The following is a 72089-nucleotide window of genomic DNA, read 5'->3' as shown; positions in this document are numbered from 1 at the left end:
TTTCATTAAAATCGTATACAGTGAAATTTGCTATCCTGTTATTGCTCAGGTCCAGATGTTTTAGATTTGGCATGTTTACAAAAAACAGTGGGTCTATTATTTCTATCCCATTACCACTTAAATTTAAAGTGGTCAGACTATGCAGGTTCATTTTTGAGAAAGCATTTGATTCCAGATTCTTGATATTATTGCCAGTAATAACAAGTTTCTCAACATATGAAGGTATGTTTGCTGGAATATATGTTAAGTTATTGTTGTTCAAACATTTAACAGTTCTGGCAGGCAGGGAACACTCACAAAATGTAGGGCAAATGTCGCCTGTAGATAAAAAGGTCAGAACCTGTAAAAGTAGCAACTTAATATTCAAAAAAGAAACCTTATTAATCCCAGAATAAAGCAAGATATTCCACATCGTATTGACCAACATTGTTGATACGGAACTCAGAGGGTGCAACTGGAAAACTGCTGAACAGAATAATGAATTGTAAATGATTCTTTCTTCTTATAAATTGCTCTGATATGCTTGGCACAGGTATTGATCTCAAATGTTCTCTAGATATATTGCAAACTGATCTGCAAATGTAGAAAAGTGAAATCATCAGGAAACTGAAGAGTGAATAACCTTAGTATATGCATGTCACTCTTATAAACCAAGGCAGAACGCACTATAAATGCATTTTCTTAACTGCATCAAAGACCACCAAAGATAGCATTATTTATGAAGGGCTTCAGTCTTGCTTTCTTGCTTTAGTAATTAAAATTCTCAAGTTAAAATTAAGTGAATAATATAGAAATAATTAATTGTTAATATTTGTAATAGTACACCCTGCTTGTAAACAGAGAACATCCCAGGAAGTATGTTAGAAGACTCAAGGGACACTGAAAATGACCAGGGCACACTGTTTTTAAAATTTAGTGTAAAAAGTAGACTTTGCTGAAGCTGCCACATCTCAATGATTAAAACCCAACGGTTAAAATTAAATAAGTGCAATTTTTAAAACTGTCTCTTAAAAAGTGATTTTAGTAAAAAGACTAATTTCCAGTTCAAAACTAACCACAACTGTTTTGCTATCTAAATTATTTTATACCTTATGTGTCTTCTGTGTTATGGAAAGGCAATCCAATGCAGCAAAAGCAAACAGTATGCTCAGTCTCTTAGCTTTGTGTCTTCAGTACTGCCAGTTGTTTAACACTTTCCTTTATATAGTGATGTCACAAATTAAATGTATTAGAACAAACCAAACAAGTTTAGGGAGATCTGAAAATATAGTACATTTATGAGTAAAGATATAAACATGAAAGAAGAGGTGATCCTCAAGATCTCGTCTATTTAAATTTTTAAAATTATAAGGATGGGAATCAGTTTATTGAATGTGTTTTTTTTCAGTAGGACTTTGATTTGAAATCCTACTCACCTCCAGCATATAGTTCCTTCTCATAGATTGTGGTACCTTGGCAACTAACACAGATTAAGTTTTGATGTCATAATGCTGGAATTAATGTAGGATTGTGATATCAGTAGTCTTATATCCATGGTAACTAGTTCTCTTTACCTTTTAAGGACATAAGGGGTTGATTTAGGTTTGAAGAAAATAATATTCGTAACTTGTAATTCTACTAACTTCTTCTGTAAAGATCCTTTGGGTTAAGTAGAGATATCATAACTTATCGGTTCATTATGTTGCTCACATTTTAGTTGGATGCTGTTAATTAATTTATATAGTTCACAAATAGGTGAATTGGACTATATGCAGTGCTGGCAATAGGTGAAATGACAACCTGCCCCAGTACTTCACTGCCCCCATTACACAAAGCACTTTTTCCTTGTTCTGCATTTGTCTTTTTTTCAAACACCTTTATTAAATAATCAGTTAAGACATACTCACATATACGTTAACATAAAAGAAGGCAAATTATTTTGACATAGGTTCATAGGTTCATAGGTAGGTACTAGGCTATCGGCCCAAGGGCCTACGTAAGCCTAGCCAGCAAGGCACCATAGCTTACGCCACCCAAGAAAGTTATTTTCCTGTGCCACTGTCCAGCAGAGACACAGAAGTGATCCCCGGGGTATATTTCCTATTTCCCATCCACTCATCAAGATTTTTCTTAAAGAGTGCTAATGAAGAACTTTGCTTGACATAGATGGGTAGCTTGTTCCAGAGTATAGGAAGTCTCTGGGACAGGAATCTATCCCTCCAGCGTGTCCTGTTTATTGTGGTGACAAGGTTTAGGTCCCTAGAGCGTGTAGCTTGGAGGGATTGGGATTTCTTTAGGTGTAGCATGTCCAACAGCTCTGAGTTTGACATAGCTTTATATGTTAGGCAGAGATCACCTCAGAGTAGGCGATATGTTACAGAGTAAAGCTGGAGTTTTTTGACGCGGTCAGTGTAGGGCATTTGTTTGAGGCCAGTAATCCTCTTTTTGAGGTACTTCTGTGGCCTTTCCAGCTGCTGCAGATGTCTTGTGAGGTACATTCCAAAAGGGGCATTGTACTCTATAATGGGTCTAATGATTGACGAGTAGAGGGGAACAATGACCTCTTTTTTCCTAGATGAAAACCCTTTTATGATGAGGTGTGCCACGTAGAAGGACTTCCTAACTACATTGGAGATGTGACTATCAAAGGCGAGACTACTGTTCACCTGGGTCCCAATGTCTCTTATCATTCGGTGTTATGTAGATTGCTGCCAATGTGGTAGATCATGGGTACAGAGTTTTTACCAAAGGGGATGACACTGCACTTTTTGGCATTGAGCTTGAGGCCATGGCTCTAACACCAGGCATCTGTCTCAGTGAGACCCTTCTGTAGGATATCCACATCATTTGGGGACTTGACTATGGCACCTAGTTTGCAGTCATCTGCGAACTTCGTCAGCCAGAGGCCTTCTGTGTTAGCCTGTACTGCAGAGAAGTAGATACCAAACAGGAGAGGTCCCAGGACAGAACCCTGTGGCACTCCACTTGTCACTGCCTTGAGGTCAGATTTGGAGTCTGCAACTTTTACAGTGTGGGTTCTGTCATTGAGCCAGTTGGCAACCCATCTTGTGACATAGGGATTTATACCTAGTTTAGTGAGTTTAGCTATAATTCCAGAATGGGGGATGATGTCAAAAGCCTTGGTGAGGTCAAGATAGGCTGTGTGAACCACCTTACCCTCATCCAAGGCTTTGGTCACTTCCTCAAAGAAGTCGATCAGGTTCAGGAGGCATGATCTGCCTTTCACAAATCCGAACTGGGTGGGATCCAGAGTTTGGAGGTTACCAATGTCTTTGTTTATGAGTTCCATGATGATACGTTCCATGGCCTTGCAGACCAGGCTCGTCAGGCTAATAGGTCGATAGTTCCCGGGATCAGTGGTGGCTCCCCCTTTGTGGAGTGGGATAACTGTTGCTGTGCGCCATTCATATATGTTCTTTTTTATAACAATCATCAGGCCAACATTACATAAATTGCTCATTTCCTGATGTCCCTTACACCTCCCTTCTCTACCAAAGCATTATTCTGCATGTGTTTTTCCCTCAGTTTCCATTAATCCTATTCATTTGTTCCTTCCCTTTATAAAGATCACTCTTACATTTCTTTTATCTCTTTCACAATATGCAATACTTCAATACAGTTGGTTTAGATTTTTTTATTTACATTTTCTAGTAATTGCTTTTTATTTTTTTGACAGCCAACAGAATTAAGCCTAAAGTCTTATTATGTTTAGGTAATTCAGATCTTGTGTACCAGCTCAAAAGAATAATTTCCTTAGTTTCAATCACTTGGTACCCAAGTGCACAAGCATAGAGACTACTGGACTTTATCAGTACAAATGCCCTGAAACAATTAGTCAGAGCACCCACTAGGGGAACAGCATCTTGCTTATATGGGGGCATCTTGCACCATCCCCTGTGTATCTATATTACTTGTTAGATCTGACCATAAAGCCATCTTCAAAATAAAATTAAAACCAGAGATCCCTTGAACCTTTAGAAATTTCCCTAAGACAAACTACCTACTCCTAAGTGATACATTGACAAGCTTCAAATCCCCACCAAACCCAGTTAACTTGACAGAATTCACAGAAACATACACCATCACACTATACCAGCATATAAACTGTACCCCGTTAGAATAAGTGCTCGACAAACCCCAGAAACAAACCCACATAGTGCAAGTATAATGTCAACAAGCTTTACAATAAAAGGAAGAGGATTTTGACCAAATGTAAGAAGAGTAAGAATGACAGATGCCCTAAAGACTGAAAGAAACAAATAATTCAACGGCTTAATAAAATCTACCAAAGCCAGGTTTGAAGCTGAAATAGTCACCCAAGCCAAAAACAATCACAGGGCCTTTTTAGTTATGTTTGTAATCTTAGAAGCACAATGCAGCAATGCACTGAGCTGACCATGAACAAAGTTGCCTTCACTAGGCTAAAGATATAGCAAACCTACTAGCCGATAAATTCAGCTCAAACTCTACTCCTCTCTCCCCTCCATCTATCCCCATGACAGCCATCTCACCTCCAGCTATCACACAAGACTGAGTCCTAATAGTGTTATGAAAAGTAAAAAGTTCTGCATCAGTGAGTCTTGACAATATCCTTGGATGCATCTTAGATAGTATGAAGCATGACTTAGTCATCACCCTAACAACACTGTTCAGCCTCAGCCTCCAGACAGGCTTTGTACAAAGTGAATGGAGTCAATGTAACAGTCATTCCCCTGCATAAGGAAGGACCTTCCACAGACCCAGGCAATTACAGACCCATAAGTCTGACCAGCCTCATATGCAAAGCCATTGAAAGAATTATCATGGAACTAATCAACAAAGACATAGGGAAGTTAGGGAACCTCCAACCACCCTCTCAGTTTGTATTTATCAAGGGCGGGTCATGCCTTCTGAACCCAGTGGGCTTTTTTGAAAAGGCCATCAAAACAATGAATGAAGGTAAATTGGTACACACTGCATTCTTCAATATTGCTAAAGCTTTTGACATAATTCCCCACTCAGGCATAATAGAAAAGCTAAATAAACTAGGAATAAACTCTCTACATCACCTACAGGACTGCCAACTGGCTGTTCAAATAGAATTAACAGACACCAGCATCCAGTGGATAGCCAATTGGCTCACAGACAGGACCCAGGAATTTAGAATTAGGGAGTCCACCTCTACAAAAAGGCCAGTCACAAGTGGAGTCCCTTAGGGATCAGTCCTTGGACCACTCCATTTTGGCATTTACTTCTCAGAAGTAAAGGCCAATGTTGGTGGTCTCTAGCTGACTAAATTTACAGATGATTGCAAATTAGGAGCTGTCATTGAATCCCACACTGACACAAATGTTCTTCAGGAGGGGCTGACACAGACAGATAACTGGTGTCAGAGCCATGGACTAAAACTAAATGCTATGTAACTATCATAGTGACAACACACCCCTTAGAGCTGACCCAGTAGTCGGGGGCTTAGGGTAATCTAGGCTTTGACCATTTTGTGTCTACAGTAGTGAGGAAATCATTCTATGTTGCGCAACTTATAAACAAAGGTATGGCATCTAAGTCCAAGAAAGTCATTGTTCCACTGTAGTCAGCATTCATCAAACCTATCATTGAGTACAAGTCCCCCTTTGATATGTACCTAACCAGGCATATTGGAATGTCCACAGATGTTCCTCACTAAAAGAAAACAGGGCACAAGTAAAATGGCCTAACAGATCACCTCAAGGCTCTATCCCTGTATTCTGTCTCCTACAGGCTTTCTAGGGGAGATCTACATCTGGCATACACGGCATTGTCAAACCCACTCTGACAGACCTCCTGCATATCCACAAAACAAAGAGCACCAGAACTGCCTGTTCTAAAGACTTAAACCCTGCCTGTGATATAAATAGGACCTTCTGGAGAGACAGGTATGTATCACAGAGATTACCCCATCTATAAAACAGGCTCCCCATCCATGTGAAGCAGAGTTCTTACCTAACTCAATTCAAGTGCAGCTTGGACAAATGGATAAGGAGCAGGAAATGTATCCCTGATTTGGCTCCTATGCCTCTAATGGACACAGACAACCTGTAAATGGTTCATCTCCCAGGCCCCTGCTTGTAAATCTTTCATCTCCCAAACCCCTGCTTACAGTTATCAAGGGTATTAGAACTTGTCAAAGATTTGGGATGCATGGCTAGGCTTAAAAAGGCCTTTGTGGTTGTTAGCCTAGTAAACACCTATGAACCTATGAACAACAATACAAGTCATAAAAGCACAAACACTGCATAAATCCACAACCAAGAAACACGGCAGGTGAAAGAAAACAGTCCACAGGTGGTTTATTGAAACAAATAAACATGAAGCGCTTTTCGTCTAGTTCGATGACTTGGACTTCTTCAGATAAAAAACTTCAGTAGAAAAAAGTTTAAAAACCCTAATTAACTTGTCATGTTTTCAAATTAGCATAAATTATTTGTTACAAAAGAAACCTTAACCCTTCACTAGCTAACCCTATGTAACCAAGCATAAGTCAAGTTATTAAATGTTCAAAGAACACATGTTCATTTCCTCATCATCTGTACACATTTAGAAATTAAGAGTATAAATATAAATATACACCAATATATATGTATACTTATGGAAATAAAATAATAAAAATTTCTCCGTAATAACATCTATTTTAACCTTTTAAAACTGTGTTCGTGTCTTATCTATTTAAACTTTTTAGCTTCAAATGACACAGAATTGAGCAAGCTTCCTTTAAACCTGGATTGCGACAAACATCAACATGAAGTTGTCATAATAATTCAGGTTCTTCTAACAGAATAGAACTTGGGTCCCCTCTAGTATCCGAAGTTAACTGATCGATCGCTCTAAAATTGAACTGATGGGTTGGAAAGTTTACTATGTGTCTAGCTAAGGCATTTTCTAATTTACCTCTGCTAATACAATATAAATGTTCGTAAACATGCTCTCTAAGCTTCCTATCGGTTTTACCGATATAGAGAGCAGGGCACGATAACCACTGAGCTAAGTAATCTACCATTCTTGTGTTACAATTGAATTTTTTCCAAGTTAATTATGGAATGTTCCTAATGTAAAACTTTTGATCTGGTTCCATGTACCTTTAATGGTTGCACATTTCACACTTATACATTCCAGAGGTCCTTGTTGTACATAATATAGGTCTTTCTAACAAGCTTTTCAAGTTGTGACCTCTCCTAAAAATATTGTTGGGGAATCACCTATTTTTTTAGCCAATTCCCTTTTTCTTTCTTTCTTTTGTAATGAATTATTTATGCTAATTTGAACACATGACATGTTAATTAGGGTTTTTAAACTGTTTTCTACTGAAGTTTTTTTTATCTGAAGAGCTCTAAGTCATCGAACTAGACGAAAATCACTTCATGTTTATTTGTTTCAATAAACCACCTGTGGACTGTTCTCATGAACCTATGAACAACCACAACTGACTAATACATTTGATTGGTGATATGAGTCCCAAAGCCAAAACATTTCATTGAGTCATACAACCGGTGCAGCATACCCATCTTTATGAACAGTTTAGGTAGAGAAGTAAGTACTGTAAATTTATTCTGTACTCTGAGACTCTATACTCTAAGACAGGAGTATTGTAAAATTATATAATACTATACTATACTACACTACACTATACTCTAAGATGTGAGTACTGTAAAATTTTGCTGTACTCTGGAATGTAAATATTGTAAAGCTGTAGTATTCTCTGAGATGTGAGCATTGTAAAATGATGCTGTACTCTGAGACATGAGTATTGTAAAATTATACTATATTCTGAGATGTGAGTGTTGTAAAACGATGCTAAACTCTGGAATTGAAGTATTGTAAAATTATATTATACTATACTCTTAAACATGAGTATTGTAAAATTATACTATACTCTGAGATGTAAATATTGGAGAATTATGCCATACTCTGAGATGTAAGTATTGTAATTTTATGCCACACTCTGAAGCACAATATTGTAAATTTATGCTAAATTCCAAGTATGCAAAAAAAAAAATAGTCTTTACTGCCATTAACTGATCAAAGTGGAATTTAAATAAAGCACTGTGAAACAGCATTAAGAAAACAATCGTGTTAAACACAACTGTAATAATATTCCTAGTTGCAAAATGCATTGCCAAATGACAGTATGCAGCTTGATTCATAAAATATATATCCTATGTTATAGATGATTATTCAAACCTGAAGAAATAGGGTTCCTGTATAAAAATCTACACATGGGTAGCTATTCTGAATTATGAACCTCTATTTGTAAAGTGTATTTTTTTGTATGTAAAGTGTATTTTTTGTATGTAAAGTGTATTTGTCTTGCAATGCATCTCACTTAAGTGTTCCACATTACAGAACTGTGAAAGATTTTCTACAGTTGCAAAACGATACACATCACCCATTCACTGAAAAAGGTAACTGCTGAATTTGACAGTGCAGTGGTGCAGTGGTAGCATTGCCACCTCACAGCAAGAGGTTCACTGGTTTGATTCCCAGCTGGAGTGCCTTCTGTGTAGAGTCTGCATGTTTTCCCTGTGTTGTGTGTGGGCTTCCTCCAGGTGCTTCAGTTTCCTCCTACATTACAAACACATGCGTCTGGAGCTTTTCTCCCCAGGCCTCTGCTGAATATTGGCCTTGTTCCAAGTCGGACTTTCCCAGTAAACAAATGTTAAAATAAATAAAAATGCTATCATTCACAGATGAGAATTCTTTAAGCCTGTAAATATATTGAAATGTTTGCAGACATTGTTAAGCCTAATTTAATAATTTCATCAAATATTTAAGGTCTCAACCAGAAGTTGTATCATTTTATTGTTTGACAGAAATAATGTTATTGTTTGATAAAAACTAAATAAATAAATACATCTAGCATGGACCTTTTTGAGCCATGACCTATGGAGGTAGGTGCGCACCATGTGGACTGCCCAACAGACAGTGACATCACCAGATTCTAAATAATTATCAATATCCCAATGGTTACTGGTAATGGAACTCATATGTACGACCAGCTTAGTCTGTGGAATTAATCACTTCACTCCCTAAGGCCTGCTAGTATGGAAGCAAGCTACCTATCAAGGAAACCTGTGGCTCAGTTTGGGAAGTGAGCACCCATCATTAGACCATCAGCCCAGCAAGGGAAAAGTTGAATGGCAAGTTGATGTTGAGCCTTTCCTTGCAGAGAAGGTGATGAGTGGGAGGGTACTTGATTACCATGGAAGAGACCAGTGAGACTTACATGAATCTAGTTATTATAGGTCAGGATACAAGATATCCTACAATCACGTATAGAAAAATAAATGTGAAGTACAGCCTCCTCTGTTCATTCATATTCCTGGTGACAATGGTATGGGGGTGGGTAGGAACTGATAGACAAAATTAAAAAAATTATCACTATGTGAACCGTACTATTTTTGTCATTCAGAAGTACTACTTGTTATAGCATGAAAAACTCCTTTAAACTGCTTGATCTAGACTGATAAAGTTAAGGGAGGTTGTCTCTTACCCAACATGATTCTAGTGGAAATACTCTAGGTGGGCCCATTTCAGAGCAAAGGAGAAACAATAACCCTGATAGTACTGCCAAACAGTCCCCATAATACAAGCAATGTGTCCTAACCAGAGTATTCTTTGCAGCACTGAATAGTCAGATTATACAGTTAGTGCTATTTATTTTTTGTACCTTTTCCCTCTGCACCTGACCATGAGTATGCACCCGGCCTTCACTATGCACCTGGCCATGCCAGTACATCTTACCATGAATGCACTGTGCCTCTGGTCATGACTGTGTACCTTATCATAACACTCAACCTTAGTGTGTACCTGATCCAGACACTGCAGCTTACAATATTAATGCACCTGAACATATGATTCAATCTGACCGAATCTGCAGTTGATCTTGACAGTACAGATTACCAAGCAGGGAGAAATGTACCATAACAGTATAGCTGACTGTGACTGTGCATATGACCATGAGAGTGCACCTGCCTCTAATTGTTCACTTGACTGTGGCTGTGCACCAGACCATGACAGTGCAACTGCCTGTAATTGTACACCTGAGTGTGGCTATACACCTGACCTTCACAATGCACCTTCCTCTAATTGTACATCTGACTGTGTCTGTGCACCTAACCATTACAGTCCACCTGCCTCAGAACAGTAAACCTGACAGTGGCTGTGCACCTTACTGTGACTCTTCCTCTAATCCTGATGGTGCAAGTTACAGTGACTGTCAAATGACAGTGGCAGCACACTTGACCATAACAGTACACCTTACTGTACCTGTGCACTTGACCATAACAGTCTGCCTGTCTGTGACTATACACCTGACCATGAAACTACACTATACCATAACAGTGAACCTGACTGTGACAATATACCTAACTGTAACAGTGTATCTGTCTGTGACTGTGCACCTGACCATGACAGGACATTGCATCATAACACTAAGCCTGACAATGGAATTACAGCTGACCATAACAATGGATGTAATTGTCACAGTTCAGCTGCCTTAGCAGTGCACCTAACCATGACTAGTCTCCTGACCATGATAATGTACCGGTCTCAGTGTATATAGCTGGCTACTTGGTTAGGTTTCCCCTTCACAATTCTAGGATCTAGGGTTTTGTAATAATTTTGTGATTGCTATCTGGGGTCTACACATTTATCATGTGTCTCTGTTGGCTGCTTTCTCTGTGTTCTGGTTTTTTCCTTCCATCCAAAGAAATGCTACTTAAATGGGCTATTCTAAACTCTTCATACATGTATTTATTTACTCTTGTCTTTGTGGCCAGGGTTATGCATGAGAAGGGATTGTGACTGATGAATTTACATACCCATTTAACAATAAATCTTGATACAGAGTCCAGGGCATCATAAAAGGGCAAAGGAGTACAGTACAGCTTAATGACTGGGGAATCATGTGCATGAGTACAATCAGTATGACAGATCTCAGCGTAAACGATAAGGCTTGGCGAATCATATGAGTGAGTATCATCAGTAGGACAGATCTCAGTGTAAACGATAAGGCTTGGCGAATCATATGAGTGAGTATCATCAGTAGGACAGATCTCAGTGTAAAAGATAAGGCTTGGTGAATCATATGAGTGAATATCATCAGCAGGACAGATCTCAGTGTAAGCGATAAGGCTTGGCGAATCGTATGAGTGAATATCATCAGCAGTACAGATCTCAGTGTAAGCGATAAGGCTTGGCGAATCATATGAGAGAATATCATCAGCAGGACAGATCTCAGTGTAAGGAATAAGGCTTGGCAAATCATATGAGTGAATATCATCAGCAGAACAGATCTCAGTTTAAGCGATAAGGCTTGGTGAATCATATGAGTGAGTATCATCAGTAGGACAGATCTCGGTGTAAGTGAAAACATGATACGTAGTAGCTGTTCCACTGTATGACTGCAGGAGGCTTGTACCACGCACAGGTTTGATTTGCTTGTTCACTTGTACATCCTATGTCACAGCGTTCTTTGATTTCCAGTGTTCAGAAAATCATAGTTCTTGCTTTGTAACCATTTTGCTTCTTTGTTTAAGAGTTTTTTCAGATTGATCCCACTGTAATCATAATTTTTTTTTCTGTTGTTTTTGCAAAGTATTACGTTTTCCTGACAGGTTTAACATATTACGCCTAGCACATTTATCTGCTGATCCATATGCATTGACGGGCTTTTTACCTATGGTCAGTGACATAGCTAATAAGTAAGCACTCATGTGATGAGTAGTAGGTTCCATCCAGCTGTGGAGTATGTTTGGATCCTACGATCTGCTCACTCCAACAAAATCAATACCACAGCCAGGGAGAAGAGCCAATAGTTAATGTGTCCCTTTATCTCCAGAAAGGGAGTAGAGCCAGTCTGCAAAACCATTACCTCATTAGGAAATAGTACCACTGAACAAAACCATTACCTCATTAGAAAATAGTACCACTAAACAAAACCATTACATTAGGAAATAGTACCACTGAACAAAATCATTACATCATTAGGAAATAGTACCACTGAACAAAACCATTACCTCATTAGGAAATAGTAACGCTGAACAAAACCATTACATCATTAGGAAATAGTACCACTGAACCAAACCATTACCTCATTAGGAAATAGTACAGCTGAACAATACCATTACCTCATTAAGAAATAGTATCACTGAACAAAACCATTACCTCATTAGGAAATAGTACCACTGAACCAAACCATTACCTCATTAGGAAATAGTACCGCTGAACAAAACCATTACCTCATTAGGAAATAGTACCGCTGAACAAAACCATTACCTCATTAGGAAATAGTACCACTGAACAAAACCATTACCTCATTAGGAAATAGTACCACTGAACAAAACCATTACCTCATTAGGAAATAGTACCACTGAACAAAACCATTACCTCATTAGGAAATAGTACCGCTGAACAAAACCATTACCTCATTAGGAAATAGTACCACTGAACAAAATCATTACATCATTAGGAAATAGCACTGAACAAAACCATTACCTCATTAGGAAATAGTACCACTGAACCAAACCATTACCTCATTAGGAAATAGTACAGCTGAACAATACCATTACCTCATTAAGAAATAGTATCACTGAACAAAACCATTACCTCATTAGGAAATAGTACCGCTGAACAAAACCATTACCTCATTAGGAAATAGTACCACTGAACAAAACCATTACCTCATTAGGAAATAGTACCACTGAACAAAACCATTACCTCATTAGGAAATAGTACCACTGAACAAAACCATTACCTCATTAGGAAATAGTACCACTGAACAAAACCATTACCTCATTAGGAAATAGTATCACTGAACAAAACCATTACCTCATTAGGAAATAGTACCACTGAACAAAACCATTACCTCATTAGGAAATAGTACCGCTGAACAAAACCATTACCTCATTAGGAAATAGTACCGCTGAACAAAACCATTACCTCATTAAGAAATAGTACCACTGAACCAAACCATTACCTCATTAGGAAATAGTACCACTGAACAAAACCATTACCTCATTAGGAAATAGCACTGAACAAAACCATTACCTCATTAGGAAATAGTACCGCTGAACAAAACCATTACCTCATTAGGAAATAGTACCGCTGAACAAAACCATTACCTCATTAGGAAATAGCACTGAACAAAACCATTACCTCATTAGGAAATAGTACCGCTGAACAAAACCATTACCTCATTAGGAAATAGTACCACTGAACAAAACCATTACCTCATTAGAAAATAGTACCACTAAACAAAACCATTACCTCATTAGGAAATAGTACAGCTGAACAATACCATTACCTCATTAGGAAATAGTACCGCTGAACAAAACCATTACCTCATTAGGAAATAGTACCACTGAACAAAACCATTACCTCATTAGGAAATAGTACCACTGAACAAAACCATTACCTCATTAGGAAATAGTACCACTGAACAAAACCATTACCTCATTAGGAAATAGTACCACTGAACAAAACCATTACCTCATTAGGAAATAGTATCACTGAACAAAACCATTACCTCATTAGGAAATAGTACCACTGAACAAAACCATTACCTCATTAGGAAATAGTACCGCTGAACAAAACCATTACCTCATTAGGAAATAGTACCGCTGAACAAAACCATTACCTCATTAAGAAATAGTACCACTGAACCAAACCATTACCTCATTAGGAAATAGTACCACTGAACAAAACCATTACCTCATTAAGAAATAGCACTGAACAAAACCATTACCTCTTTAGGAAATAGTACAGCTGAACAAAACCATTACCTCATTAGGAAATAGTACCGCTGAACAAAACCATTACCTCATTAGGAAATAGCACTGAACAAAACCATTACCTCATTAGGAAATAGTACCGCTGAACAAAACCATTACCTCATTAGGAAATAGTACCACTGAACAAAACCATTACCTCATTAGAAAATAGTACCACTAAACAAAACCATTACCTCATTAGGAAATAGTACAGCTGAACAATACCATTACCTCATTAGGAAATAGTATCACTGAACAAAACCATTACCTCATTAGGAAATAGTACCACTGAACAAAACCATTACCTCATTAGGAAATAGTACCGCTGAACAAAACCATTACCTCATTAGGAAATAGTACCGCTGAACAAAACCATTACCTCATTAGGAAATAGCACTGAACAAAACCATTACCTCATTAGGAAATAGTACAGCTGAACAAAACCATTACCTCATTAGGAAATAGTACCACTGAACAAAACCATTACCTCATTAGGAAATAGTACCACTAAACAAAACCATTACCTCATTAGGAAATAGTACAGCTGAACAATACCATTACCTCATTAGGAAATAGTATCACTGAACAAAACCATTACCTCATTAGGAAATAGTACCACTGAACAAAACCATTACCTCATTAGGAAATAGTACCGCTGAACAAAACCATTACCTCATTAGGAAATAGTACCGCTGAACAAAACCATTACCTCATTAAGAAATAGTACCACTGAACCAAACCATTACCTCATTAGGAAATAGTACCACTGAACCAAACCTTTACCTCATTAGGAAATAGTACCGCTGAACAAAACCATTACCTCATTAGGAAATAGCACTGAACAAAACCATTACCTCATTAGGAAATAGTACCGCTGAACAAAACCATTACCTCATTAAGAAATAGTACCACTGAACCAAACCATTACCTCATTAGGAAATAGTACCACTGAACAAAACCATTACCTCATTAAGAAATAGTATCACTGAACAAAACCATTACCTCATTAGGAAATAGTACCACTGAACCAAACCATTACCTCATTAGGAAATAGTACCGCTGAACAAAACCATTACCTCATTAGGAAATAGTACCACTGAACAAAATCATTACATCATTAGGAAATAGCACTGAACAAAACCATTACCTCATTAGGAAATAGTACCGCTGAACAAAACCATTACATCATTAGGAAATAGTACCACTGAACCAAACCATTACCTCATTAGGAAATAGTACAGCTGAACAATACCATTACCTCATTAAGAAATAGTATCACTGAACAAAACCATTACCTCATTAGGAAATAGTACCGCTGAACAAAACCATTACCTCATTAGGAAATAGTACCGCTGAACAAAACCATTACCTCATTAGGAAATAGTACCACTGAACAAAACCATTACCTCATTAGGAAATAGTACCACTGAACAAAACCATTACCTCATTAGGAAATAGTACCACTGAACAAAACCATTACCTCATTAGGAAATAGTATCACTGAACAAAACCATTACCTCATTAGGAAATAGTACCACTGAACAAAACCATTACCTCATTAGGAAATAGTACCGCTGAACAAAACCATTACCTCTTTAGGAAATAGTACCGCTGAACAAAACCATTACCTCATTAAGAAATAGTACCACTGAACCAAACCATTACCTCATTAGGAAATAGTACCACTGAACAAAACCATTACCTCATTAGGAAATAGCACTGAACAAAACCATTAACTCATTAGGAAATAGTACCGCTGAACAAAACCATTACCTCATTAGGAAATAGTACCGCTGAACAAAACCATTACCTCATTAGGAAATAGCACTGAACAAAACCATTACCTCATTAGGAAATAGTACGCTGAACAAAACCATTACCTCATTAGGAAATAGTACCACTGAACAAAACCATTACCTCATTAGGAAATAGTACCACTAAACAAAACCATTACCTCATTAGGAAATAGTACAGCTGAACAATACCATTACCTCATTAGGAAATAGTATCACTGAACAAAACCATTACCTCATTAGGAAATAGTACCACTGAACAAAACCATTACCTCATTAGGAAATAGTACCGCTGAACAAAACCATTACCTCATTAGGAAATAGTACCGCTGAACAAAACCATTACCTCATTAAGAAATAGTACCACTGAACCAAACCATTACCTCATTAGGAAATAGTACCACTGAACAAAACCATTACCTCATTAGGAAATAGCACTGAACAAAACCATTACCTCATTAGGAAATAGTACCGCTGAACAAAACCATTACCTCATTAAGAAATAGTACCACTGAACCAAACCATTACCTCATTAGGAAATAGTAACACTGAACAAAACCATTACCTCATTAGGAAATAGTACCGCTGAACAAAACCATTACCTCATTAGGAAATAGTACCGCTGAACAAAACCATTACCTCATTAAGAAATAGTACCACTGAACCAAACCATTACCTCATTAGGAAATAGTACCACTGAACAAAACCATTACCTCATTAGGAAATAGCACTGAACAAAACCATTACCTCATTAGGAAATAGTACCGCTGAACAAAACCATTACCTCATTAGGAAATAGTACCGCTGAACAAAACCATTACCTCATTAGGAAATAGCACTGAACAAAACCATTACCTCATTAGGAAATAGTACCGCTGAACAAAACCATTACCTCATTAGGAAATAGTACCACTGAACAAAACCATTACCTCATTAGGAAATAGTACCACTAAACAAAACCATTACCTCATTAGGAAATAGTACAGCTGAACAATACCATTACCTCATTAGGAAATAGTATCACTGAACAAAACCATTACCTCATTAGGAAATAGTACCACTGAACAAAACCATTACCTCATTAGGAAATAGTACCGCTGAACAAATCCATTACCTCATTAGGAAATAGTACCACTGAACAAAACCATTACCTCATTAGGAAATAGTACCGCTGAACAAAACCATTACCTCATTAGGAAATAGCACTGAACAAAACCATTACCTCATTAGGAAATAGTACCGCTGAACAAAACCATTACCTCATTAGGAAATAGCACTGAACAAAACCATTACCTCATTAGGAAATAGTACCGCTGAACAAAACCATTACCTCATTAGGAAATAGTACCACTGAACAAAACCATTACCTCATTAGGAAATAGTACCACTAAACAAAACCATTACCTCATAAGGAAATAGTACAGCTGAACAATACCATTACCTCATTAGGAAATAGTATCACTGAAAATAACCATTACCTCATTAGGAAATAGTACCACTGAACAAAACCATTACCTCATTAGGAAATAGTACCGCTGAACAAAACCATTACCTCATTTGGAAATAGTACCACTGAACAAAACCATTACCTCATTAGGAAATAGTACCACTGAACAAAACCATTACCTCATTAGGAAATAGTACCACTGAACAAAACCATTACCTCATTAGGAAATAGCACTGAACCAAACCATTACCTCATTAGGAAATAGCACTGAACCAAACCATTACCTCATTAGGAAATAGCACTGAACAAAACCATTACCTCATTAGGAAATAGTACTGCTGAACAAAACCATTACCTCATTAGGAAATAGTACCGCTGAACAAAACCATTACCTCATTAGGAAATAGCACTGAACAAAACCATTACCTCATTAGGAAATAGTACCGCTGAACAAAACCATTACCTCATTAGGAAATAGCACTGAACAAAACCATTACCTCATTAGGAAATAGTACCACTGAACAAAACCATTACCTCATTAGGAAATAGTACCGCTGAACAAAACCATTACCTCATTAGGAAATAGTACCACTGAACAAAACCATTACCTCATTAGGAAATAGCACTGAACCAAACCATTACCTCATTAGGAAATAGCACTGAACCAAACCATTACCTCATTAGGAAATAGCACTGAACAAAACCATTACCTCATTAGGAAATAGTACCACTGAACAAAACCATTACCTCATTAGGAAATAGTACCGCTGAACAAAACCATTACCTCATTAGGAAATAGCACTGAACAAAACCATTACCTCATTAGGAAATAGTACCGCTGAACAAAACCATTACCTCATTAGGAAATAGCACTGAACAAAACCATTACCTCATTAGGAAATAGCACTGAACCAAACCATTACCTCATTATGATTGTTAAAATTACCATGGCCTAAACCAAAGCTGAACATACTCAAGAGGATTTAATCTTCACACTATTTGAAACATTTAACTACAAAGAAGGATCTGATGAAGCTCATCTAGCATATGAGTGAAAGCACTTCAAATTTTAGGAGTAATTACTTCTGCTTTGCTAAGAAAGGTCTGACACAGGTTAAAAGTTGTTTTTAAATCCCCATAAAAGTAAGGTCTACTATTATCACAGTACTAAGCAGGCAATGTTTTTGTGTTTTTTTTTTTATTTTATTTTTTTGTGTTTTTAATTACAGGAAGCCCCCTAAAAGGAGGCTCTGTTCATCTTTTGATGGAAGTTTAGAATATAGTTGGTAGTTCTATTACACTGCAAGGGTGTGCTGTAAAGAAACAACAAGAGACTTAAATGAAAACACAGTGGCACTCAAAGGATCTAAGTCTACCCACTCAACCCTTAACCTATAAAATAATTTTTTAAAGAAACAATTATATATGTGCGACAGTTTCTATGAGAGCAATCTCGAACATACAAAAATTCTAAAAAGGTAAGTCTATTTAGCACTGGAATGGTACACCTAATAAAGCTGTTATTGCTAGTGGATTAAGATAGAAAAACAGGGTTATTATTTTTTGTATTCACTTAAAAACTAAATATAATGTTAGATACATACCAATGTAAAGCAAAGGAGATGGGGAGATAGTTGTGCTGAAGAAAGACTAACTTAATTGGAAGGATTCTGAAAACCTTATGCAAACTAGTTGTAAGGAAGCACAAGCAATTTGGGAGCTTCAACTACAGTCAGTTTAAAGGCTAATTCTGAAAGCCATATACAAATTAGTAGCAAGGAAGTACAGCCAATTAGGAAGCTTTAATTACAGCCAATCAAAAGGGTAATATGAAAACCAGTCATACACCCCTTTGCTGAAATTAGGATAAAAGATCAACATATAGGTTCAACCTAACTCCTTGGGAACCTTCTGAAACCCCTACTACTCTAATTCCTGCACAATCACAAGAGACAATGTGCTTTAAAGATTAACAAATTTATATACATATATATCTATATGGGTCCAGATCTGATGCTGTGGTCAGGACTGATGAAGGCTTAATGGTTGGGCATATTTATACTTTTTACTTTTAAAAGCACTTTTTGCCTGCAGCATATGTATGCCAGAGGGAGTCAGAAGGAATGATCTGTGTGGGGATTGAGATCATAGTGTGTGTTTTCCTTTGTTTTTTTTCCCCACTGTGGCGCTTCAGAGTGAGAGAATACAAGTAAAGGGTGGGGGTCACTTTTGTTTTTTGTTTTTTTTCCTTTTTGACGACTTTAACAATGCTTTTTTTTCAAAAAAAGCTTTTCGTTAAAGTGCGTTCGGTGATTTTGATTTTGTTCAACAGTCCTAGATCCATATATATATATATATATATATATATATATATATATATATATATATATGGGTCCTTATCAAATGATAGAAAGCTCATTTGATAGAAACTCATTTCACTGACACCATAAGATAGAAAGCTCAAAACACTGAAAACTCATTTGACTGAAACTCAAAACACTGAAAATACTATACAACCTTTTCCCCGTGGTAGTGTGATCCTGGAGTTATGTGGGGTGGGGTATGTTACTTTGGGCATTACTGTCTGCCTCTGTCTATGAGAGACATGGGTGCCAAATCCAGGGTGAACTTCTGATTTCTCATCCATTGATCAAGTTTACGCTTAAACTGAGTTAGGGACAGACTCTGTTTCACATGGATGTGGAGCCTGCTCCAGGGCTTGGGGATTCCCTGAGATACATGTATGTCTCACCAACATGTCTTATTTATGTCACAAGCAAACTTTAAATCCTTGAATCTAGTGGTTCTGATGCTGTTCATTTTGTGGATGCGCAAAAGATCTAGCAGAACTTGATCTAAGGATGTCTTGTATGGAAGGCATAGATCAGCTCTCAGTACCCTGTAGGAGACAGAGTATAGAAATAAGGTTTGATATGTTTGTATGCTGGATTCTCTTGGTAAGGATCCTTTGTGGGTTTCTACCTGTTGCATATGTCTTGTCAAGTACATGCCAAAGGGGACATTATACTCAATGATGGGTCTGATAACGGCCAAATAAAATGGCACTATGACTTCTTTGGACCTGTATGCCAAGCCCTTACTTATAAGTCTGGTGACACAGAATGATTTTCTTACTACTTTGGCAACATGCTGGTCAAAGGCCAAATTACTGTGCGTCAACTCTTAGGGGTGTCGTATTAATGGAGTAATTACCCTGGATGGCAGTTTCCCAAAAGGTATTATAATACATTTCTTGATATTGAGTTTTATTCCGTGACTTTTGTACCAGTCATTTGTCTGTGTTAGACCCTCTTGTAAGATGCTTGTCTCATGGGGGATTCTAAGATGCCTCCCAATTTGCAGTCATCAATGAGCTTGGTCAGCCAAAGGCCCTTGTTGGTCAGCCCAAGGCTTTACAGAAAATTGTATTCATATGTGCTGTACATTGAATGGGTTAGGGAGTACCTTCCTTCAAAATGGAGACAAATACCTTACTTAATAAGTTATATGCATCTTCTTACAGTGTTGTCTTCTTATCCAAGTCTGATGGTAGCTGTTGGGCCATTGTTCTCAGTTTTACTTTTTCTTCCTCTAGTCCTGCTTGTTTCCTTCCCTCCCTTTGCCATCCTGTGCATTCACTGTTCTCATATTATGTTGTTTCCTTAGCCTTGCTATTCTCCTTCTTTGCTGTTCCCATATTCGGTATCGCCCCCCCCCCCTTCCTAACCTCTGCCTTTACTACTCCCACATTATGTCTATTTCCTTCTCTTTTTTTAGCCTGCTTTGTCTAGTTTAATTAGCCTCAACCATCAGACTTCTGTTCTATGACAAACCTTATCTTAGTACTTCAACTTACAAACTGTACTACCCAGTTTTGTAAAACTGAATTTACTATTATGTAGCATAATAGGAATGACTTTATTTTCCATGTTATATCTGTTCCTTATTGATGACGTCACTAACTTTATATGTCCTTAACCTGTTTCATCAGTGGTACAAGCTCATGTTTCTGAGTTTGAATGCATGATTATTAAGTAATACATTTGTATTGTCTTACCTTCTCTGTGTCATAACTTAGACTTATTGTTAACTATCTTGTTAGCTTCTTTGTTTTTGCTGCAGTTGGTTGTGGCCCGTTTGTGTATCATGGCAGTTCTCAACAATGACAATGGCTTAGTCAAAGTATTACTTACCATACCTTGGCAGACCAGCAGATAATTGAGCACTTCCATGCAGATCTTGTCATAATAAGGACTGTGAAGACATATTTGCCAGCATGTTGAATCTACAGAAATGTGTGGTATTTTTGTCCCTGTGGAGGTTATGCCATCTGTAGCATTTAATATCTTAGCTGCTGGGATTTTCCAGAAAACAGATGATGTTGTCATCTTGCAGGCATCTGCCTGATGAACACTTAATACGTTTCTTGATGTTATGCTTCTGCATTTGGAAAAGTATATGAATCCCTAGGAGAGCTGGATGGATAGTCACCACTAAGTGCCTTGTATAACATTGCACACTTTTCTGAGGTACAGGAGGCTCTGGATTCTACACTTACCCGATCCCCATTTCTTGAAATGCCAAGTAGTCTGCAGTGGTCAGTGGATTATCTCCAGGAGATCACTTCTCACAGGGCCATTTAGCCGATAAGTGCAAAAACTATGCATGACTCACCCCCCCCCCCCCCAAAAAAAAAAATTTAAAATGTTTGCTGTTGTCTGCTGCTGGTGATGTTGGATTATTCCAGGAACTTTGATTCATAACTCTTGTCTATAGCCTAGAAACTATGGTTGAAATGCAGAACAAACCCATCCATGCTGAGACCTAGAATTTCATCAAATACACCTTTGGTGTGCTTATAGCAGTCTTTGACAGCCACACCTTGCTACATTTGCCACACCTGGTGTGACACTGCAGAATCAAGCTACTGAGCTCCATGACAGCTTTGCATTAGTATGTGTCCCAAGCACCATTGCAGCAGTAGCAGAAGAAAAAGAGGATGATATGGTGGAACAAGATAACACATATACAGAAAAAATTCCCCTGATATAGCAGCAGGTGAAGTACATAGTAGAGCTTGCAAATCTGCGACATATGGTTGGCAACTGTGGGATGTGACAATCTGGAAGTGACCATGGCACATACGCATTAATGATGCATGCAAGTCTATCATTTGTCTATGCTGGCCAGTGCATGGTTTACTCACTCTTAGCTTCACACATCATCTTTGTACTACATAGGATAGAGAGTTAATTTGTTTCCAGGATGAGGAAAGATTTGATAACAGATGTTGGCTTATGAGGGAACACATGGGAACATTGAAAAAGTATGAAAAGAGTGAAGAAGGTGAGATTGTGTGTGTGTGTGTGTGTGTGTGTGTGTGTGTGTGTGTGTGTGTGTGTGTGTGTGTGTGTGTGTATCTCGTCTCCTCATAACCTTTTCCCTCAGAATATGAATGAAAAGTGATAACAGTACTTTGCAATTATTTTTCAGTATGGAATTGTAGGATGTCTAGTGTTTCCCAATGCACCACAGATGGCTGCATGTGACTCATTGGACTCCTGCATGGTAATCAATCACCATCCCACACATACCACATTTTCTGGAAGGAAAGGCTATCCATAAAATAGATATTCAGCTTTGCCCTTGTTAGGTGACCCCTGATAACAGATTCTCAACTTCTAAACCTCGGCTACAGGATGCCTCAGTGTGCACCTTGTTTCCATGAAAACAGGCCATCTGGAATGCAGTGGTTAATTCCATACACTGAACTGGTGGTACGTATAGGTTTCATTGCCAGTAACTACAGGGATGGTAATAATTATTCAGAATCTGGTGTTGACATTGTTATTTGCACACCACACAGAATGCAAACCTACATGCTAAATGTCTCTTTTCAGCTGCTGCTCTTGACTTAACTTAGACACTAAAGTGATTATTAAGAATATATGTAATTTATGTATATGACGTCTTTTGACAAGCCCCTTGCCCTCCTTACTAATTTATGCAAATCCTAACTGTTCCCCTGCTCTTAACCCTAATCTTACACCTTACCTTAGAAAAACTCTTTTTTTATCTACTGCTGTTCAGACAAATTAGGTCTGAATATGTAGTGGATTTTGGTTAAAGTGATTTGCTTAGAAATAATTTCATACCTTTGCACTACATCAGGTAGTGCAGGAAGTGCTGAATGATATTTTTGCAACATTGGCGAATGCATTTGGAAGCTTTTTTCACTGGTGGAAAAACTTTTTATATTAGTACTTTTCCTATGATCATGCCACTGAAATTAAAAGTAAAGTTTAACCTCAGTGACATCAAGGTGGTGAAAGTGTGAAGTCCATCCATAGACTTTAAATGAGCGTGCTGTTGCTCATGTGGAGTGGTGCACCCGTTAAAGTCTACAGACAGAGTGCTCTCTCAGCCTCTAATGATGTCAGGAAGGAATACATTAAACTTGTTTGGAGTGTGGTTTACTAAAAAGTTTACAAAGTTTTTTATTAAAAAAAACAAATATTAAATTAGAAGAGCGCAAATGTATCATGGCACTTAACTCACTAGATACCACATAACACCCACGGTTCCACTTTATAATCTTGAAAGACTGAAATCTTGACTTTCAGTATCCTGAGACCATAAAGTCGAACGTTCCAAATCCCAAAACCCAAAACAGTGAAACACAAAATTATGAACATAAACACACCATACACCACACAACGCATACATCATCCAACCCACACTACAACAACAAACCAACAAACAAAGCACACACAAACACAAAAACAAAAAACAACCAACCTACACTACATATAAGCAGTGGGGCAAGCCCCCCACACCCCCTACTTATATATACTAACTTTGAGATCGCACCAAACAGAAAAAGACAGCAAACTCACCACTCCACACTATACAGTACCTTCGCACGCACACATCACAAACATATGAACACCACGACTTTCAACACTTAAACACTCATACTTTTACTTGCCTACCCTAACCTACACATAAAACTTCCAAACACATTCACATACACTCAAACACATACCTAAAACCCAACAAAATACCCACTTACCTTACTTATCATCTAAATCCACATACTACATGATACATCCTGCACACACTACATCCAGCGTCAAATACCGGAACACCATAACTGCAAATTCGACATTTCCAGATTCGCGCTTATGGAGTTTCGGGATTTTGAGAATTCCACTTTATGGTCTCGAAATGCTGAAATTCAAGATTATAAAATGGAACCAACACCCACAATCATGACCAAATCACTTTAACAGATCTCAAAAGGAAATTGTTTCTTACAGTTTGAAATCTTTTATTTTTCTCTTTTCTGGATTTTTCGTGATGTTGACTTTCAAAATGTCAGCATTAATTACCTGTGTTTTGATATCTCTGCATTTTGAAAACTCAGTATATACTCAGTACAACATATGGGAGTTAGCTATTGTCAAACAGAAAAACCTCCCAAGACTTGTGTATCAATAGTGACTGGGACACACACAAAGTCCTTGGAATAAACTAGGGCCCCAGTCCCCACATAGTGCTGAACTCATCAAATCTCACTGTTTTGCACTTAAATTACTACACTTGATCACCTACAAATGTCCTGCCAAGGAATTAACCCTTACTCATGTTCACATCATCTCAGATAACATGCAACCTTTGTCAGTTACACCCATAAACTTAACCCCCTATAACAAGGCATTCATGTATTTAGTTAACAACTCACAAGTTCAGCATTTCCAAAATACAAAGTAAAAGTAATGCCACTCTTCAATTATTTTCCTCTGTTGTGGATTTGTGGGTCTGTCAGATGTTATGCTTCCTTTAATGATTCCTTGTTCTACAGGTTGCTTTAGTGCAATGAGCAAAGTAAAGTCTGTGGCTGTTTGTGTCGCAGAATTTAAAGGTTCTTAGCACAGTCATCATGTTAAGCCAGAAAACTGCCTTTCTTTTGACAGCTTAATACAACATTACTTCCCCAGTAGAATTTTACACCCTAGGGAAAAAATCACTAACCAATATACCAAATCATCTAATACTACAGGTGATTCTCTGTATTGAAATAATGTAGCTAAACTATAGAACTAAATCCCACTACCACTAAAATCCATTCAGAATGCAAACTCATTTAAAGCAGAATTAAAACTTCACTGATCAAATCAATGAATCTGCTCCTGTACATCTCCAGGATAACTGCTGCTGTTATCTCCAGCTGATCATATCGTCAAACCATTTCTCTCCTTTCAGAATCCTATTCCCCACAACCAGTCTTCACAAATACATGAATAGTTTTGCTGGCATCTCACAGACATATACATAGTTTTGTGACATTGCTCACCCCCCACCTCTATACTTTCAATATTAACCTTATGATAACCATATACATGATAAACTTTGAACATAATTTATACCCCACCTCTTAACTACAATATTAACATTTTCTACCCTACCTAGATCATTCCCTCACCTCAATTTCTCTGAATTTCTAAGCACTAATCCATGATCTATTATCTATCTGACAAATCCATTTATATACCTCTTCAAATTCTTAATGTATGTGTAATTGTTAATGTGCATTATTTAATGTCTGTTCATGTATATTATTGAATGTATATTTAAAAATGTTTGCAACATGTTGGAGCTTTTCTCTGCAGGCCTCTGCTGAAAAGGGTTTTTTGACTAAACCAAGTCAGACAAACCTGGTAAAGTAAAGTAAAATAAATAAATAATGAGCCCCTTTACATCAAATGTTCCTCATTCATGCCTGCCACCTCTGCCACACTACAAGGCTTGGTCAGCATCGTGCACTCACATAAGTACCTGTAAACTGCAGTGCGCACATGTAGACAAGTCACCTCTGCCACACTACAAGGCTTGGTCAACATCGTGCACTCACATAAGTACCTGTAAACTGCAGTGCGCACATGTAGACAAGTCACCTCTGCCACACTACAAGGCTTGGTCAACATCGTGCACTCACATAAGTACCTGTAAACTGCAGTGTGCACATGTAGACAAGTCACCTCTGCCACACTACAAGGCTTGGTCAGCATCGTGCACTCACATAAGTACCTGTAAACTGCAGTGCGCACATGTAGACAAGTCACCTCTGCCACACTACAAGGCTTGGTCAACATCGTGCACTCACATAAGTACCTGTAAACTGCAGTGTGCACATGTAGACAAGTCACCTCTGCCACACTACAAGGCTTGGTCAACATCGTGCACTCACATAAGTACCTGTAAACTGCAGTGTGCACATGTAGACAAGTCACCTCTGCCACACTACAAGGCTTGGTCAACATTGTGCACTCACATAAGTACCTGTAAACTGCAGTGCGCACATGTAGACAAGTCACCTCTGCTACACTACAAGGCTTGGTCAACATCGTGCACTCATATAAGTACCTGTAAACTGCAGTGCGCACATGTAGACAAGTCACCTCTGCCACACTACAAGGCTTGGTCAACATCATGCACTCATATAAGTACCTGTAAACTGCAGTGCGCACATGTAGACAAGTCACCTCTGCCACACTACAAGGCTTGGTCAGCATCGTGCACTCATATAAGTACCTGTAAACTGCAGTGCGCACATGTAGACAAGTCACCTCTGCCACACTACAAGTCTTGGTCAACATCGTGCACTCATATAAGTACCTGTAAACTGCAGTGTGCACATGTGGGTGAGATAATGACATTGTTGGGGACATGAATACGAGTACTGTAATATTATGACCTGTAGAGATGCTAAAGTACAGAAACAGAACGAATGTTGATGCAGTGATACTATCCTGCCACACTAAGTACATTCACACTAAGCCATGGTAGGACAGCGACTGCTCAGACTAATGAAGTGCCCAAAGATGCAGGGCACATATCAGCAGTAACAACATGTGTGAATGCTAGAGGGCTAGCACTTTTCTCTGCATTGGCTGACCTGTTAGATGGCTATGCCTTCTGAAGGTACTAAGTATGGCAAGAGTCCCAGGTGACATTCAAGAAAGAATTAAATATTTTCTACTTTATGTACAGAGACACTGGCAATGCCTACTGGGTGACCTTTATAAGGGTCCTCTGTATAAAGTGGATGCCTGAAAAAGCACTCCCAGGGTAGTGGCTGCTGGCACTCATATTAGTCACGCTGGTCAGATGTGCAGCCTTGGCTGCAGTGACCTGAGAAGATTCCATTCTGCCCTTCTACACCAATGGAAAGAAGAGATCAGAGAGGATACACCTAAGATGAACAGTAAGTATGCTGGGCAGGTCACTACTTGTTATTTCTGATATGGTTAAATAGCCCTTTGCAGGACCTATACTTGTATTTGCTGTTCTTTTTCAGCTCAGGAGGTAAATAGCAGAGAAAAAGATACAGTACAGTAGGAGAACAAAGGGTCTCTCCAGATAGATTGGTGGGTGTGATATCTGTCATCTTATACTTAGTATTTGTAAGTCATAACACCAATGTATTGGTCACTGTTAGATCATGAAAATCTACCTGTTGCAGCCACATCTACCAGTACTAACTACTGTCTGAAACAACCTTTGTATGTTTGCTCTCTTACTAACACAAATCCACGCTAACATCCATCCACATACATTATACATGTTCAGCGGTCCTCACATTCCAAAGTTGCATTACATCTTTGCCACAAGATGCCTGACATTCACGGCTGTTGGCATAGTAACATGCAGTGGACATCGCAACAGAGCAGGGGAGTATAGAGCAAGAAAGATATTGATCTCATTGTACTGACAAGTGTATCATCCTACCATATGCCTGTGCGGGTGGTATAGCCATCACATTTCTGTTCTCTGGTGAGCAGCAACCAGTATTACAATGATTTCTGAACATGTGATCATAGCTGCCATTGTTGCAAGCAGTTGCTTGTCTGCCCACGGTAAACATCATTATTACTATATGCATGTGAAGCTGCACACATACCAGCAATGTCCATCTCAACATGTCATTTCTTTGTCCTTATCCCACAGAACATACTGACATGGGCATACCTGCATACACCCTCCATGACCTTTTTTAAGCATCTTTATTAAACAACATTTGTTTATAAGTGACACGAGTACACACACAGTAATATAAAAGAAAACAAACCATAACAATATTTCCTTTTCTTCACATTCACAAACATTATACATCACAAATATTGTTATATATTATATAATCAAATCAACATTACATATATTGTTCCATTCCTGCCTTCTCTTAAACCTTGTTCCTTCTCCAAAACACAATTCTGCATATATTGTTGCCACAATTTCCATTTTTTTCTATGTAATGTACTCCTACCATTTTCTAAGGATCCCACTTCCTGTTCTTTTATCTCTGTTACAATATTCACTACTTCAAGAATAGTTGGTTTAGATTTTTGATTTCCATTTCCTAGTAATTGCTTTTCTGGTAATGACCAGAATTTAACTTAATAAGGCCTTACTATGTTTAGGCAATTTAGATCCTGTATCCCAGATAAAACAAAATAATTTCCTTAGTTATTCTAATTTTCTCCCCAGTATTCCTGACAGAGTACTCTGTAGGGAATTTTTCAAGTCTGCCAACTCATTACACTCTGAGAACATATGATCCCATGTACCTCTTTCTTTACCATTACACCTCCAACATTTGCCATCTACCTGAGGAAAAATTCTTTGGAGTCTGTTTGGGGTATAAAAGTATCAACGCAAACACTTCCAGGTAAAAATCCTAACAACTTCTAAATTTTGTTGCATATTTGGGAGCCATACATACATCCTCTCCTTGTTTCTTTGCAAATTGCTTATCTAATCTCCCTCCCCAATCTTTTCTGACCTATTCTGATTGATTCTTATAGTTATCGTGCAACATTTTATATGCCCTACTAATTATAGTTATCCTGCAACGTGTTATATGCTCTACTAATTGTCCCTTTTTTAACATCAGTGTCTGTTCTAGAATCAGTTAAAAATTGAAGCAGTGCAAGTCTTTCATTCATGATTCTCTTATCTATTTCTCTTTTTCTGTACTCTGATATCAATCCCTAATAGGGAAAGTGATCACTAGCCTGCAATCCAAATGTCTTCTTGGCCTCTTCCCATTCTATTACCTTTCCCTCTCTAATAATTTGTTCCCAGTGCCTTGGTTCCTTTGCCAGCTTCTTTCAGTAAATTCCATCTCCCTCTTGTCTGTTCTCTTTACCCCTAATTACAATCATCTCTATTGGCAGAATCTCCTTTCTCCATTCTCATGTTGGCTTAGATCTTTAGTATACTTTCTGCTATTTTATGAATTTAATATTTTATGTTTTTAATTTCTCCAAATGTTTGAGGTTTCTAATACCATGACAGGAATGGACTCCATTCCTAAGTCAAAGTATGATTAAAGTTCACAAAATTAGGTTTATTACAATCTTTGATGTCAGCCAGAAGTGCTCTTCACAGCACCCACAATGGGCCCAGGAATGACTCCTTCTGCAATTCGTATAGAGTTACATGTACTGGTAACATATCTAAATACGATTGTAGATTCATTTCTATAAGACCCATTGGGATTGTCTGGGTATCTTCTAAAGTATTCCTTAACTAAGTTTTATTCACATTTGTTCATGTTTTATTGTTGATCCTTCATTAATTCCCAAATATTTATACACTCCCTCTTGCTCAAGTTTTTTTATATCACATTCTTACCCCAGACTGATGTTTTCCTGCTTTAAAGATTGCTTTTGCAGATTTATCAAGACCAAATGACATTCTTATATCATCTAAATAAGTTTTGACAACATGCATTGTGCTTTCAGTTCCTCATCTGATGAGCTATATAGCTTTAAATCATCAACAAAGAGAAGATGAGAAGTCTTTACACTTTGTTTTCTAGGAGCCAAATTATAGCCATGGGCTAAGCTGTTAAGTAAACAGTTTAATGGGTTAATGGCAAGGCAGAACAGCAGTGGTGACAGAGAGTATGAACATTCTGTATGAATGTTGTTATTCTCCTTAAGGATCTGCATCCAAAATCTCATTTGTTCCTTATTTACTAAATTGCCCCTCCTTCATCATCATTCCTTTTCACTTTGAATTGTAGCCTTTGGCTTGTGTTATGTATAAGAGCCTTAAATTTGCAACTGCAAAATATCCCTTCAAATCAGGCAATCATAAACCTCCTTGTTGTATTGGGGATCAAGCATCTTCACCTCTCAAGCAAAATCCTTCAACTCTTTAATAATTACTATCCACAACTTTTGCTCTGCTTGATACTAAGTCTAAAATGACTGAAAATATTTTACTGCTTGTGTCTTGCTATCCATACCCATAGCAACAGCTTCCAGTTTCTTAGTTTTACATTACCTTTTGCTTAGTCTCTTCTCACATATCCTTAGCTGTCATAACAGAATCCTTTTTAATACATACTCCTAAATACCTCATTTTATCATGTCTCCTTAAATATGGGTATTGCTGAATCAGTTCATGTGTGAGCACATATAAGTATAACCTTTGTTTTATCTTCATGAATTTTATATCCTGAAAAAAACTTGAAACTGTATCAGAATGTTTCACAACACAGAGATGCCATTTTCAGGTTCTATTACGTACAAAATAAATTAATCTGCATATAAAGGCAACTTTTTTTGAACACCTTACCAATTCTATACTTAAATTTATGGTCCCTAATTTTCTTTGTCAGTGTTTCTAAATATAAAGCAAATAACAAAGAGGAAAATTAATAACCCTGCCTGGTTTCTCTCTTCAGACACAACTTATCAGAGAGAAGCCCTCCCACTTTGATTTTTGCCTCCGATCCCTTATATATCCTTCTATTTAACCTTATTATTGTATCAGGAAAGCAAATGCTTCCATTGCCCTACTCATAAAATCCCAGCTTACTCTGTTGAATGCTATCTCTGCATCACAACCCAGCAATGAGTGGTATTTTCTTACATTCTGCTTCCCTCTGGATCATCATTGTTCTAGTAAAGTTGTCAAATATTTGCCTCCCCTCCACAAAACCACATTGGTCCATATATATCAATTTGGCATCATCTTTGCCATTCTTTTGGTCATTATAGACTTAAACAATTGATAATCATGGATTAAAATAGGCATATATGAAACTGGATCAGATGGGTCTTAGCCATTTTTAGGTATTACAGCCAACACAGTTTTTTTCCAGGATGTCAATGCCTCCCCTCCTTGTAAAATACTGTTACAGAAAACCATCCAGATCTTTAGCACTTTCTTCCCTCTAGCTTCCAAACTTCCACTGGAATACCTTCTATTCCTGGTGACTTTCCTGTAGAATGGTCATACAGCACCATTTGTATTTCATCTCCTCCTATCTTAACTGTTAGTTATTGAGCTTCATCTACCTCTAACCTTGGTATATTTAATATTTCCATGTGTGCTTTTTCTTGATTTCCCCACTTCTCTGTTTATATAAATTTTCATAAAATTTCTGAAATATCTCTAATACCTCTACAGGATCTCTGTTTTTACTGAATATGTCTATATTTTTTACACTAGAAACATCTTTATTAAATTATCATGTATGACACAGACAATATTACATTTATATAAATAAAAATAAACCATGCTGACACAATCTCAGTTGCAAACATTATACATTACAAACCATGCTGACACAAATGTAGCTGCAAACATTATACATCACTTATAACATATCCAGTCATTGTCAGTCATTATATAGTTCATTCATATCCTGCCTTCTTTTAAACTTCATTCCTCCAATGCATTTATTGATCCCATGCTTCCCATTTTTCCTATGTAATTTGCTACTACCCTTTTCTAAAGATCCCAATTCCAGTTGTTTTATCTGAATTATTATCTTTGCTACTCCTAGTAAAGTGCATTTAGACTTTGATTTCTATTTTCTAGTAATTGCTTTTTTGGTAGCCATCATGATTTGACTCAGCAAGGCCTCACTATGTCTAAGCAATTCCGATTCTGTATCACAGCTCAAAAAAAATAATTTCCTTAGTTACACCAATTTGCTTATGCAGCATCTCTGACAGAGTAGTCTGCAGGGAATCTTTAACATATGCCAACTCATTACACTCCCAGAAAATATGCTCCCAGTTATCCCTTTCTTCCCCATCATACCTCCATTTGCTGTCCACCTGAGGAAAAATTCTTTGGAGTCTACTTGAGGTATAAAAATACCTATTTAAACAATTCCAAGCAAAGATCCTAAATCTTCTAGACATTGTTGTTTATTTGGGAGACATACATATATTCCCCATTGTTTCTTTGAGAATTTCCTATCCAGTCTCTCTTCCCAATCCTTTCTAACCTTCTCTGATTCTTATAGTTATCTTGAAATATTTTATGTGTTCTACTAAATATTCCTTTCTTAATGGCAACTTCTGTTCTAGATTCTACTAAAAATGCTACCAGTGCAGGTTTTTTATTTAGGACCGCCTCTCTTTGCTTGTACTCTAATATCAATCCTTGATAGGGAAGGCAATCCCTAACCTGCAGTCCAAATAAATTCTTGGCATCTTCCCATTCTATTACCTTTCCCTCTCTAGTCATTTGCTCCAAATACCTTGGTTTCCTTTACCAGTTTTCTCCAATAAATTCCAGCACCCTCTTGCCTATTGTCTGTATCCCTAATTGCAGTCATGCCTATCAGCAGAATCTACTTCCCCCATTCCTGTGTTAGCTTAGTTCTTAGAATATTTTCTACTACTTCATAATATAATATTCTGTATGATTATTGTTATTTTACTTAAAGGTCTGCATGCAAAATCCCAGTCTCTCCTTGTTTCTTGAGCTCCCCCCCCCCCTTTCATCATCATCCCTTTCCACTTTGAATTATAGTTTTTTGCTTATGCTATGTATAGCAGCCTCAACTGTGTTGCTCTGAAATACCCCTTCAAATCAAGTAATCCCAATCTGCCCTGTTCTATTGGAAGAATAAGCTTAGCCACTTGACTCTTGCTGTCTTCCCTTCCAGATAAAATCATTCAGCTCTTTATTAAGTGCTATCCACAGCTTCTTCTCTGGTTGATAAAATATGCCTGATCTGAGTATAAGACTAAAGGGACTAAAAACATTTTAACTGCTCGTATCTTACTATTGATATCCCACTTGACTCTTCCCATCTTCCCCTCCCAGATAAAATCTGACAGCTCTTTATTAATTGCTATCCACAACTCCTCTGGTTGATAAAATTATTCCTGATATGTGTGTAAGACTAAAAGGACTGCAAACATTTTAACTGCTTGCATCTTATTATCCATATCCATATAACAGAGCTTCCATTTTCTCAGTTTTTGTATTATGTTTTATTTAGTCTCTTCCCACATATCCTTAGCTGCCACATCAGTATCATTTTTAATCCATACTCCTAAATACTTCATTTTATCATGTCTCCATAAGTATGGATATTGCTCAACTAATTCGTATGTGGGTACATAATTTACCACTATTGTCTTTGTTTTCGCTTCATTAATTTTGTATTCTGAAAAAAATTAGAAACTGTGTCTATATGTTCCACAGCAATGTAATGTCTCTGTCTGGTTTTGTCAGGTATGAAATAATATCATCTGCAAATAGAGCTAGCTTTTCTTGACTTCCATACCAATTATATCCTTGAATTTCTGAGTCCTTTATTTTCTTTTCCAGTGGTTCTAAATATAATACAAATAACAAAAAGGAGAGAGAACACCCCTACCTGGCTCCTCTGCTCAAGCAAAGATTATCAAAGAGGACACCACCTACTTTAAATTTGCCTCTGATCCCTCATAGATCCTCCTAATCAACCTTATAATTTTATCAGGGAATGCAAATGCTTCCATCACTCTGCTCATAAACTCACAGCTTACTCTATCAAATGCTTTGTCTGCATCAAGACCCACCATTCTGATTCCCTCCAGATCATCAGTGTTCTCTTAATGTTGTCAAATGTTTGCCACCCCTCCACAAAACCACATTAATCCATATCTATCAATTTTGGCTTCACATTTGACTTATTTTAGCAATTATAGACATAAACATTTTATAATCATGGTTTAGTATTGAAATGGGCCTGTATGAAGCTGGGTCTAATGGAGCTTTATCCTGTTTAGGCATTACAGCTACCACAGCTTTCATCCAGGATGTTGGTACTCCTTCTCCTCTTAAAATTCTATTAAACAAAATCTTCCAGATCTTTATCAGTTCCTTCCCTCCTAGCTTCCAAACTTCCACAGGAATACCATCTATTCCTGGTGACTTTCCTGTAGATTGGTTATACATCGCCATTTTTATCTCATCCCTTCCAATAAAACTGTTAGCAACTGAGCCTCTACTACCTCTAATCTTGGCATATTTAATTCTTCCATAGACATTTCCATTTGTACCTTTCCTGGATTTCCATATTTTTCTGCTTTATACAGACATTCATAGAATTCCTGAAATATTTATAATACTTTTACAGGATCATTGTTATCTTCCTTGTTATAAGCTCCCTAAGCTTGGTGACAGCCCTTTTTGCTTTCTGTTGCCTGAGTCGTTCTGCTAAAAGCTTTTGTGCTGTAAAGTTATTAACAACAATCTTTCTAGGTAATCCCTTATTTTCAGTTTAGCTTTCTGCAGTTGCTCCTCTTCTTGTTCTGTGAGATTCCTCCTATTTTACAATACTTTAACATTTGTCAGTCCTGCTAAATAATTTTTGTTACTTCTTTACCATATATCCCTTTCTTTTATTACCATTCTATTTTAAACTCCACTTTAATTTTATCCCGCTGCCTAGCTGTATTTTCAGAAGAAATTTCTATGTTCTCTAATAGCTCCTGAATAATTTCCACTACCCATTCCTTAAATTCCTCTCTTTTCAACACATAGGTGAGAAAGTGCCAGTTAGGGTTACCACCTGTCCCACTTTGCGAGGGACAGTCCCTCTTTGGGCAGTTGTGTCCTGCAAAAAAATTGAAAAAATGGCAAATGTCCTCAGATTTTAGGACAAAAATATTTCCTTTATTTTCTATAATAGTTGCATAAAACAGTTATTTTGTATCTGAAATATCTAAACATTATAAGAAACAGAATACGCAACTCAAATCCTACAAGAATAATCTTTTATTCTGGCAAAAAAAGTGAATTCCTGTCCTTTTACTAGCCGTGGGTATGTTTTGCCCTGCAAAATTTGACATTTCTAGAAGAAATGTCCCACTTTGGGCATTTGAAAACATGGCAACCCTAGTGCCAGTGTCTTATTTTTATTCCATTACCCTGTGTTTTTATTTTAGTTATTATTGGCTCATGATCTGAAATAGTTATTGAGTGCGTATCAAGACCTTCAAATGAATGCACATGTTCCTGTGAAATGTAAATTCTGTCTAGCCTAGCCCAGTTTTTTTATCTTGGGGAATAATATGTAAATTCACTCCAAACTCCTAGTACTGAATTTACATCTTCCATGCCAAATATTTTCATAAATTTCTTTAAATATCTACCCCCTTTATTATATTTTCCATCCTGGGCCCTCCAGACACATCTTCACTATTGCAAATCAAATTCCAATCCTACCTTTAAGTAATATTCCTTGCTGAAAGCTGATTATTTCTCCTAGACTTTTTTAAGCTCCATTGTAGCAGTTTTAGGTGGAATATAAATACATGCCATAATCCTCCTCCTTTGCCAATAGCCCCTTAGTACTAAAAAACTACCATTCTTGTCTTTTTATCCTCTTCTAGTACTATTGGCATTCCTCTTGTAATTAATGTAAGTACTCCTCTCTTCCTTTGTCCCAGGTCTTCTGCTTTAATAATTAAATTAATAATAACACACAAAACTATGTTCTTCTTCAAATATTGAAGTTTTACTCTCCTAATAGGAGCAAATGTTCCAAACTGACAGCCATGCAAACAGACTCAAGCTAACCTAAAAGAAAGGTTATCCATGCTAAGATGCATGGTATAGCCTGTGGTTCTGTTAAGTGCTGTCTGGTTTTGTCTCATATTTATAGCTCTCTGAGGTAGGAAAACACTTGAATGCTTTCAGAGAACATTTTCTATAAGCCATTTCTCTTTATCAGATTGTCTGCTGGAGCCATGAAAATCATTTGGCTCCACTGTATGGAAGCTACAGTTCCAGAATATCCTCAATTTGGGACTAACGGCGCAGAGCGGGGCTTGTTCTTCGTGTTTTCCAAAGAAACTGTTGCACAAAGCTTCCATACAGTGGAGCCAAATTGGTAGAAATCCTCCAGAAAGAGGGCAACAGATTCAGAAACCTGAGTGAGATGACTTCCTGTACTTGAGCAAATGGTGGTCCAGTGGTCCTTCTTGGTGTATCCTTAATCCTCAAACTGCTACAAAATGCATGATTTGCCTTGCATTCTCACCATTTCTGAAGGCTGTGAAAGTTCTGCCATTCATCATATCAGCAAACTGATCTCTTTACAGCTTTTTTATCCTTGTGATTTATCAGTGTTGGTTTGTGGATTTGCGGAATAAACAATCATCTGGGACTGGCTATCTGGCTTGTACCTTTTTTTGGTTTATCATTTGACACAATCCCCCACTCAGGTATTATAGAGAAACTCTCCGCTTTGGGAATTTACCCCTACATTACTAGATGGCTAGCCAACTGGCTCACCAACATGATGCATACTGTCAAAGTAGGTGACTTCACCTCTAGCAAAAGACAAGTCACCAGTGATGTACCACAGGGTTCTGTGCTTGGCTCCTTACTGTTCAGAATTTATTTATCAGAAGTTCAGGCAAACTTAAATGGCCTGTGGCTGATCAAGTCCACTGGTGATTGCAAATTGGGAGTAATCATTTAGTCCTCCAACAATGTTATTATACTGCAGGCAGGGTTAACACAGACAAAGGATTGGTGTCAATGCCGAGAATTAAAGCTAAATGCAAAAAAATGCAATATTATTCCATTTAGGAAAGCTGACATCCCTGCTAATTACATTAGAGACTGCAGTCCCCTAAGTGTACACTGACTGGTACATGATCTGGGTACTCAGGTTAATATCAATCTGAACTTTGACCATCCCGTATCCATATTAGTAAGGAAATCCTTCTATGTGGCATGTGTTATAAGTAAAGGTATCAAATCTAGATATAAGGCTGTTATCATTCCATTATACTTGGCCCTCATCAGACCAATAATTGAGTACAATGCCCCTTTTTGCATGTACCTCACCAGACACCTGTAATAATTGGAGAGACCACAGATGTTTCAAACCAAGAAATTACAGAGTACACAAAACAAGTCTTACACAGAAAGATTGAAAGCCCTGTCACTCTATTATGTCTCCTACAGGTTGCTTAGGGGTGGCCTGTATACCTCTCAACTGTACAGAGTTTCGCAGAATGTCCAGATTTGTGCCTCATATTTTTGAACCATTTTTCAAAATATTCTGGTTTTCTTTCAAATCATTAGCACATTATTGAACATTGAGGTCAGAAAATAATGACAGACATTTGAGTTTCAAATGTCATACCTTTCATAAAATTCAAATTAATGTGAAACCTGTTAATCTATCAACTTTCTAAGTTTGTTAGAGCAATATTTAAAAATTGTCCCTATTTTTAGGCCTTTGTCCTCCCATTATTTATGGCTTTGTCCAGATTTCTTGCTCTAAGATGTTGAGAGGTATGGTGGCCTGTGCCTGGCTTAAAGGTCAGTCTCTGACTTGGCCCTGATGGAAATGCTACACATTTGTAAATCAAATTGCACGAGGGTCACTCACTCCAGGGATCTTAACTTATCATCTGACATGAGCAGGTCATGCTGGAAAGATCAATAAATCTTCCAGAGATTGACACTTCTCTGGAACTATCTTCCAATTTATGTGAAAAAGAGCCCCTCCCTAACCCTCTTCAAACACAACCTTGATCAATGGATGGGTAACCACAAATTCACTACTTGGGTGGCGCCCATATCCATCCTGAACAGAGGGAGTCAGTATTAACTACCATAGACCCTTATCTCAATGAACTTCAATTACCTAACCACCAACAACTGGGGAAACCTGGGATAAATATGGCTAGGCTTGAAAGGGCTCTAGGGCAGTTAACCTTGTAACCTTCTATGTACCACCAGAAATTAAAACAATAAACAAAAAACTGAATAAATTAAAAAATGTTGTTAGGGAGCTTAGGTGGCAAATCCGTTTACAAGCTGACAGCTGGCCAGGGATTAATGAGCGTAGTTCCATTATACCAGTTTTAAAACTAAAAGCACTGAAAAGAAAAAAGCTCCAGTGCACTACATTAACTACATTTAACACATAAGACATTAGTAAGACAATAAAGATTACTTAGAGTTTAAAGTATTTTTTTTTGTATTGGGAAAAGCATATAGTTTCCCTCTTCCCTAATTTCCTGGATTTCCCTTTTTATATCTCATCCATGAAGACAATCAGGAAACAAACTTCTGGTCTCTTCTTTTTCTAATTTGGTCTTCTTTTCCTAACTCCTCTATCACTATCCTCACATCCCTTATTGTTGGCTGTTTCCTTCTGTTCAACATTTTAGTTATTGTTTTTCAGCTATTAAGACAATTATCCATGGCAGTTCATGTACTACCTGACTGATATCACCCTCTATGCCTTCTCCTAGAAAATGTTGCTCTTCTATTGCATTTCTTTTTTTTTTTCTGTTTTACTTATCAAATCTTCCAAGTTGCGTCTTCAGTTTTCTAATCTATCACAGGTCCAAAAAACAACTTTCCAGTCCCTCCTCCCTCTAGTAGTAAAAGTATCAAACTAAACCAAACTACCGGCAACCATGAGTAAACAGTCCAACAAATATTTATTAAACACTTTTTGTTTGGTCAGATAACCTGAACTTCTTCAGATAAAAAAGGAAAAAAGGCAACACATTTAAAAATCTTTCCTCACCTATCATGTGTTCTGGTCCAGACCAATGAAATAATAGGCATTCTTACTCCTCCCCTCCACTCTCTTAATACATACTGAATACTTATATTTATACATAAATAAATAAACTTACTATGAATAATACATACAAATATAGAAAAAAATTATAAATTATTAAAAATATATAAGAATATAAATAATACTTAACATATTATTATCTAACAAGGCTTTTACGTTTTAGTAAACATAATATAGGACATGCATCATTTATGCCTGGGTAACAATATGCATTCAGCCGTATTTGCCAGAACAATTCCAGTTCTTCTAATCTTAAAGAATAAGGGCCCCCTCTACTATCAAGGACAATTTGGTCAATAACTCAGAATTTAAAGGAATGTTCTTTTTCTACTGAGACATGTTTTCCAAGGGCATTCTCCATCTTGCCCTTATTAATGGAGCAAATATGTTCATACACTTGTTCTTTAAATTTCCTCTCTGTCTTACCCATATAGTAGACAGGGCAGCATTGGCACTTGGCTAAATAAACTACCATTTTCGAATTACAATTATATCTCTTGTTTGTTTTAAATTTAACATCCTTAACACTAAATGCACATCCTAAATCCATGAATTTGTAATATAAACACATCTCGCATTTAAACATTCCAGGATGTCTAGCAAGGCAGAAAGTTCTATTTTCCAACAAATCTTTCATATTAGAGCCCCTTTAAAAAATCATTTTAGGACATTCACCCACCTTTGTTACCATAGGGGTGTCATTCATTAATAGACTCCAATTCTTGTAAATAATATTACTGAGGATAGGAGCATCCAAGCTAAAAGGTGTGATAAAACTTGCCATAAAGTTAATATCACTAGACGGATTTCGTATAATGCGTGTGCTAATCTGAGTAGGTCCCTCATCGGGGGTCTGTGTTTCCCCTTTACTAAGGATAGGTTTATAAACCCCAAGGCATCTCTTGTTTTGAACCTCTTCAACCAAGTTCGATGTTAATGTATCAGGGTATCCTCATCTGAGGAACATCCCCCTCAAATTGTCACACTCAACGATAAAATCAGCATCATCAGTTACCATTCTTGCTGCCCTTACTAGTTGTCCTTTGACAACTGAGCATTTCTGATGAAACAGATGGCAGCTAGAGAAATGTAAAAATGCATTTGCGTATATACTTTTACTAAATATTTTTGCCATATACCTGACAGTTATCCTATCCTTTTTAAATTCAATATCCAAGTATGGCATCACTTCCTGATTGAAACTAAAGGTGAATTGTAAAAAGCTAGTTGTAGTATTCAGATAATTCACTAATTCAGTGGCTATTTCATTATCACCTTTTAAAATTATAAAAATGTCATCCAGGTATCTGGTATAGAAATAAATACAGTCTTGTACTTGACTGTTCTTAAACAAATACTCTGATTCCCAGTATGCCATAACTAGGTTCGCAAAACTTGCACCACAAGGGGACCTCATGGCTACCCCGATTTTTTGGTAGGTAATACTCATTGTCAAAAATAACGTAGTTGTTCATAAGAATAATGTCCATAAGTTCTTCCACTTGGGAAGTTTCTGAATAAGGTGCACCTCTGGACTTTAACATCAATGAAACCCATTTGATTCCTTCCAGGTGAGTGTATATAAATATTTCACATCGATGGTTAAAAAATTATATTTACTGTTAAACTCTAACTCATTAATTTTCTCTAAGAATGTCCAGGAATCTTTGCAAAATTGAGTTTTGTGAATAATGTACTTTTTTTAAATATCTACTACTTTAGTACATGGGTATGTTATAGAGTTTCTAGCATCCACAAGGGGTCTCATGGGTGGGTTGTCAGTACTTTTATGGACTTTAGGAATACCAAATAAAATTGTGGTTTTAGGAGCTAACATTGCCAAAAAAATAAACATATTCACATCAATTTTAGCTTCAATAAATAAATTGTTTATGTAATATTTTATGTATTGATAAGCTGTAGTCATCTCATTTAGAGAAACATGTTCATAAGTATCACCTTCCAAAATCTGCTTCATCTTAAGTACATAATCATTTAAGCCCATGAAAATCAACCCACCTCACTTATCAGGTTTAGTCACTCTTAACTGAAGACATGCGTAGGCATTCAGCTTTTCTAACGTTATTGAAATAGTTAGAATTGTTGGCAATTTTAAACTAATTTCTACCATCTAATAAAGTATAAAAATCTAACTCACAAATACGTTCAAACAAGTTCAAAGCTGGATGCACAGGAGTGTTATACATACTCATTACTTTAAAATCAACATTACAATAATTTTTGTTCTCTGGTAGTACCATTAGATTCAATTTTCTAATAAAAAGTTTGAAGTCCATAATTGTCTTAGCTAAACTGGCCCATCGTGCAGATACAAATGTAAGGCCTTTAGCTAAAAGTTCAACTAAGTCCGGGTCAACTATAAATGAATGGAATAATTATAAATATTAAAGTCACCATTACTGTTCATTATGATGACACAATTATTCCTACCTGAAAATGTATCTTACAATCCGAGTTGCCAGAACCAGCAACAACACAGAAACAATACCCGCAAAGGGAACAAACGGAGGAGATAACAGGCAGTTTAACTGGTGATACATCTTTAGGTAGGAATAACTGTATTATCATAATGAACAGTGATGGTGACTTTAAGAACACATTGAAGGTTATGATTGGAGACCTGATCATAATTCTTTGTAGCAGATGCAGTTTTATCTGCTCCATGTAATACTAGTTACAGAAGAAAAAAGAAAAAACACTGTTTTCCTGGTTTTCAGAGTTGTAAAACATTCAGCGAACACTGTCAGAAAGGTAGTGTAACACAGTCCCTTTCTGTTATACTCACATTGCCAGGCCTCTCAACTATCCAGATTTTCACAGAAGATCCAGATTTTTGCCTCATATATTCGATCTGTTCCTCATGAAATCCATGGTTTTCAGACAAATTACAGAGGACTGAATTACTAAAATAAAGATGTACATAAAGATGTACATTTATGTTTCAGGCTTTGTATGCTTCAGAAAAAGCAGGAAAACATACATCCTGTTATTCTAGCAACTTTTCTTTTTAACAGGAAGGCAGGGACACAGACTGCAGGCAGAAACAAATCTTTTATTCCTACCATTGTCATTTGCTGGTCAGTACTATCAGAATTTATAGCCTAGCGCGGGACCCGACCTTAACAACGTTAGGAGGGAGTGCTTAGCAGTTGTTACAGTCAGGTCCTTCTCCTCTCTGGTGCTTAACTGATTTGTCTTTTTCCAAATATCAGAGTGCAACCACCATGCTCCATGCACTACATGGAAATACAGTAGTCTATACATTAATTTAGGTATTGAGGTATTGTGGGTCCAATCTTTCATGATGCCATGTCATGGATTTTCATCTCTGAAAAAATATTTAGGGGCTGTCCTTATCAACAAAATAAAATGCAAAAACCGCACACTTTTTGTATTAAAAACTGTTTAATTTGGTATTGTATATGGCAAGCTTTTTATATAGAGTTCCAAAGATCTGTTACTTACATTTGCTTTAGAATATGACCAATAAACTTTAAAATAGTGTTTACCAAAAGTATAAAAAAAAAGTTTACATAAGCATATCAAGAAATAAGCACTTGCAAAAATTCAAACAGTAATAGAACATAAATCAGCAATGGCATTAGAACCTTATTCTGTGAGTCCACAAATGTATAAGACATTTGCAACTCTTTAGAAATAAAATAAACTCATAATTAATCAAAAAGGAAATAACACAGACACAGAAATTCATGAAACAGTAGACCATGTTCAAAACTTTTTAAAAGAAATATATACACTGCAAACAATAGCTGAAAATGTTAATTATTTTAAGGAAATATAGTGAACTCAGTGAAGAAAATATTAAAATATTAAATGCAAAAAATAATTTAAGAAATTAAAAACTAAAATCATTCAAACATAACACAGAACCAGGAAATGATGATCTACTGTCAGATATATAGACATATTCCAATCACCCTTTTGCTTGATTCAGTTAATTTAGAGCAAAACAAAATGTGTTCTTCTTGGAAATATAGCATATCATCAGTGATTCCTAAACCTAGCAAAGAATATATATTGTGTGCTTCATAAAGTACAAGGACCAGTGCCAGCTATTGTTATTTATAGTTAGTGGCTACAAGCTGTACAGAAATAGAGTAATCACAAATGATGTAAACAGAACAGTGTATTACATCTGAGGTAAAATGGAAAAGGTTTATAAGACAGAGTCTTACCACTTTGAAGTAAAGTTTTAGGGTTAGTGTCAGAGGTTTAATGTTGGGGTTAGGGACAGAGCTTTATGGTTAAATACAGCATTTTAAGGTTAGGGTTAGAGTTTTAGGATTACAGTTAAGAACAGAGTTTTAGGGTTATGGATAAGGTTAGACTTTAAGATTAGAGCTGCTACATTTAAATGTTGGTTATTCACAGCACTGTATAACTCATGTTAACATTCTAGAAAATGATAGACACAAATGTAATATGTCTGATAGCCCTTAGTAACTAGTGCTCCAATATCTTTAATTACTGCAGACAAAAACACTAACATTAATAAACAGAACAGCCTGAAGGCCCAATTTATACAGAAAAGACAATGAGGTAGAAAGTAACAATTAGCACATTATGTTAATCAAAATAGTGCAGATGATGTGCAGAGATGAGGTGATGCAGAAACGAGTGTAGCATGAACATGCTAGAGGGAAAACAGTGTAATATTGTCTGATACAAATGAACATTTAATAACATGCAAAAGAGCATCAACATGCTGAGAGTCACTGCTGTGCAAATGATGACATCAAACATGACAGCGTGATTCAGAAATGCATAAAATTAGCACAATGGGCCATAGTGATCTACTTTTCTGAATAATGTTCTGTTTCTGTGTACAACTGTTACAACTGCATCACTCAACATGGTAGTAGTATTATCTGCTGTAGCTTATCCACGTGTGTTAAAGGTCAGTTTGTGAACCGGTGACCTCCATGCTGCTCATCACTGCCCTCTACATTCCACAAGTCTGCCAGCAACTGACATATCATCACCTCCAAGACTGGGACATTGTCAATCACTAAGGTAGGGCAGACTACCCATTCAGGAGTTAGTAGACATGTGCCAACCTTATATGAACCCAGTGGGGATGCATGGACTGTCGATTTCAGTGGACATGGTGTTTATAGCATTAGCCATCTTTGCTATGGGGACCTTTCAGCATTTGACAGGGGACACATTAGACATTTTTCAGGTGGTGACCCCATGAATCCTACATCAGTTTCTTGATGTGATACTGCAACATGTGGAGGAGTATATCTGGCTTCCACAAAAAGCAGAAACTACCACTGTGTGGGCATTTTATAGTATGGACCATTTCTCTGAGGTCCTGGTGACCAGTGACTACACACGTTTTGTCATAAAGCCTCCACCTGCCCCATGTGACATTCCATAGATCAACCAGAAGGGTTTCCACTCCATCAACTACCAGCTGATGTGTAGTGACAGGGCATTATAAAGAGTGTGTCTATGTATAGGGTATTATATACAATATATTTGTGCACAGGTTATTATACACAGTGTGACTGTGTATAGGGCATTATAAACAATGTGTCTGTGCATAGGGAATTTTTTACAATGTGTCTATATATATAGGGCATAGGGTATTATATAAAATGTGTCTGTAAATAGGATGTTGACTGGCTTGCCTAATAGGGTATGCCCAAGTTGGAGACAGAATAGTGTTGGCTGTCTCTATGGGAGTGCCCTTGCCTAAAGGTAGAGGCAGTGGACAGTGTGGACAGTGAAGCCATACCTAGGATAGTGAGTCTGGCCACCATAGGCCTGGCATGCAATCATGTAGTTTGCATTCATCCACTAGCATGTCCACAACGGCTAGTCGACTGCAGTTGAATACTCTTGCATGGATGCACCAATGGCTGCCAAATAGGGCACCAGCTCCTAGTTAGTGGCCACTTATGCCTGGATCACTGAACTGCAATTCTGCTGATTGATGCCAAGGGTGACACTTAGATCTGGAAATGTTCCTGAACCATGGTGGTGATAGTCTACCAAACAGTGTACCTAGGGTGGGACAAGAAGGGAAACAGCAGCACCAGGCACAAAGTGTTGGGAGACAGGATCAGCTAGTTCTGATCAGAGCTCTCTTTTGAAAGCTGATATTGTATTTGTAGTCAAACCTCAGCTCTGTAGCTCTCTATGTGAGGTCTAAACAGTAGCAACTGCTTGCAGTATTGTAGCAAACAGTTTGCCATAGTTTAAAAGTAAAAAAAATCTCTTTTATAACTAAAACCTGAGTGCTGCAATGCTATGTGCAGGTAGTATATAAACTGTAGCAACTCTTTGCTGCATTTTTAGCAGTTTGCTGCAGTTTAAAAGAAGAAACATTTTTTTTAAATAAAATATGTTAAAGGAGAGTTGGGGCAGGACACAAAAATGGGACCTGAATGGCTGGGGCTGGAGGGAGGGGTATGTGTCATGCATCTGGCCACCAGGATGGTGTGCCAATAGAAGGAATGTCTATTTGCTGGGGAGGGTGCATAGATCTAGCCATAATAAGCTGATAACTTATGGCTTATTACAGTGAACCATTTTTTTACTCTTCACTTGAAAAGCTGAGAGGGTGGTGTGGTGGTTCATAGCACCAGGGCGCTAATTGAACCAGCCAAACTTTTGGGTCAACCTACTCCTATGCTGGGTGCACTCCCTTGGAGGCAGTCTGGCCCTCCAATGCCATCTGTTGATAGTAACACCTATGCACCAGGGCTTGGTATGACATGCATGGCATGGCCTTAACTGAGCATGGTTAATGTCAGAGATACATCCTGCCCCTTAACAGTCACCTGAGCTTTGGATGATATCATTGTGCTATCTACTGTTAATGCTGTGACAGTGCCACCGTGTCATCAGCCTGTGTCATGGACATGGTGTCATCATTGTCAGCAACCAGTGACCCACAACATCAAGCATGTTCCAGCATGTTGTGCTGGATCTTCTTTCATTGGAACCTGTGACTGCATACAGATAATATATCAGTGGCAATGCAGGATAATATCTGTGACTCCTACCACCATGTGGCACACAGTGCAGAATAATATCTGTGACTCCTACCACCATGTGGAACACAGTGCAGGATAAAATCTGTGACTCCTACCACCATTTGACACACAGGCTGTTACATGTCAATTAGATCTAAAGCCTAAAGGCACATACATTTCTTGTAGCTAAGTTTGTCACTGTTGCAGCCCTGATGTCACATGTTTGAGCAAACCATTCACAGTGTCCTACAGGAATGATATGTGCCTCTACTCACCAGGATGTCCTCTACAGACAGTGAGGCAGTTGTCACCAGCCCAGCCCCCCCACATGTATGTCACCACCAGGTATGAAGGTTCCCTCACTTTCCCTGTCTCCAGTGACCCAGTGGGTAACCTGTTTCTGTCGCTTTCCTGTGCATTGGTCCTGGCATCCTACATGTAGTAACATATCAGTGATCCTGAGATGCACCCCTGCAAATGTCCTATTATGACCATCCACTGTACTGATGCTCTGCAGTAGTCCTTTGAACATCTGGTCTTAGAAGGCCCTGTCAGTGTTACCCTTCTCCAGGATATGTATGCCAGAGTGTGTGTGTGTGTGTGTGTGTGTGTGTGTGTGTGTGTGTGTGTGTGTGTGTGTGTGTGTGTGTGTAAGGCCTCTACTAGCACCTCCATCTTTTGCATGGTGAATGTCTCCAGCTGTTGCCTTTCTGTCTTTCCCATGCCGGACATGTACACCTGTGGTTTACACATGTGAATTCATATGCATGTGTATACACAACTGTCCATGCAATTTGACAATTGTCTCCATACTCTCCCTAACATCCTTATGGTAGCCACATTCCTGTGAGCTGATACAGTAGAACCTTTCTGCACTGTATCATAATGTGGTCGCTGTGGGCAGTTAACCCTACTTGCCATCCAATGGGCATGTGCAGATAGCACAGTTCATGTTTGGTATCCTGTAGGTTTGATATCTGCTCCCCTGTAGCACATCATGCTGTCTGTGTACATAAAACATAGTGTGGCATCACCTCCTCAGCAGTGACTGAGATTGACTGCATTCCTTGTGCTCTTGTCAGGCCAGGCCCCCTGTGCCCTCTGCCCTATAATGCTCATGTTTCCAACAGGATTATAACCTGTCTTGCACTGTCCCTTGTGCCTGTCATGCTGAGCCCGCCCATCCTGTCCCCTGCCCCCCCCCATCATGCCCTTTGCAGTTTTATCCCACCTAGTGCATTGCTCTGTGACAGTGTCTGTTGCCTCCACACACCACAGTGGTCACAGTCACCACTGCAGTCCTGAGGTCCTTTACCTTTTGTCTTGCATGATGTCCATTTATCTAAATGGCAGATCACTCTGACAGCCAGTATTCTGATTCTTTGTATTGTTGCTGTAATGCAGCCTCCCACAAAATGGCAACCATGTTTTTATTGGAGTACAAGACCCATCATGTAATGATTATGCTAATCAGGTGATTTAATATGACTACCTCTAAAATGCACCATTAACATGATGCATTATGGTTCATAGGTACTTAGTAAGCTATTGATATGTGAGGATCTTAAGAAGCCTAGTCTTATGCTCCCATGGTAGTTTTTAAACCTTATATTTTATGTTGAACTAGTCTAGAAACAGGCAGAACAAGGATAAGTTAAAATATTTATATATTGTCCCTATCCATGAGGGAGAAAGGGGCTACATCAGGACTGAATTTGCAGTTACCCATCCATCCATCCATCCATCCATCCATCCATCCATCCATCCATCCATCCATCCATCCATCTAAATTATATTTGAATAGCATAAGAGAAGTACTTTGATTTTTGTGGAGTGATAGATGGTCCCATAAAGTAAAATTCTTTGTGATACATATCTATCCCTCCAACATGTTCTCTTTATGTTGTAAAAGAGATTGAGATCTCTTGAGCAGGTGTTTATGCTACCATTGGACTTACAAATCTGTAATTAGTCTGACAGATATGGATCTACTGAGGCTCTATATGTCAAGGCAGAGGTCACATATTAGTAGCCTATATCATACCCTGAAGAGGGGCAGTGGTTTTTGAGATGGTCTGCATAGTTTTTATGATTTAGGTCTTTGATTTTCTTATTGAGGAAGCACTGTGGTCATTCCTGTTATGACAAGTGTTTGCTCGGGTACATACTGAAAGGGGCATTATACTTACTGGTCAGTCAAATGAATGCTGAGTACAGTGGAATGATTACATCCTAGGACCTAAACACCATGCCTTTAGATGTAAGCTGTGCAAGGAAAACGAAGTTCCTTACAATAGTGGATATGTGTTAGTGAAAAGACGGTTCATTCTGAATATAGGTTCCAAGATGGCTGACTTTGTGATGAATTTTCAGGGATATATTGTTAATCTGATACTTACAAAGGGAGTCATGCTTGCTTAAGGATAAAATTATACATTTTTTGCCATTCAGTTTTAATCTATGGAGATACCAGCTATTTTTTTTTAGACATGCCCTTTTGGAGGAGCATTGTGTCATCTCAGGAGTTTATTACTGCACCAAGTCTGCAGTCATCTGCAGACTTGATCATCTATAAACCCTTATTTCCTATAACCAGTAACTACACAACAGTTGCAAACTCCATACACAGTAAAACAGCATAATCCACTAAACTCCTCTAGCAATCCACCAGGGCTAGAGATTTCTTCTTGCTTTTAGCACCAGCAAAGTCACTCAAAGTGAAACTCACAAAACACGCACATAAAATCCGAAATGCTTTAATAGTGAGTGATTTTGCTGGTGCTAAAAGCAAGGAGAAATCTCTAGCCTTAGTGGTTCACTGGACAAGTTTGGTGGATTCTGCTATCTATAAACCCTTAACATAAGCTTTAACATCCAAGTAGTACATTTGCATTTATTTAATTTGTTTGTTAACCACTATAGTCCAACTGGGCCATTCAAGACCGTTTTTTAGATGAGGCCTGAGGAAAAAGGTTCCAACATAATAGACAAGAAGTTAAATACTTACAATAACAATATACTGACTGAATACTACTCAACCTCCTAGTGCAAGAAATCTGGACAAAGCCTAACAAAACAGGGGTACAAGGGCTGGAAAATAGGGACAGATTTTGAATATTGCTCTTATAAACTTATAAAGTTGATAGAGTAGCAAGTTTTGTTTTAACATATATTTTCAGAAGGATTTGAAGTATGAAACTCAAATGTATGTCATTATTTAGTGACTTCAGTCCTCAGATCATCCCAGTGATTTGCCAGAAAACCACACATTTTATGAGGAATAGACCAAAATATAAGGCAAAAATCTGGACATTCTGCACAAATCTGTACAGCTGAGAGATAGAAGACTGTAAAAAATCTATACTGATATATAGGGGAACTGACTAGAGAAATATCAGGAAGAAGCATGGTACAGAATGTACTAAATCAATATGATCAAAGAAGCATTTAGTTGTAAAAAAAGTAGAGTTTATGATAATACAATCATTGTAGACCGAGGAACATGAAAGTTTGAGAAATAAACAATAGAAATGGTAGTGCAAATAGTTGAAAGTTATATTTAAAAGTTAGAATAATTTTTTGAAAGAGTGGATTAGAGAGGGATAGTTAAGATAATTTTGGGAGATATAGAGGAGAGTCATTAGCTTGGTGGAGCAGCACAAGGCATGGCCAAGAGTTAAACAGGAAATCTTTTAACTTTTCTTTGAAGGTCTTGGAAGTAGATGTTTGTCAAATTGTAGTGGGAATGGAATTCCACATCTTTTTTTTAAACAAAAAACATCTTTATTAAATTATCACTGATGACATAGACAATCATATGTTTATATAAATGAAAACAGCCATATTGTCATAATTTTAGTTTCAAAAATTATACATCACTTATAATCTATCTAGTCAGTCAGGCAAACATTACACAGCTCATTTAAATCCTGCTTTCTTTTAAATCTCATTCCTCCCCTCTATGTATTTTTCCCACAATTCCCATTTTTTTCTATATAATTTGCTCCTACTCTTTTCTAAAGATCCCATTTCCAGTTGTTCTATCTCTGTTACTATATTCACTGCTTCTAGTACAGTTGGTTTAGACTTTGATTTCCATTTCCTAGTAATTGCTTTTTTAGCAGCCATCATAATTAGACTCAGCAAGGCCTTACTATGTTCAGGCAATTCCGATTCTGTATCATAACTCGAATTTTTTTTCCCCTTAGTTTCACTAATTTGCTCACCTAGTATCTTTGACAGAGTAGTCTGCAGGGAATCTTTAAAGTTTGCCAACTCATTATACTCCCAGAAAATGTGTTCCCAGTTATCTTTTTCTTCCCCATCACACCTCCAGCATTTGCTGTTTACCTGAGGAAAACTTCTTTGGAGTCTTCTTGGGGTATAAAAATACCTATGTATACACTTCCAAGCAAAGATCATAAATTTTCTAGACTTTGTTGTATATTTGGGAGACATACATATATCCCCCATTGTTTCTTTGTGAATTACTTATCCAATATCTTCCCAGTCCTTTCTAACCTGATGTGATGGATTGTTATCATACAATATTTTATACGCTCTACTAATTACTCCTTTAACGGCAGCTTCTGTTCTATATTCTACTAAAAACTCTACAGTGCTGGTCTTTCATTTTGGACCCCCCCCCCCCCATTTCTCTTTGCCTATACTCTGATATCAATCCTTCATAGTGAAGGCAATGTCTAACCTGCATACTGAATAAATTCTTGGCATATTCCCATTCTATTACCCTTCCCTCTATTTGTTCCCAATACCTTAGTTCATTTGCCAGTTTTCTCCAATAAATTCCATTTGCTCTTGCCTATTGTCTGTATCCCTAATTGCAGTCATCCTATCAGCGGAATCTCTTTCTTCCATTCCCATGTTGGCTTAGTTCTTAGAATATGTTCTGCAACTTTATGAATATAATATGCTGGATATTACTGGTTCCTCCTAAGGATATGCATCCATGATACCAGTCCCTCCTTGTTTCTTGAGCTTACCCCCTGTTTCATCATCATCATCCCTTTCCATATTGAATGGATTTCTGCTTGTGCTATGTATGGGAACCTTAACTGGGTAGCTCTGAAATACCATTCAAATCAAGTAATCTCCAACTGCCGTGTTCTGTTGGAAGAATCAGCTTATCCCACTTGACTATTGCCATCTTCCTCTCCCACATAAAATCCTTTAGCCCTTTATTAATTGCTATGCACAAGCTCTCTTCTGGTTGATAAAAATATCCCTGACCTAAACTAAAGGGATTAAAAACATTTTAACTGCTTGTATCTTGCTACCCATATCCATATAACAGCTTTCAATTTTTCAGTTTTTGTATTATCTTTTCTTTAGTCTCTTCCCACTTCCTTAGCTGCCACACAAGAATCCTTTTTAATCCATACTCCTAAGTACTTAATTTTATCATGTCCCCGGAAATATGAGCATTGCTGAACTAACTAGTGTGTGAGTACACAATTTACAGCTTTTGCTTTTGTTTTAGCTTCATTAATTTTGTATCCCAAAAAGATTTGAAACTGCCTCAAAATGTTCCACAACACTGAAATGTCCTTTTGTGGTTTTATAAGGTATAAAATAATATCATATAAAAACAGAGCCAGCTTTTCTTGACTACCATACCAATTATATCCTTGAATTTCTGAGTGCTTTATTTTCTATGCCAGTTTTTTTTTCCTCCTAGCTTCCGAACTTCCACAGGAATACTATCTATTCCTGGGGATTTTCCTGTGGATTGCTTATCCATTGCAATTTTTATCTCATCTCCTCCTATCCTAACTGTTAATAATTGAGCCTCATCTACCTCATACCTTGGTATATTTAATTCTTCCATAAATAATTCCATCTGTATCTTTTCTTGATTTCCATATTTCTCTACTTTATATAGACTTTCATAAAATGTCCAAAATATTTCTAGTACATATATAGGATCTCTTATCTTCCTTATTATAGGCTTCTTAAGCTTGGTGTGATGATAGGAGGTATTGCCAACATGCTAGGAGAAGTAGGGCAGTGGATGTGTAACATATGCCAGCATAGGCTAGCTAGAGTTTTGTAAAGAATTATATGCCATTGGTGTATCAAACTGATTTGGACAGATGCTTGTGTTTAAAAATGTGTCTGCAAAGATACGTGTGTTAAAATGTATCAACAATGTGCCCTGCTGGGAAGAAAAGAAATGTCCATGTATTATTGTAACTGAATTAAATGTATAGGTTTTAACAAATTATAGTGGAAGAGAAGAGGTTAATCACAATCCAGCTGCAGCAAACTTTGAGAAATAGTTGAAATTAAATTAGGGAATAAAGATAGTATCTTATAGTTCTGGTTGCAGTCAGAGACAAAATGTCTGGGAAACCATGTATTAGGAAGCCTCCTTTATTGTCTCTAGCAGGGGACTAATCGCTACTCTGGAAAGGTAGAGGGTTGACATTGTTTTATGGCTTCTAGCAGCTGCAGCATATCTGAGCCAAGCTCTATCTGTGTATATGGTAACACATAGGTGCTAAACTCCTGACAGCTTCTAGTGATGGGGGATAGTGTGGGAAACAGATACAGATGACTAGATGTTTGTGATGTCATTCTGTAAGCCAGAAATATTTAGATATTAGTACGAGATTGCTCTCAGTATTCTGTATTCCATCTTGGATCTGACAACAAGGACCACTCACCCACTTCATCTTGTCTTGCTCTATTCAGTAAGTAGGAATAGTAATTCTCTAAATTAGTCAGGAAAATATAGTGAGAATAGCTAAGTATGTTTTTTTCTGTAACTGTGTGACTCTTTCCAGCTGTGTTATTTTCAATATTTCCTGTGACTGAACCTCGGGTGTTTACTGTAAATATATATTTCATATTTTCATGTTCTTTTATTATTTATTATTTAATATATTTAAACATTTCATTGCAGCTGGTCCTTTTAGAGAAATATTTTGACCTTTGAGAGTATTTGCATATATTTATTTGGTGATAGTTCTGGTTGTTTGGTCAACATTACCATTTGTGTAAATATTAACTTCACTCCATATAATTGGATACCCTTTTAAGAGCCTTATAGTAACTGACTGGTGGCAGTGAATCTACCCTATATTCTGGGCAAAGTTGTTAAGTTGTTAGCCTTTCCCAGGTGTGTGTGTGTGTGTGTGTGTGTGTGTGTGTGTGTGTGTGTGCGTGTGTGCGTGTGTGCGTGTGTGCGTGTGTGTGTGAATTAAATCTCAAAGAGTGTGTGTGTCAGCTACTTGGAGCAGGGACACAAAGCAGTGGTTTATCAGAGAGGGTGCTAAATACAGCTGTGCCAGTAGAGAGCCTTATTGGAGACCTGGGGAGAGACAGATACAAAGAAATCCATATGCTGGACTGACTATGTTCCCTCTGTGCTCTTAAGGGAAATTGTTATTGATGCAGACAGGTCTGCATCTGGAAATACTGAATGTATCCATTTGTATTCCAAGTGAACCTCACTCTCCAGTGTCATTAGTGAGGATTCAGGCTCCCTGATTACTGTCCCAGAAGGGGGACATCACACTTGGTGACAACCCTGTCTACTTTCTTTTGCCTGAGTCATTGTGCTAAAAGTTTTTGTGCTCTGGAGTTATCAAAGAACAGTTGCTTAACAGTAAACTTTCTAAATGCATGCATGCTGAACCCTCTTTTTTTTTTTTTTTTCCTTCCCTCTCTATCACCTCTCCTTCCTTCTTTAATTTTTTCCTCCTTAAAAGTTTTATCATCATTAATTTCTCTCTCTCTCTGACCATTCTCCCCAGTCTCTACCCATCCCATTTTAACCACCCCAATTGTTTTTTTCTGTTCCTGTCTTATGATGTCCTTATCTACCTTACTATCCTATCTTTTCTTTTTTTACTTACTTTTACTTTGCTTTCTTAACAGTTGTGTTGTTGTTTTTTTTTTTTTAAATCTTCTTGTTTTGTAACATTTTGCTTTACATTTTGTATTATTATTTTTTTATTTACTTGTATTAATATCATTTTTGAAAACGAAAGCTTTCTTCTTCCCTCGGGCCTCCACTGAAAATGGACATGTATCCAGTTGGACTAGCCCGGTTAACAAATGTAAAATAAAAATAAATAAAATATCATCGAAGTAATCCCTTATTTTCTGTTTAGTATTCTGCAGTTGCTCCTCTTCTTGTTCTGTAAGATTTACTCCATTCTGCAATACTTTGACATTTGTTAGTCCCTCTAAATAATTCTTGTTACTTCTTAACCATATCTCTCTTTTATTTCCACCCTATTTTTAAACTCCATTTTAATTTTTCCACTCCCTAGATAAATTTCAGAAGAAATTTCTGTCTTCTATAATAACTCCCAAATACGTTTTACTACTCATTCATTAAATTCCTCTCTTTTCAACAGTTAGGTGGGAAAGTGCCAGTGTCTCATTTGTATTTCACTACCCTGCATTTTTATTTTTATTTTAGTTATTATTGGCACGTGATCCGATATAGTTATTGGATGCATATCAAAACTTCAAATTAAATGGTCCTGTGAAATGTAACTTCTGTCTAGCCCAGCCCAGTTTGTGTTCCTTGGGTAATAATACCTAAATTCACACCAAACCCCTACAACTGAACTCACATTTTCCATGCCAAATATTATAGGATCATAGGAGGTTACTAGGCTAATGACCCTAGGGCCCTTACAAGCCTAGCTAAGTTTTACCTTTATTTCCATGATCAGTAACTATCACCCCTGTCCAAGAGGGACATAGATGGAACCCCTGGGGTGAATTTACAGTTACCCATCCAATTGTCCAGACTGCATTTGAAGAGGGCCAATGAGGTGCTTTACTTGACAAGAAGTGGGAGTCTGTTCCAATGTGTGGTAACCTCTGGAAGCCAAATATGTCCCTCCAGCAGGTTCTATTAATGACACATACCAGGTTAAGGCCATTAGAGTGTGTAACCCATCTACCATTTGACTTATGGATATGCAGTAATTCCAATAAAGCAGGTCAAAGACTGCCTTATATGCAAGGCAGGGATTGTCTCTGTATAGTCTATATGAAACAGAATAAAGTTTTTATTTATTTATTTTACATTTGTTGACCGGGAAAGTCCGACTGGGTACATGCCCATTTTCAGCAGAGGCCTGGGGAGAAAAGCTCCATATATTAAGACATATGAGATTTAAATAATATAAGAGTACAATCTAGCATATCAGATGAAAAAAGAAACAGTATAATTATAGTAAAGACACAGTTCAACAAGAGAAATTACCTATAAGTCAGAGTATAATATCACAAGGAAGACTCCATATATTCAGACAAGCAAAATTTCACATAATATAAGAGTATAATTTAGCATTTCAGAGGGAAAAAAAACAGCGTATTTATAGCAAAGACACAGTCTGACAGGTAATGACATATGTCAGAGGATAATAACAATATAAGATGCAAGACATTTGCCTAGTAGTATTAATTTCTCACATAGAGAAAAGAGTAAACATCCTACTGCAATCATCTGCTAGTTAAAGGATATGAAATAGTAATGAAATACTGATAACCTGTTGACAGCTAATAGTAGAGCTGGTAGCTAATTAGTGGTACAGGAGAAAGGAGGGGGATTAGTTGGGGTATGGGCAAGGACATATCCAGTGAGATTTTAGGTGTGCTTTAAGAGCATTTCTGAAGAGACTGCTGGAAGGGAGGGTAGTTATAGCAGTGGGAAGTGAGTTCCAGATTTTGGATATGGAGTAGGAGAATAGCACTTCCCCTGCAGAGTTGTTGGGTTTGGTGACTTGGAATAGATTTTTGTGTGTCTATATTAGAACACCGAACATTCAAAATGTCGAGTGTTCTAATATTGAACCCTAGCAATCGAAAAAAAAAATCAAATATTCGGAACAGCAAATTTTTTCCTAGGGAAAAAATTTGCTGTTCCAAAACACATACACACAACACAAGCACACCAAACAAACAGCAATCCACACACATGCACCTAAACTCTAACACCTAACCCTACACTAAACTATACAAACACCACTAAATATCCACTTACCTTAACCCAAACCCTAATCCTAAGGTCCGTCACTATCGCACAGTCACCTCACCCGCGCCCTAACCCTAACTCAACTATCCAGCCCTAACCCACATGTCCACACAATCACACACTTACCTGACCCAAGCCCTAACCCTAACTCACCTAAACTCACCCTAGGAAAGAATTTGGTTTCCTGTTTCTTCGATCTTTTCAGCGTTTGCTGAAAATGAGTCGATATTAGAACAACCGACATTTCAAATGTTCGGTGTTCTAATATAGACCCGATTTTTGTTGCAGGAGCGAAGGGGTCTGGAGGATTGGTAGGGTTGGAGAAGTGTATGAAGTGAGGGAATTTTAAGAGGGTGGTTTACAAGATTATGAGCAAAGGTAAGTTGGGTTAGGTGTAGGAGTTGAGGGAGCTCAAGCCAGTCTAGGTTTCTAATGGAGACACACTGGGGACTGTGGTGGGAGCAATTTTATTGTAGCAGGCTTCGAGTTTCTTTAGGTCTGATTGTCGAAGATTTGTGAGTATGGGTGATGCATAGAGTAGGGTTGAGATTAGTAGAAGATCCTCATAGGACAGATGCTGAAGACCTTGAATTTTCCTTGTGAGGAACCTTTGTGGTATCTCCAATTGTTGCAGGTGCTTGGAAATGTACATACCAAAAGGAACATTGTACTCAATTATTGACCGGATGAGGGAAGAGTACAGGAAAGTTATAACTCCTTTTTTTCTGGAGGTAATGCCCTTACTTATGAGATGAGCAATATAGAATGCCCTTCTTACCTCTGTGGCGACATGGTGATCAAAGGTAAGGTTGCTGTCAACCTGTGTGCTCAAGTCTCTCACCACTGAGAATATACTTAGGGTGTTGTTATTGATGTGGTAGTTAGCAGGAACATCACTCTTACCAAAAGGGATGATAATATATTTCTTGCATTGGGTTTAAGGCCATAACTCTGGCACCGGTCATGTGTTTGTGTAAGACACTTTTGTAGGATGTTGACATCATTTGGAGTTCCTATGACTGCTCCCAGTTTGCAGTCATCAGTAAACTTTGTCAGCCACAGACCTTTAGTTTTAGCTTGCAGTTCTGAGAAATAGATTCCAAACAGTAGATATCCCAGGACTGATCCCTGTGGAACACCACTGGTTACAGGTCTGCCGTCTGAGGTAGATTCCCCTATTTTAACTATATGGGTTCTATCAGTGAGCCAGTTAGCGACCCATCTAATGATATACAGGTTGATACCTAGCTGGATGAGTTTGTCAATCTACCCTCCTTTGTTATATTTCCCTTCTGGACCCCTCAGACACATCTTCATTGCTGCAAATCAAATTCCATTCCCTACCTATAAGTAATATTCCCTGCTGAAAGCTGATTATTTCTCCCAGAATTTTCTAAAGCTGCAATATAACAGTGTTAGGTAGAATATAAATACATGCCAGTATAATCCTCCTCCCTTGCCAGTAGGCCCTTAGTACTACAAATGTACCATTATTATCTTTTTAACCTCTTCTATCACTATTGGGGCTCCTCTTGCAGTTAATGTAAGTACTGTTCTTTTATTTGTTCCAGGTATTCCACTGAATAACCATCCTAAAAACCTTTCTGTATCAAATTCACATGTTCAGTTCTTTCCAGATATGCCTGCTGTAGTATAGCTATTTGCACTTTACATTTTAATATAGTTTACTGCTCTTTCATTTTTGTATGGATCTGTGGGACCATTAACATTTAAAGGTAATATAGAAAGCATCATCATGTTAAAATGTTATTATTACCACATTCTATGTGTAACAACCTTTTGTTAAGTATCTAGTTCCAGATTTTGTGTTAGATGCATTCACAAATGTTTGCCAGGATAATCTTTTATACAATTGTTTCTTATCAGATTCATTTGAGCCTATGTCACATTTTACAAAATGTTTTATTTTATTGAAAGCCCTCAAAAAAAAAACAAATATACCCCAATACACCAATAAAACCTATTAACATTAACTTAATACTAACACAGAAAACTATCTATATCTTCAATGAAGTTTACCCTAATAATAGGAACAACTGTCCCAAACTGACAGGCACACTCACAAACATGGGTTAACCCAAAAGGAAAGGTTATCCATGCTAAGACAAATGGTACAATATGTGCTTCTGCTAAGTGATGTCTGGCTTTGTCTTATCTTTATTGCTTTCCCAGATTGGGAAAACACTTCAATGCTTTCAGAAAGCATTATCTTTTATCCATTGAAAGAAAGAAGTATTCTGTTTTTATTTCTCTTTATTAGATTGTCTCCATGACGACAGGAGAACCAGATACAGTTATTTCTGCAAGCATTTATTTATTTATTTATTTGCTAGAGGAAAGCTTTATTATTTTCAATGTTCTTTTTTTATAGATTTCTCTTAAAACTTGTTACTCGATCAAACCAAGAGCCTTAATCCAGTCATTCCCCTATGCAAGAATGAGAAAAAAACACATCAATTTTCTTGAATCATGCTCTTTTGATTAGACTTTTCTTCTTTTTTTACATTGCATTTCTTACATTTCTTAAAAGCTGAACAAGGAGAAAGAGAAAAGAAGATAAAAAGCAGGTGCTCTTGTTTACTTTAGTATCCCCATTACATTTGAAACTAACTGAGAAAACTTTACCTTATAGCTTATATTATGCATTATAAAAATACTACTCTTAAGAACAAAAATTTGCTTTACTTACAGTTAACTTTCTCCCTCCTTTTCCCCTCCCCTAAGTGTTCTTCCAAACACTAATGACATGAAGTAGAACATATGCTTTAGAGTCCACTACAAGTTTAGCAAAGTCAAAAAGTCTGGTATATCCAAGTTTTCTTGTTCTGTCATGTTTCACAAATATAAATAATGCTTTCTAATCCCACACTTATTTGTCAGTTTCCAAGTTGCTGGTTTAATTCATGTTTATCTTCATCTCCCAAATCTTGTCTCTGCTTCATTTCCAATGTACTCTCAGTTCCTCTATTCAGCTCTTGTGCTTTCTTCTGTCTCTCAATCATTTTCTGTTGAAACATTGAAAAAGGTTTCACTTGTGCAGTCTCTCTGAGGTCTTTATTACCAGAAGTACAAGAAGCGGAATCTCCTTCTGTTTCATTTCTACCTCTGATGTGTGCAGTTTTATCACCTCATCTGAATATCTGTTTAAAGCTTCTTCTATTTTTTCCAACCTTTTATTTGAGTTGATATGTTACATCCGTGTTTTGTTTATTTCAATCAGCTCTGAGTACTTTTGACTTATTTTTCCTCTAGGTTACTGTGAAACCTGGAGCTTGCACTGCTTTTTGCTGAACATCTGCATAATTCTTCCCAGTCAGTGTTTTTTCCTCACATTGTGTGATTGATTTTCTTTCAGGCTCTCTGAATTTATTTTTTGCTGGCATCCAGGCAGTGCACTTGCTAGCTAGTTACTGAAATGTACTGAAAAATATGAGTTTACTGGCTGTCTTTTCTGAGTTTCTGTTTTCACACTGGGATTGTTGAAATGAAGCTGTTACTCAATGTGCAGCCATCTTGAAAGCTGAATTGTGCTACAGCTTGATCTGTATCCGAACTGATCATCTTACTTTCTACTACTCTGCATATTTGTTTATCAGTCATCTTCTCAAGAACTTTCATGCAGTGTAACAGGAATTTCATGCCTCTATACTGCCCACAGTTGTGAATGTCCCATTTGTTCTTCTACATTAGTATTGGTATGCTTATTCTACTTTCATCTGGGATATGCCTTCCCCTTCATAGTGCTATGAATACCCTCAGGAGCTATTTCTCCCCTAACTCACACAACATCATGATTATCTCTGCAATGACATCATCTGAGCCTGCTGCTTTCTTTGACTTCACTTTCCTTAGTGCTGTTCTTATGTCTTCTTGGGTGGGCTCTCCCTCTTCTCTCACTGTAGGCTGTGTCTGGGGCAGTACAGTTTTTGTGTGGTTTTCTTCATTCAGAAGCTGCTGTAAATACTCTTTTTGTCTGCTTTTGATATCCTTGGGACAGGTGAGCAAGTAATTGTTGGCATCCCTTATGAAGGGTGTCTCATGACTATCTTCTTTATCTTTCTCTCTTTGCCTTGCAATCTGATACAGTTATTTGTGTCATCTACTGAGTCACTTTCCAGAAGCTGGTAGAGTGCTGCTGATGCCTTGTTCTTTTCTGTTGAAACTGCTATCTTAGCCTGTTTGTTAGGCAACTAGTATTCCTTCCTAGAACCAGTATTCTTTCTTTGGCTGGTTCACCTTTTATGTCTCCCACTTTTTCCTGCGCTCCATCTTTCTTTCTTTTGATGACTTCCTGGATTTCCGAATTCCACAACCAGCTTTCCTTAAGTACCTTATTCCCATATCTGGCATGGCTGCATATCTGTTCTATAGTCCTCACACATGCTGTTTTGAGGTCTTGCCATTCATCTTCAACTCCAACTATTTCCTCTTCTTCCTAAGGTGCTAGATCACTGAGTATTTTACTTGAAGTCTTGTGCTTTCTCTCCAGCCAGCTATCATGTCTTCAGCCTTCCCTAGTCTCTGTTAACCTTAGAGCCATCTCTGACCACTGCTTGCAGCTTATTGTGGCAACCAGTGACTTACACTCTGGGCTAACTGTTTCACTGTGGATCTCTTTGCAATTGCTGATTGTACCTCCCTGCTCTTTCCTTACTAGGAAGAAGTTCATTACTTGAGTTGCAAGTTGGCCACTCTTTTATGTGATATTTTGGCCGTCTCTCTTGCTGAATCATTGTATTGGCCACCATCAAGATATTTAGTAGACAGATGTCTAGAATGTCCTCTCCTTCTTTATTCCTGTTGTCACACCCATGTGGACCCAGGCAGTCCTCATATCCTGTTCTATCTGTCCTGATATGTGCAATCAGGTCCCCCATTATCAGCACCAACTCATGTGTCCTTCTTCATCTAATAGGCCCTGCAACTGCTGCCTGAATGTACTATTTTTCTTGATATCACAACCCTACTGATGAGCATAGGCTGAGATTATTAATACTGCCCTATTCTTACACTGGAGTCTGATTGCCAGTAGTCTGTCGCTTATTCTGATGACAGGCCTTACTGTCACCACAATTCCCACACCATTTCTACTCTGTTTTTCATCTAAGTAATAGAATCTGGATTCCAGGGTCAGTAGGCTTTGCTACATATAGGATGTCCAGCCTCTTTCTCACTGTAGATCAATATGTGTGTATATACCTTTAAGAAACTATTCAAGGGCTTGCACTAGTATATAAACACTGAGCACGTGTGAGCCTGACTGCCATTTTATAGTTACCTGTTGAGATGTAAGCATGTATGTATGTAAGCTCTGTTTGTTAACTAGTTTGTTCATATTTAATGATGCTGCTCTCCATCCTGATGTGTTTGTACGTATTAAAGCATCTGAACAAAACCCCAAGCCCTCTTGTTATATGTATTAGAAATGAACGAGCCACATGGTGTCAGAAGCGGCATGTCTAAAGGACGTGGCACCAGAAGCGGCATATCTAAAAGGAACTGAAGTCAGAACCAGCCTACCAAAGGTGCATGAAGTTTAAAATGGCTTGGCGAAAATGATTTAAGGCACTTATCCAGATGCTGGTGGAATACACAGCAGTAGACCATCCCAAAAATGTGCATACTTCATAAAACAGGTCGGAAATGAATTTTATGTATTAAAACTTAGCACTATTTCTTTTTCAAATTATATGAAAAGAGGCATACAGAATGCTCTAAATAACATCCGCATAAACAAATATGTGTGATATGGATAAAAATGTTCGAATTACTACAGAAACTGTTTGAAATAAAGTCCAAATTGCATAAAATGAATAAAATAAGGGGAAATGACCACATTTTTGCAAAGCATATGTATTTTTCATATTAAGCAAAGATATCTGAGTTATCAGAAGTGTATCAGGTGTTCACATGTTTGTGCAGTGTTACAGTAAAGTTGTTTTGCAAAGTACAGCCATTACAAGGCATATTTCACAAAGTGAATTATGTCAAAGAGTTTATTGTGCATTTGAATGTTACAAGCTCACAGAGCAGTTTGTTAGTACATAATTACAAGGGGCATATTTTCAATGTATTTGTGCATACTTTGTGGGCATGGCAGATGAATTTCGAAAACCCAGTGCACTTGTGTTTGATAATAATATTGCTGAGAACTAGAGAGTGTTTGAGCAAGAGTACAACATTTTCATACAGGCTCCATTTTGTGATAAAGATGACCATACAATGGCATTTATTCTACTTAATTTAGCTGGGTCAGAAGCTATAGAAAGGGAATGTTCATTTGTGTATGCACCTGCTATTTTTACTGGAAAAGGGAAAACCGTCATATAGTTGTACAGACTGAGTCAAGGAAGGACCCAGAGTGCTTAAAACATAAATTTCGAGAAATGTGTAACCCCCAGACAAATGTTACAATGCAAAGTCCCTTATTTTACACAAGGGATCATAAGCCTTGTGACACTTTTGCAGCATATATAACTGTTACCTTCAAAGACACACACCCCACAGGCCCAAAACTCCTAAGTATTTCTCAAAAAAAAAAAGCCAGCACCAAATAGGCGTATTCATACTTCTCTTTAATGTGGCAACACCATAAAAATCAGACTGGTTTCAGCAACCTTGCCTTCTTCAGTGATAAATACAAAAGCACATATCACCAGTATTTATAACATGATCAATCCCATAATTGAAAATCAACATTTAAAGCAGCATCAGCTCCACTTATCAGGGCTATAATCACAGACATAAACTACATATGGTCATTAAACCATGGGAAAAATAAGCCCCAAGTTTAATGATCCATCCCCTTTCTTTCTTATTCAATATTGCATGCCATCCCAATTTGTTTTTCCTATCCCCCCAAACTTTATCAATAACCCTAAAGTGGAACTTGGCAATGATATGTTTAAGTGTGTGTTTATACAGAAATTTGAAATACGTTTAGTACGAATGTCACTAAGATGTTCTGAAATACGGACACGCGTAGACCTGGTGGTCTGCCCAACATAAAAAGCAGCACAGAAACAAGTCACTAAATATACTAACCAATCTGACCCAGAGTTTGCAAAAAGTTTTATATCATACACCTTACTGGTATTCTTACTAGAAAACTGCTTAATTTTTAACATATGCTTATATGATGAACAATGCCCACATGGATGTGACCCACATACCTAATCACCAGTTAACATACCTTGTTGTACTAAATTTATGTCCCTGTTACCCAATTTGTAATGATTGAAGTAAGATCTTAATGTTTGTCCCCTTCTATATGAAAATTGACATTTTGAGGAAAGTAGGCCTGACAATTCCTCATTGGCTAACAAGATATTCAATTTTTATTAATTACATCCCTGATGATATTGATGTTCCTACCAAATGTAGTGACAACCCTAATAGTGTCATCATCCTCATGTTTCTATCATGATATCTTAATATTTCAAACCTATTTTGACCTGCTACCCATCTCTTAACTGACCTAATATAATGTGGTTGATACCCCCTGACCAAAATCCTTTTTGTAAGATCATCCTCAAATTGTTGATAGACATCTGGAGAAGAACAAATTCTCTTCACCCTCAAAAATTGAGACTTGGGTATATTTTCTATAATATGGCGGGGATGTAGACTTGTAGCAAATAACAAATTGTTATATTGTGGGTACTTACGATAAATCCTGGATGCCAACATATTATCATCATTTCTTGTCACTGTCACATCCAAAAAGTTAATCTGCTGTGTATCCACATTCAGAGTAAATTCTATCCCCCACTTATTTTCGTTCAGATATTGAGCATACTCTAACAAATAGTCTTTCCCTCCACACCATATTAACCAACAATCATCGAGAAATCTTCTCCAGATGTCTATCTCGGACAAATAGATATTGTGTAAACTATCATATATTAATAGAGCTTCTAAATAGCCTATGAACAAATCAGCATATATGGGGGAAAAAGATGCCCCCATTGCTGTTCCTTGAACTTGCCAATAGCAATCCCCCTGGAAAAATATAACATTTTTAGTAAGAACATGTTCCACCATGCATAATAGCAAGGTGTTAAACCCTGGAGGATATATATATCCGCTTTCTCTAACCAATACCTAACAGCTTCCAGTCCAGCCCAGTGTGGGATACAGGTATATAATGCCATCACATGTGACAGGGATGCATGGTGGAACACGTGGATGTGACATTGACAAGAAATGATGATAATACGTTGGCATCCAGGATTTATTGTAAGTACCCACAATATAACAATTTGTTATTTGCTACAAGTCTACATCCTTGCCATATTATAGAAAATATACCTAAGTCTCAGTTTTTGAGGGTGAAGAGAATTTGTTCTTCTCCAGATGTCTATCAACAATTTGAGGATGATCTTACAAAAAGGTTTTTGGTCAGGGGGTATCAACCACATTATATTAGGTCAGCTAAGAGATGGGTAGCAGGTCAAAATAGGTCCAAAATATTAAAATATCATGATAAAAAACATGAGGTTGATAATACTATTAGGTTTGTCACTACATTTGGTAGGGACATCAATATCATCAGGGATGTAATTAACAAAAATTGGTATATCTTGTTAGCCAATGAGGAATTGCCAGGCCTACTTTCCTCAAAATGTCAATTTTCATATAGAAGGGGACGAACGTTAGGCTCTTACTTCAGTCATTACAAAGTGGGTAACAGGGACATAAATTTGGTACAACAAAGTATGTTAACTGGTGATAAGGTATGTGGGTCATATCCATGTGGGCATTGTTCATCATGTAAGCATATGTTAAAAATTAAGCAGTTTTCTAGTAAGAATACCAGTAAGGTGTATGATATAAAACTTTTTGCAAACTCTGGGTCAGATTGGTTAGTATATTTAGTGACTTGTTCCTGTGCTGCTTTTTCTGTTGGGCAGACCTCCAGGTCTATGCGTGTCCGTATTTCAGAACATCTTAGTGACATTCGTACTAAACATATTTCAAATGCTCTGTATAAACACATACTTAAACATAACAATGCCAAGTTCCACTTTAGGGTTATTGATAAAGTTTGGGAGAATAGGAAAAACAAATTGGGATGGAATGCAATATTAAATAAGAAAGAAAGGGGATGGATCATTAAACTTGGGGCTTTATTCTTCCCAGGGCTTAATGACCATATGTAGTTTATGTATGTGATTATAGCCCTGATAAGTGGAGCTGCTGCTGCTTTAAATGGTGATTTTCAATTATGGGATTAATCATGCTATAAATACTGGTGATATGTGCTTTTGTATTTATCACTGAAGAAGGCAAGGTTGCCGAAACCAGTCTGATTTTTATGGTGTTGCAACATTAAAGAGAAGTATGAATATGCCTATTTGGTGCTGGCTTTGGTTTTTGAGAAAAGCATATATAACTGACCTGAGAATTAATAAGGGATGAGTTGATGAAGGACAGACTTGTGTGTGGAATAAAAGATGATGCTGTGAGAAAGATTTTGCTTTGTGACAGTGATTTAACTTTGAATAAGGCCTTTGAGATTTGTCAGATATACAAGTTCACAGAAGAGCACACAATAATGCTTAAAAATGAGAGAAACTCTAGAAGGCACAGTGAGAAAGCTTATATTGATAGTATGCAGCACGTTATCAAAAGAAACAGACCCAAGCACATGGCAGCTGTAACCCCTGCAGCACCTACTGGTAAACTCCAGAACTTTCTAGCAGATTCCAAACTTTGCAAAGTCTCAGTGAAGCACAAGAATGAGTCAGCAAACACAAAGTATGGGCCCCAACCAAGTTTCATTGCCAACATTTGTAATTGTGGTGGAAGTCATGAACCTAAAAGGGAGAACTTTTTAGCTTTTGATCAACAATGCCACAAATGTAATTAATGGAATCATTTCAAAAGATTTTGTAAATCAAAAGGCCACATTCATTTATTAAAAGGGAACATTTTAAGATACGAGTTGATCAGTTAGAGTGTGACAGGCCTACACTCTATATTGATGGTGTGTCATTGCTTTATCAAACAGTCAATGCAATAGATTTAAGGGCAAATAATGAAGTATTCTGTACTGTTCAGATAAATGGCAAACCTACAGAGCTCAAAGCTGATAAATGTTCTAAGTGTAATGTTATGTCTGCAGAAATGTGTGCTAGAGTATGTAAAGGTAAAAGACTTGATTTGACGAGGTGTTTGAAACTTGTTGCTTATGGAGGTAAAGAAATTCAAACTGAAGGCTCAATAGTGCTTTCATGTTACTTTTAGCAGAGTGGAGGAAGCTATAACTTATTTTATGTGGTAAAGAGGCACGTTCAGTCATTATTAGGGCTCAGAGACTGTTTGAAAATGGGACTCTTTCATTTAATAAGGAAGTCCATCATGTTAGCTTAAAAGACCACTACTCTAATTTTGCCCAGTACATTTTTTCTATCTATGCTGATCTTTCGAAGACAAACTAGGCAAACATCCAGTTGTGTACTCCATGAAGTTAGACTGAGAGCTCAGTCCAGTTATCAGGACAGCCTGAAAGGTTCCAATAGCTATGCAGGACAGAGTCAAAGCCGAGTTGGATAAAATGGTGCAACAAGATGTAATTTTGCCAGTGGACACTCTTACTGAATGGGTGTCTTCCATGGTAGTAGCTCATAAGAAAATCTCAGAAGACATCAGGATATGTATTGATCCATGAGATTTGAAAAAATCACTAAAAAGACCTCATCATCCAATGCGGACAGTCGAAGAGATCTTGGCCTTCATGTCAAATGCCACTATTTTTTCTGTCTTAGATGAGAAGAGTTCATTTTGGCAAATTCAGCTTGATAAAAAATCTTCATTGCTCACTACATTCAGTACTCTGTTTTGCAGGTGCAGATTTTTGAGAATGCCATTTGGGATACATTCTGCAAGTGAAGTCTTTCAGCATGCAATGGAGGAGATTGTGCTGAAGCAGAACACAACAGAAACCTCAGAAAAATTCTAGAAAGGGCATGTCATGTGAATCTTAAGCTCAATGCACCAAAATGCAAATTCAGGCTACAAGAAGTTCCTTATGTTGGTCATCTATTTACTAGCACAGGCCAACAACCAGACCCATCAAAGCAAAGAGCCATTCTTGAGATGCCAGCTCCAGACAATGTTCAAGCCCTGCAACTTTTTTTGGCATGGTCAACTACCTAGGCAAGTTCATTCCAGACTTGAGCCAACTTTCAGCACCAGTCAGAGAGCTGACACATAAATATGTATCCTGGTCTTGGTTAGAGCAGCACCAAAGAGCATTTGATGTCCTGAAACAGAGAATTGCTAGTCCACCAACTCTCAGATACTATGATGTTCACATACCAGCTACACTTTCCTGTGATGCTTCGAAATTTGGTCTTGGTGCAGTCATTCTACAAGAGAATCAACCTGTTTCCTGTGCATTTAGAACCCTTACCCAAACTGAACAGCAGTATGCCCAGATTGAGAAAGAGCTTTTGGCAATTGTGTTTGTATGTTCGAAGTTCCATGATTATGTTTATGGTAGACATATCCAGATTGAAACAGACCAACAGCCATTGGTCACAATCCTGAGAAAGCCAATGCATTGGCCTCCAGCCAGACTGCAATGTATGATGCTAAGATTGTAAAAGTACAATTTCAATGTTGTCTACAAAAAGGCAAACTTCTTTATCTTGTTTTTTCATTATCCAGATCACCCAGAAATACCGCTGAAGAGAATGACAATCAAAGTTCTCAATCAATGGATGATTTTCAAGCTATGGAAGTGAGAAATGAAAATTTTCATCCACATGTCTTAATGAGCTGAGAGAACACACAGTCACAGACTCATTTTTACAAAGGGTCAACCACTTTATCAATCAAGGATGGCCGTCAAAGCAATCTAGTTTAACTCAAGAAGTGTAACCTTATTTTCCATACAGAGATGAGATTTTGTCTGACAAAGGTATCGTTATGAAAGGTCTGCAAGTAATTGTTCCAAAGTCCTTGCAACCTGAGTACATTACTATCTTGCATCATGGTCACCCAGGAACCAAATCTACCAAAAGAAGGTCAAGAGAAGTAGTATTTTGGCCTTCTATATCACAAGACATTGAGAGAGTACTTTCATATTGTTCAGTATGTAATAGTACTAAGCCTCATCAACAGAAAGAACCACTTCAGCTTAACCAGATTCCGGAACTACCTTGGTCGACAGTAGCCACTGATATCTTCAAGGGGAATGGTCAATATTATTTGGTGCTACTCCAATTGGTTTGAGATTTACTTACTTCCTAACCTAACTTCTAGTTCTGCAATTACTAAGATGAAGCGTCATTTTGCTGTTCATGGGAGTCTGCACAAAGTTATTTCTGACAATGGCACACAGTTTACAAACCATCTGTTCAAAAGATTTGATAAAGAATGGGACTTTACTCATGTCAAGAGTAGTCCAGAGTACCCACAGTGAAATGGTTTGGCAGAACGTGCAGTACAAAGTGCAAAGAAGTTACTTGAGAAGTCTAAATGGGACAATAGTGATGTTTTCTTGAATCTCTTGAATCTCAGAAATGTTCCTCATGATAAACATCTTGGTTCACCTGCTCAGCGACTTCTGTCGTGACAAACCAGAACCATGCTACCAATCAGTAGTCAATTGTTGGTTCCATATGTCAAGAACAACAGATCAGTGAAAGCCAATCTGTCAAAGAAACACATACCAGACATCCTACTACAATAAAACCAGTAAACCCTCAATCCATTACAAGATGAAGAAGTGGTAAAGATGCAGGCATCCATAGGTTATGATCGGATTGGTGTTGTGAAGAATACAGGACCAGACCTGAGACCGTACAATATAGAATCAGAAGGAGGAACGTTTAGGTGGACTTGGGAACATGTGATACCAGTGTCCCAGCCTATACTGCAGCATATAGCCTGTGAGAGAGACTCTTTATCTCAGAGTGAGTTGTCTGGTGTTCCAATTCCAGAGGAAGTTCCAGATGACATTCCTGTTCCTATGATGAATCCAGAAGTTCCTGATACAAGCTGTGCACTGCAGACTGTCTCTGTTGCTAAATCTAGTCCCAACTATGGCTGAATCTCTAAACCCTGTAGCAGATATGAAGCAACTTGGACATGAACATTGTGTTTTATTTCTAATGTACACAGTAATGCCTTTCTGTCTCTAACATTGTTTTGCATAAAAGGCAATATTTTTAAAAGGGAGGATGCAGATCGACATGTGTGTATATACCTTTAAGAAGCTATTCAAGGGCTTGTACTAGAGTATAGATAATGTAAGCATGTATGTATGTAAGATCTGTTTGTTAACTAGTTTATATTTAATGACGCTGTTATCCATCCTGATGTGTTAGCATGTATTAAAGCATCTCAATGAAACCCCAAGCCTTCTTGCGTTATGTATTAGAGATGCACGAGCAATACTCACCATGATGTCATCCACTTCCAAGCTCCATTTTGTCAGTGAACCTACACTGAGTGTAGCAATTCTTAGTTCATGTTTGTCAGGTTGGTTGGTTTTAGATCCAGCTTTCGTTCATCAGAGCTATCCCAGGTAGCCCAACCGGAAATGGACACAATTCAAACAGTAGCTTATTGACCCAGGGCTGCTGAGCTTTATGGTGGGCACACACTGGTCAATAGGGGCACATAGACAGCCCCCATCATTTGCATGGATCCCCAGTGTAGGCTAGATCCTCAACCCACTTATCACTGGAAAATATCCATGCCCATTTTTGGTGACAGTAGTCAATGTGACCAAATCACCTAGAGCTAATTTTTATGCCATCGAGTGGTAGCCCTGACATGGTGTGCAGTCTGTGATCTGTGTTCTCTTTTCTAGAGGATACTGCACACCACAGTTGATGCCCAAAGCACTTACAGCTCTTCCCCAAAAGGCACCATTTAGAGTCTGTGCTGCTGGTGCCTACAGCGCCTTTCTTTGGTGAGTTTGAGGTGGAAACATTCAGCCTGTTTTTGGGAGGCAGAGGTAACCCCACAGAGACACAGGGTGATACAGGGAGAACATGCAAACTCCATACAGGCATTGGCCAGAGGTCAAGATTGAACCTTGCATCTTGTGCATGACATTAATCATTATACCAGCTGTGTGGGGATATGTTAGGTATATTGTGATGAAAATATAAACTCTGTACTAAAACACATTAAATTAACAATTGATTTAAAAAAATTATCAATGAAAAATAATGCACCAGTAATAAATGACACAATTAATAAAATAAGAATATTATTATAATTGAGACTATGTCACTCTATACACTTAAAAAATAATATTAACACTCTCAATAGAAGGAAATGTACATATAGTGCAAACCACTTCATTACAGTAGCTTATTGACCCAGGGCTGCTGAGCAACAGATAATGCATTTAAATTTAAAAAAAAAATGCTAAGATGCTTATGTTTTTAGGCTCATAGGTGATTATTACACTAACAACCTCAGGAGCTTTTAAAAGCTATACTTGTTTTTCAAATGTATCTAGCAAGTATGGATGTCCTAGGGTTATTCTAAGGGGTATATGTAGGCTTGGGCACAGGTGGTCAAGCATTTATAGGCTGCATCTGCCCCATCCACTGGTCCAGGTTGCATTTGAATTGGATTAGGGAAGAACTCAGTTCCACATGAATGATGAGCCTATTCCAGAGAATGCATAGTCTCTGAGACACATATTTGTCCATCCAGCATCTCCTATTTATGTTGCAGATGAGGTTTAGGTCCCTAGACCAGGCAATTATAATGCTCTTTATTTTATGGATGTACACCAGGTTCATCGGAATGGGGTCAGAGGATACTTTGAAGTTTAGGCATAGATCACTTCTCAATAATCTGCAGGAGATGGAGTACAAGGATAGGCTTTGAGGCAGTCCACGTATGATATGTTGTTTAGACCATGTAATCTTTTTATGAGGAACCTCTTTGGATGTACCAATTGTTGCACATGCCTGGTCAAGTACATACTGAAGAGGGTGTTGTACTCAATAATGGGTCTGATGAAATCTGAATACAATGGAATGATGACTTTGTTGGACCTAGATGTGATACCCTTGCTTCTAACTTATACAGTATAGAATTATTTTCCTATTGCCATTGATGCATAATTTTCAAAGGCCAGGTTACTGTCTACAAGTGTTCTCAAATCTCCAACCACTAGCTGTACTCTTAGGCAGCTATTATCAATGTGGTAGTGTCCAGGGTTAGTCATCTTCCTAAAGGATACTATGAGTTATGCCTTTCTTGGCACTGAGTCTTAGACCATGGCATGGCCCTATCATCAGTTATTAGTTTGTGTTAGGCCTTCTTGGAAGGTATTTGTGTCATTGGGGATTTTATGGCTATGCCTACTTTGCAATCATCTGCAAACTCTGTCAGTTAGAGGCCCTTGATGTTGGCTTTGATTTCAGTAAAGTAGATGCCAAAAAGGACCGGCCCCAGCACTGAGCCTTGAGTGACACTGCTAGCAACTAGCCTCTTTGTGAAGGTAGACTCACCTATTGTAACTTCTAGAGTCCCATCTGTGATAGCTGGCTATTCAGAGAGTGATGTAAGGGTTTATACCTAATTTCATTAGTTTGTCTACAATATCCAAGTAGGGTATTGTGTCAAATATCTTTGGCTAGATCAAAGTAGGCAGTATGCACCATTTTGCCCTTGCCTATTACTTTGGTGGCCTTTTTGAAGAAGTCAATTAGGCATGGCCTGCCCTTAACAAAAAACAAACTGGGTTGGATACAGTGTCTGAAGGTTCTCTATGTTATTGTTTATCATTTCCATGATAATTCATTCCATGCTTTGCATATAAGACTACTCAGACTTATGGGTCTGTAGTTACCTAGGTCCATAGATGGCTTGTCCTTGTGCAGAGGGATGACAGTTGCTGTTCTCCATTCACTTGGCACAAAGCCTCTCTGAAAGCCGTGGTTAAATTGTAATTCTAGATGTCCTGATAGGTCAAGTTTCATGTGATTAAGGAAACATCTTGAGATATCGGGGCCCATTGATGCAGTATGCTTGGCCTTGGAGAGTGCATTGAGGACCTGTGTTCTAGTGATAGTTGAAGAAGTTATGGT

The sequence above is a fragment of the Protopterus annectens genome, chromosome 10.part0 (assembly GCF_019279795.1).
Source record: "Protopterus annectens isolate FY-2018-M chromosome 10.part0, PAN1.0, whole genome shotgun sequence".
NCBI classification, from domain to species: domain Eukaryota; kingdom Metazoa; phylum Chordata; order Ceratodontiformes; family Protopteridae; genus Protopterus; species Protopterus annectens.
The sequence above is the reverse complement of the archived record's forward strand: the minus strand, read 5'-3'. Positions refer to the sequence as shown.